This window comes from Calonectris borealis, chromosome 1 (assembly GCF_964195595.1).
Source record: "Calonectris borealis chromosome 1, bCalBor7.hap1.2, whole genome shotgun sequence".
NCBI classification, from domain to species: Eukaryota; Metazoa; Chordata; class Aves; order Procellariiformes; family Procellariidae; genus Calonectris; species Calonectris borealis.
The window spans coordinates 25,047,476-25,119,251 of record NC_134312.1 but is presented as its reverse complement, the minus strand read 5'-3'; the positions used below and the strand labels follow the sequence as shown (position 1 = coordinate 25,119,251).

The following is a 71,776-nucleotide window of genomic DNA, read 5'->3' as shown; positions in this document are numbered from 1 at the left end:
TCTGACAAAATTTATTTAAAAAATCGGTATTAAAACTCAGTTTAATACTGGATTATTCTCACACCCCTTCTCAGCCTTTTTTTCCTAGCTATGGAGCGTAAGGAGTTATTCTGTAGGCAGTATTGAATTTAATTTTTTCTAAAACTCTTAAAAGTAATTTTGTTGTTAAATGTATATTCTTCATAGAATTGCTATATTAGTCTAGTTGTTTAATAAGATGTGAGTTTTTTAGAAGCATTAATTGTTCAGAATGCATTTGTGACATGGCGTAGAACCTGGATTTTAATATATATCAGGACTTCATACTTTTCCTGTAGTCTTTAAACACTAATATTAATACCTACTTGGTAATTAATTAGGAAACATACATTCTAATTATTTTGTCAGTTAGCTGAAAAAAAAGCAAAACCCAACCAGTTCTGTATTTGAGAACAGACTACATTTTATTCAAGTGGCAACCCATATTCCTGTTGTGATTTCCTGAGGCATTTCTCTCTTGATGCATATGAAGCTGGATTATATTTATCAGGAATTAAACTTTGAAATAAAAGTAACATTATTTTTAGATGGGTAATAAGAGGCTGGGAACAGCTGAGCTTCCTCTCCAGCTTTACATAAATTACAGCTTTCCTCCTCAAATTCCTTCCATTAAAGATCTTTGTTTCATTTGTAATTCAAATAAAACCAAAGCATAAGTCTCTCTCTGAATTACTCCCTCAACAGTCTGTCCCTGCAGTCCCCTTTCTTCTGCTGCAGCCTGTCATTCCTTCTGTCCCACGGAACATTTTCTGCGTGGCTAGGGATGAGGTCTGGCTGCCGAGAAGGAGCAGAACTTGGGAAGGCTCCTGATGTAGATCCCACCACCTGAGTTCAGGGGGACACAGCAAGGCTGCTCCGGGCTTTCGGATTTAGCAGAAGCTTTGTATGGCACAGGGGGAGGTTGGCAGGAGTTAGACTGCAAATCCTGGCATCATCCTCCTCCTCTCTGTCAGAATTATATATATATGCGCACAGGCATCCCTTTGTCAGATGGCAGGAATCGATCGCTGCTGACTCGTGGCAATTGTTGTTGCACCTCCCTTGTGATCTCCATTTCTCAAATACCAAATGTAACTGCATTATCAAGTAGAAATAACAACAGCAACGAAACACCCTGAGATCTTAATGCCCACACAAGTGCGGGTGGAAAGAAAGGTGAAAACCCGAAACCTTTGGTGGGTTGGAGTATTACACTGATTTTTATTAGGTATTAGTATTGCCATCAAGTGTTGTAAAACAGAAACTACTTGTTCTCAAAGCTGCTTCTTCCATTCTGGGTTGTTTGGGGCTGTTTCATCATCCTGAACATGCCTTTTTCCTCTTGCTGGCTTTTTTCCCCCAGTGGCTGGAGGGATTTCTCTTGGTCCAGCAGCTCAGAGCGCTGCCCGAATGACTCGTGATGCCTTGAAGAAGCAAGTTCTTGAGTTGTCTTCGTCTCCTGCTTATCCTGCAGGATTAACTTTTCTGTGCAGTTCTGAGTAAAACCCTGGAGTGGGTGATATCTTGGTAGGTGCCAGACGTTTATTTCAAACTTGTTGTTCTTTCCCACTTTAGTCAAAGAAATGCCATACTTTCTACTGGTTTAACTGAGTGGTTTTTTCCCATCCTACCACTCTATTTTAAGTGTGTTCAAGTGTATTTTTTGACTATACCAAAGATTTTATCTACATATGTATACAAAACCAAGTACACGTGCACAGCATGTATATATTTGACTCTCACATACTGAAATTTTTAATAACATTTCATTGGAAAGTTATTCTTCGCGTGGTATACTTGAACAGATAGAACAAAGAGAATAATCAAAGTGAATTCCTTGTGAATTATGCCTCAGTTTGCTTCATATTTTCCACCTGAGCGCAGGATAAGAAAAAGGAAAATATTTTAGTGGAGTGAAATGAGACACAAAACAAGAATGAAAGTAAAGGGGGGTATCGCTGCAGGGCTGGCAAGGCCCAGCTGTGCAGAGCCAAGGCTCCACGGGGATGCTAACCCTTACAAGCAGGGTAAGGGTGTGGTAAGGGGGAGATGGGCAGCACCTGGGTTAGCTGCCACCATCCAAGGGAAAGATGCAGCTAGAAACACATTGAGAAAGGAGCATTTCACACGTGCGTCAGGTTGGTCTGCATTCCCGGGCCTACGGGCTGAGATAATGGGGCTGAAGAGACCTTTACAATGGCTTAAAAAGGAAGGTGGATGTAAGGCCAAATACAAAAAGCTGTCTGTTTAACTTTACCCTTTGTCCTATGTTCTATTTTAGGTGAATAAATTGCACTTTCTTTTGAATACGCTGTCGCTGACTCCTGGCAGGTGCTCAGGAAAAGCCGTGCCGGCCGGGTGAGCCCGCTTGCTGCGCTCCGGGATGGGACGGGAACCCCGAGCGCGGGGCTGCAGCAGGGGGCTGCTGGACTGCGGGCGGGCGGCGAGGGGCACCTCAGCAGCATGGCAGGGGTGCACCACCTCACCTGTGACGTGGCCGGGACAGCTGTTAGATGCACCCTCCAGCATATCTACTGAAAGTATTGGGCAACAGTCAGTAATGAAAAGTTATTTCAGCCCTTCCTATTGTAGAAGGGATGCTAAAGCCCTCACAGGGTGTGTAGATATGGGCACAAGTCTGTCTGTCTGTGTAATTGCATGTCCTCCCCTGACAGCAAACGTCAGCCAGACATTCAGGAGGGGCTCAGGTCTCAGACGTCATCTCATCTCTACCCATTGATGGAGACAACCTGCTGACAAAAGGCAAGAAAAGAAGGGAGTCGAGCTGCAAGCCAGAGAACCAGCGCAGGAGAGATCTTCTGTACATGCCTCAGCCTTGGGAAACCTTAGTTTGGAGCTCAGTCAAGGGTGAGACACAGGCCCATAGGAAACTTGCCTTTATTATTTCCAGGGCTCAGGGAGCTACTTGTTTCCTATGTAATTCAAATAGCTGCACAGATTCAGAGAAAAATGTGGCAACAACAACGTCTGTAGTTCTTCCAATAATTCTCTGTACTTGTTTCCTGTATTTATTTAAAATTTAATACTTAAATGGCAACAGTCATGCTTGACAAGATGAGGAAACCCAGGGTTTCCTTCTTTTACACTTTGCAGTTCCCACATGGGGACGTGGACGTTTCTGACCTTCTTGTCTGCACTGTCATGATATACAGATGCCCTTGACAACCATACTTCTGTATATAGGGACTCCTTCTATCCATCCCTATACATCTGATGGGGTTTTGACTGGTCGTTGAGGTAAGATGTAGCTGTTTAAGCTGTTGTCATGCTGACTCATTTTAAAAGCCTCTTTGAGGAGCACTCAAGGGTGCTGTGATGTTCCTGGTCCCTCCTGCCCTGCTTTGGTCACTCATGCCATCCCATGGCTCTCAACCACTGGGATCATGAACCGGTGGTCCCCAGGGTCTGCTCGCAGATGTCATGTTCAGGGAATAACACAGACTGAGCACTTTGGGTTAAGTTTTAGGGAGGTTTATGCCCGAATCATAGAATCACTTAGTTTGGAAAAGACCCTTAAGATCATCAAGTCCCACCGTTAACCTAACACTACCAATCCCACCACTAAACCATGTCCCTAAGCTCCACATCCATATGTCTTTTAAATACCTCCAGGGGTGGTGACTCAACCACTTCCCTGGGCAGCCTGTTCCAATGCTTGAGAACCCTTTTGGTGAAGTAATTTTTCCTGATATCCAATCTAAACCTTCCCTGGTGCAACTTGAGGCCGTTTCCTCTCACTCTATCGCTAGTTACTTGGGAGAAGAGACCAACACCCACCTCGCTACAACCTCCTTTCAGGTAGGTGCGATGAGGTCTCCCCTCAGCCTCCTCTTCTCCAGGCTAAACAACCCCAGTTCCCTCAGCCGCTTCTCGTAAGACTTGTGCTCCAGGCCCTTCACCAGCTTTGTTGCCTTTCTCTGGACACGCTCCAGCACCTCCATGTCCTTCTTGTAGTGAGGGGCCCAAAACTGAACACAGGATTCGAGGTGCGGCCTCACCAGTGCCGAGTACAGGGGCACGATCACCTCCCTGCTCCTGCTGGCCACACTATTTCTGATACAGGCCAGGATGCCGTTGGCCTTCTTGGCCACCTGGGCACACTGCCGGCTCATGTTCAGCCGGCTGTCAACCAGCACCCCCAGGTCCTTTTCCTCTGGGCAGCTTTCCAGCCACTCTTCCCCAAGCCTGTAGCGTTGCCTGGGGTTGTTGTGGCCGAAGTGCAGGACCCGGCACTTGGCCTTGTTGAACCTCATACAGTTGGCTTCAGCCCATCGATCCAGCCTGTCCAGGTCCCTCTGCAGAGCCTTCCTACCCTCCAGCAGATCAACACTCCTGACCAACTTGGTGTCATCTGCAAACTTACTGAGGGAGCACTCGATCCCCTCATCCAGATCATTGATAAAGATGTTGAACAGGACCGGCCCCAGTACTGAGCCCTGGGGAACACTGCTCATGACCGGCTGCCAACTGGGTTTAACTCCATCCACTACAACTCTCTGGGCCCGGCCGTCCAGCCAGTTCTTTAAAATAGCTCTTCCTGAACTATTTTGTTTGCTCGGTTTTGCAAGCATCCCTGCTTCTCCCCGTGCCTCAGTGACTGCGCTGTCCCTGCTGTTAATGCCTGTCGCTGCTGCGTCCAGAGCATGTAACCCTCAGAACACAACTTAATTCTTCTCAAACACCAGTCTGGTCATTCCCTTATCAGGCCATAAAAGTAGGTGATACAAAATTATTATAACAAGAGCTGCTTACAAGTAATACAGCTAACTTTTTAATGAATTTATTTACTTATTTTGCAATGACATGATGAGCGTTTAGGTAAAATTCTGTCCTTCTCTTCAGATGCCCCCAGTTTCTCATTAGTTAAAAGCCCACTCATTAGGAAGAACACATTCCCAGGACAAACACATCAGCTGTTGTAAATTGTTCCGCCAAAGTTTTCTGCTGTTTACTGATTTTATAGAGGTAAGTGCCATGTTATTTACTCAATTAATAATCAGTAAAGACAAAGTTTTCACTTCTGCTTATAGTCTACCAGTTAGGAAAGCTTTCTGTAGTATGTTCTGTAGCATGTCAATTCTGGGCTATATTTTATTTCTTTTTTCTGTCAGATAACTATCTGGTGCTTTACATTCCAATGTGTAACAGCAATTTTAAATTAGAAAACTCATCTCGAAACACTGTCTGTAAATAAAATTCACGTTTGAAAAGCAAGAGTAATGTTTTGACTTTAAAGGTATTTCAGAATCTGATTAATCGATTTAATACTTAAGCACACTGAGCTGTGCATGCAACTCTACACACCTAGAAAGCAGCTAATCATATGTTGGTCATGTATGTAATCCCATACGAAAAATAAAAAAAATACTTTCATTAAAACGAAACATTCGTGGTAATTGTTTCAAGATGACTCACAGTAAGGCAGTCCATCACCTACAAACAGTGTATTTTAAAATAATCTCAAAAGGAGCCCAAAAGAGGATGCAGTTGGTTGTTTGACAATGAGTTCTGTTTATTAATGATTTGTGTTAATATATTGTGCTGAGACAATGTAGACGCCCGACAAGCTGTGTATTGGCATGCAGATAAAGTCAAGTTAATTTCACCTCAAATGCTGTACGCATATTTTCCAAATTGTCCTGAGTTCTGTTTGGCAAAGTGTAATATTTCCTTTTGTGTTATCAAAAAAGTAGGAATTATTTACTGCAAACAGAGATTTACAGTGGAAATACACAACTGTTTTAAGCATTTGCCAACCTATAAGGTTTTTTTAGCTGACTAAAGGACACATTTTTCCTCTTACAAGATTATAAATGCTTAATAACTCTATTAATTCAGCTGGAATATTTCCAGATTTACACCCCTCAATTAATTTCAATTGAATTTTCTTGAATTACACCATCTGAAAGCAGAATTTATCTTCAAGAGAGCTAAAGTTAATTTAGCTCACAGCATTTTCTCAGGAATAAGCCAAGGCCTGATTGTAGGAATTCTCTGTGTTATCAGTTCGACTTAATTTTCTCTTTTATAAGTGCCTCTAATAACAATAAACCTTTCAAAAAATGAATGTGTGAATTAAGCAGATGGTCTGAAAGAAGCTAAACTGTTTTAAATGCTTTGCAACAATGTAAACTCATGTATTATTTATTGTACAGTATTACCCATTCGTACATTCTTATAAGCTATCAAAATTACATGCCAGAAGGTAGGATGTATTCTGTTAGTGCCAATTAATGTTCATGATCTTCACGGTTAAAAGTATTTAGTAATACATTAAAAGGAAAATCTATAAAACAGTAAGAACTTCTTTTCAGAATACTGTTGGTAGGCACTTTTATTTTCACCCATCAAGGGCCAGAGCCAGAACAGTGTATTGAGCACTGCCGAGGACATTTGTCTTAATTATTCAGGGAATTAAGGCTTTAACAGCTCTGACAATCAATATGGCTCCTTGAGAAGGCAAAAAAATACAATTTATTTTTTCCCCTTTATTCTTTGTATATGGGGAAGAAATAAATATTAATATTGCATATAAAAGGTTATACTTTTAACATAAACTTTGCAAGTTTAAATATTGAGAATTTGTTTTCTAAAATATGTTTGTCTCCAATTTATAATGCAATAGAAGCAGATGGAATGGAATTGAAAATAACAATACATCAAGCTTTTTCATAAAAAAATTAGATCAGTGCTTCATATATTAGATGCAATCTAAATTCATGTATTAGATAAGTAAAATTGTCTATACTCTAGATTTTATATAGTTTCATCCGGTCAAAAAATACTTCTTTTACTCAATCCTTCAGCAATTGAAAAATGGTTTGTGGCACGTATATATTTAATTTCCCTCTACTGCACAGACAGATTTAAATCATATTACTTTATCTTTCCCTGGTATTCAAAGTGTCATCAATAATCTGCAGTGATGTAAAATGACAGGACAGTCTTTTAACTAAAACAGTTCTGGGAACCATGACCTCTATCTTAATTTTCCCTCTGTCACTGATTTGCTAGTAAATCACTGAAAAGTTTCAGTATCCCAAAAGGGAATGTTTTTCTCTCCAGCAGGAAGTTAAGAATTAATATTTGAAAAACAGTTTGAGGTCCCTGTGTTAAAGGCAGTGGGGCAGTGAGGAAGAAGAACCAGGAGGGAAGGAAATCCCCGGCCCTGGCAGTCTCCACTGCTTGTGTGTGAGCATGAGGCAAGGGCAAGCTGACCCCAGCACGCCCATTTGTGGTTGAGTAGGCTGTACCCAGCCTTGAACGGCCAGATCCAAACAAAAAGAGGATGCAGGCTCCAAAAATGGGATGTGAAGGCATTTGGGACAATTTACAGAGTTGTTGCAGCACTGGATCATTGGACCAGTAGACGTTTAGGGTCCCTAAACTGCACACGTGGAAGGGGAAAGGTCAAATATTTTACCAGTGGTGCTTTGGTGACAACATGCAGATGCAGGTGTCTTTATCTGTGTCTGTGAGATCTGGAGGTGACCAGAGCCCAAGACTTGACTGCATGGACAACAGAGCACTTCTGATGGCAAAGCCTAGCGGAAGGGCTGCAGCCGGCTGCAGGCTATGCCGAGAGTTTGGCACCGGTACCGGGGAGCTGGGATAGCCCGGCCTTTCTGCCCTTGGCTAACCTGCACCGTCGTTTCTTGCTTTTAAACACAGCTAAAACCTCTGTCATTCTGGAAATGAAAAGTCAAACTGGAAATGAAAAGTTATGAGTCTCCTGGTTTTACTGAGGTTTATACTGGGGTGAAAGTAGTTTAAGGAGTGATTTGTACTTCTATGAAACCGGTCCTATGTCCAAGAGTGGGGCGAAACATCACCATTTATCGTGCTGAGTAGCCCTCAGTCTTGTTGGTACTAACGCGACGACTTGGCATAAGAAATACATGTGTGTAAAGGTGCAAGAGTCTGGCCTCTAATGACTATCTGACAACGACATTACAGGTAGACCAGAATAGACCAGGACACATGAAGTACTAAAATGGTTATTTTTAATAGAAGAGCAGAATTATGTGTTCCATGGGAAGAATATCTTTTCAATACCAATTCTTTTATCTTTCATTCCCGTGCTTCCTTGCAGTCTTTTCTCTCAATTTAAGGCATGACATGAGCTGCACATAACAGAAACAATAAAGCTAAACAGGAAATGCCTAAGCAGATCTCTGGCCCAAATATGTCTTACTGTAAAACTATGATACGCACCCAAGAATGTCCTCTGGAGTTTTCCATTTGCTTTAAAATGAATAATCCACAGTTTACAAAACTGTCAGCAGAGATAGCATAGGCCTGAATCCCATCTCTTTGCTCTTTGAATTTGTTTTCCCATATTTTGCACAAAAATAAAGGGATGCTACTTCGTGCCTTGCAGCCTCTGGTACCTCTGTTCAACTATTGGAAGTGAACTGTAATATGAATTGCAAAGGAAAAAGTCAATTGTATCTCTGTTTTGTACTTCTATTGATCTGCAAGGAAGACTGCAAAAAAATTTAGTGTTCTTCTGTTCACTTTTTAACTTGGAATCTAGTCTGAGAAACATAGCTGGAGAATTAGGATTAAATGTGAGTCAAGAGACTTTAAGAGATACTGAATCTCTCTCCAATGCAGTTTTACACTTTTGGACCATAGAAGGATTCACGATAGATATGCAGTCTGTGTCCACCTTACCATCTTATCTAATGCAAGCCATTTTTCAACAAAACTAGAAAAAGCAAGACTTTTGACATAATTTTGAAACAGAAGAATAACTGCGGAGAGGTAGGAAGACAGGAACAGAATGGACAGATTTGGTCTTTCTGTTATTTCCTAAGAAGACAGAGAAATATACATACGTGTGTAGATAAATACATAATATCTTGTAAACGCATATTGTGTGCATATAAATCATATCTCATAGAGAATGAAATATCAATGCACAAGATTTTTTAAATTATTTGCAAGCTACTTTTAAATGTGATTCTATGGTGAAAAAAAAAAGTTTAGATACAGTTGAAATGTCCATATTTCTTAGCCACAATAATAATTTCTAGCCCAAATGTGGTCAGCCCATGTTCAAAAAAGGACATTTCTTTTAGCTGCCAATTTTGCACATTCCTCAGTGGAATGCAAACAATCCAGTTACATTAATTTCCTTTTTAAGTGCCATCATATTTAATTTCTTTTCCAGGCAAAATGTTTCCCTACAGATATGAGAAATATTAATTAAAATGAATGTGTGTCTACAATGAAAGAAAGTGCAGTGCTACACTCGGCAGTTGCAAGACAGGAGTCAATAGCGCATGCGAGAGGCTGAAAGCAAGCTTGCTAAAGTGTTGTAAACCTAGTTTAGGCCACAAAGCATGACTCTTCTGCTAAATGAGTTGGGGAAAATCACTTTTCCTCTACGATTTAACTGTACATCTTTCCTATTCTGGATTTTAAATTATGCTAGCCAGATACTGGTTAATGAGGGAATCTGAAGTGGCTGTTATGGTAGGAACTTCAGATTCTTTTTCTCTTTTTTATTTTTCAAAAATATATTTGTGTTACAATCATTATGTGATTTAGTTTTTAAGATCATCTTTATGATATTTCAGAACGATTGAAATGTCACTCCTTAAACCACCTTTTTAAATCCTACTTGAAATTAGGTCTAAATCTACATGCTTTCTCTGCTTCACTACGACTTCTGCTTAAAATCTCTTTCCCCTTATGTCATGCTTTGTCATTATAGGTCTGGAGAAATTACACCAATTTCTTGTACCAGAATGAGTACAAAAATAACATAGATATCCTGTGAGTTTCTCACCTGACAGGTAAAGAATGATAATGAAATTAAATCTCCAGAACATCAACTGTTAGCTGAAGTATACAGTGAAATATTATTAAGTTTTATGAAATGCTTATTTGATAGAAGATTCTGCTTATCTTGTTGCCCATTGACATTAAACAGCATAGGCAGTCAAAACACTTAAAATGTCCCACTCCTGCAAGATAAATCTGAATAGCGAATATGTCCGTACAAATGAGCTGTTCATCCAGAAGAAATTATAAACCTTGGGCATCAAGAACAATTAAGCTCAGCAGAAGGTGAAAACACAGAATCGTATTATAGCTAAATGTATGGATTATACTTCCTTGAAAGGTCAGCATATGGATGAGTATAAAATGAGAGGATGCATTTGCTGGCTATTATGAAGTTGCGTTGGCTGGTTATATGATCAACACATGAATCATAATCAAAAGTACCAGCTGTAACATCATGTGTGACAGTGCAAAGAATGCCGGGATAATCAATAAAAATCAGCAGAGAAGCAGAACTGGCCGTCTGGGGAACACCATTGGGCTGTATTGGAACATGTGTGCAAATAGGCTTCCTTAGTGTAAAAGTCTATATTTTTACTAATTTCAAGCTGGTTATTTTGGAATCAAAGTGTGCAATTAAGACATCTAGTTCAGCTGTTATCAACTATTTGGAAATGGAAATATAGTGGAATTCTGACCAATAAACACAGCTGAAATAAAGGTTGCACTAAGCTAACAGTATTTGCTTGGGAAAAGCGAACATATTCTTGTTTCTTTTTACAAAAATGATGAAAGGAATATGCAGAAATGAACTCACTTTTTCTATTCAAGAAATGGTGAATTTCACTACACTTATTAAAGGATATCTTGAAATCCAGCCATAACCCACTTCATCCTAAACTGCATAGCAGAAACTGATGTAAATAGAAAACTACATTTCCTCACTACATGTGCAGTGAGAACATGATCCAAAGTTTCCTGAATACAATAAAAAATATCTCATCAACTTCAATGGATTTGTGATCAGGCCCCACTTCTTTCACCTATGAAGAATTCATTTTTGTTTTTAGAATATAGAGCAGAAACACTGAGAACAGATTCTGCTCTGAAAACACTGTGGTGCCTCAGAAAGCTATGTGCATCTCTCGGAAGTTAAATTAACCATGATAATATGTCACTGAATCAGAAAAACATGAGAATTTGAATCAAGGTTGATAATGAGCTTCAAGGAGGAATCGTTAGTGTCTGTGCTCATTAAAAAACAGGGATTAAACCAGTCCAATTAGTGCCATGCATGAGACTAAAAAGGCCGTAGTCCAAAGATACAGCAGTGGAAATTGTAATAAAAGATGTTTTGTTCTTGATTAGAAGTTCTTTCATGCATTTGTGAAAAAACAGATAATTTATTTTCCCCTCTTTCAGAACCATAGGCTTACCTGTTTCTTTGAAAACTTGTTTCACTTGGCTTCAGATGGCTTTTTAAAGAAAAATTAAGCATCTGTAATTAAATTCCCATGTGCAAATAACATCAGAATTAATTGCAAATTAATACAACTGGATTGAAACTTTTTCAAAGGACAATTTTTTGGAATTGTCTCCCCTTTAAGGAATTGTGTATATGGGAATGTCTCCTGTGTGTAATAGAAAGTAGCAGGAAAAGTGAGATGCTTTGCAATGAGATGCTTTAGCCATCTAAAAGGTAGGCATGTTATCTAGGCACTTATCACCTCCTTTTCTAGGTTAATGGAGATAGCTGGGTGACTAATTCCATATAGCTGTAAATAAGGTATTTATAGTAGCTTTGGAAGGTGTCCAGTATTCACTGGAGGACTCTGAATGACTGTCCTTGACCAGAGCCCTAACTTCTAAACAGCTAGAACAGGATTAGACAGATTCCTGCCCTTTTTCGTGGGATTCTTCCGAGGAGCGGCTGAGGGAACTGGGGTTGTTTAGCCTGGAGAAAAGGAGGCTGAGGGGAGACCTTATTGCTCTCTACAACTACCTGAAAGGAGGTTGTAGCGAGGTGGGTGTTGGTCTCTTCTCCCAAGTCATAACTGATAGGACAAGAGGAAACGGTCTCAAGTTGTGCCAAGGGAGGTTTAGATTGGGTATTAGGAAAAATTTCTTCACTGAAAGGGTTGATTAAGCATTGGAACAGGCTGCCCAGGGAGGTGGTGGAGTTACCACCCCTGGAGGTATTTAAAAGACATGTGGATGTGGTGCTTAGGGACATGGTTTAGTGGTGGACTTGGCAGAGCTAGCTTAACAGTTGGACTTGATGATCTTAAAGGTCTTTTCCAACCTAAACGATTCTATGATTCTATGATTCAGTTTGCACATGCAGACACCTGCATGTCTACAGTTGAGCAAAGTGTCCAGGCTTCTTCACAACTTCAATGAAGATTTGGTCAATCCGGTCAAAAGACCCTTGATAATTATTCAACATGTCCTGAGATAAACATTTTCATTTTGTGGTGTTTTGTACATGGTCCTGAGCGACCGGCTCTAGGTGATCCTGCTTGAGCAGGGAGTTGGATCAGATGACCTCTGGAGGTCCCTGCCAACCTCAACCATTCTGAGATTCTATGATTTAAAGCCTTGTCAGGGACAGTGACAAGAATTGGCCAGGAACTAAAAATATAACTTAAAATTCTCCTGCACTATTATTTCCTGGCCTAGGTCTGTTGTGATTTATTATCTGCAATGTTGTAATGCCTAGGGCTGTCAGATCTAGACAAGAACTGTACTGTATTAGGCGTTAATACCTGACAAAATGATCTAATTATATGTACATAATAAACAAGACTGAACAATATCAGCATTTGGATTGTGGGAATAGGCAGCTGGGATCTTTTCGCAGATCTTTTCTTACACAGAAATTCACTAAAGGTCTTTTCTTTCTCTCCTGGTGCTCTTCCCATTTCATCTAAGCGATAACTTTTTGAGAAAATCTTTGGTTATATTATGGGCTTGTTCTTATGTACTGCAAAGCAATCCAGTGCAAATCATGAAAAAGCACTTACAAATGTACTAAGTCAGTTTGCTGCATCAAAGGAGGAGTGCGAAGTACTGTGATGCATTCATCAGTTTCTATAAAAGAGGAAGGGAAAGGCATTTTTTGTGGCTTTTTTTTCTTTTTTCCCCAGCCTATGACATTACTTAGATGATTATGCAAGACTCTGCAGGAAAACAGAGAAAAAGATACCAGTTGCAAGCATAAGACTTCCTTCCAGAAGATCAGTGGAGTGAAAATAACCTGGCATCCTTTTCCAACAGGCACGCTTGTACGTAGTACCAGCCTGATGGCCTGTAGCAATGGCCCATTTCACTCAAGGATGTTACCCTTAATAGGATCTAAAGGATTGTGAGCAAAGTTTTAAAACTTGGGTGCTAAATTTATATTTAGGCATGCAAAGCAAGCAGCCAGAGAGCAGGTGAGGAAACAATAGGAGCATACATCTCTAGCTTGCTAATGAGGGCTTGCTCCTGGGGAGTCCTGCGTTGTGGCTTCTTGCAGTCCTGCTCTTCACTCGCTGCCCCTAGCCATTGCTTAATGCAAGTTGCCTTCCTCCACCTCTTGGGAAGGTGCTCTTGTACCAGACCACTGGTCGGGGAGACTCAGTGCTTTTCTGGGACTGAGTACAGAAGAACACAAGACTGGGGATAGAGGAGAGAAAGGCTGTTCTGTAGGAGATAAAAAGACAAAGTAGAGACTTAAGGGAAAGACAGAAGATCGGAAGAGCTGTGGCAGATAGGAAAAGAAATATCAAACCCAGAGGATGGAAAAATAGCAAGGAAGGACAAATGACAGGGAGAAATCCTGGATTATATAATGCATGACATTTTTCAACATTTCAACATTTTTTCAAACAATGAAAAAGGTTTTTGTTTAATAAGTTCTGCTGGCAGATTTGCATAGGAGTACCTACAGCCTTCCTGTAGATTTGGCATCCCATTGCAGATTAAAAGGCAATATCCAAGGAGAACTACAAAAATCTAGTATTTAGAATAGTGTGTTGTCTATACTGGTTCGGGAAGCAAGAAACTAGTGATCCCAGCTGTGAGCTAAGGGATGGGTACGTGTGAAGAGCTCTCCTTGTCTAGGAAAAGAGTTAAGTGATTAACTGATGTTAACTGAGTGAGAAAATACCAGGGACAAGTGAAGCTAGGCTAATTATGATAGGATAATTTGGGTCTGACTTTACAGGCAAGGAAGGAAATCATTAAAAATGGATGCAAAAATAGGGAAATATCCCGTTTCAGGACATTTCAAATTCACATGGCTAGTGCATGAATTGAACCTGCAATGCAGACAGTGATTGCAGTGATTTAACATGTGACTAACATGGAGAAACTTGACAGGTGAATGATAGAAGATAACAACTGAGAGGATAAACCATGTCATACTATAGATGTAGTAATGTTCATGAGAGCAAACAATTTTTATGATCTCTGCATTCAAGCTGATGTATCAGCTGGACCCCACCGTGTAGTGTTTGCTCATGAGCACCAATAATAGGTAGTGTATTCCCCAGCAAAGAGACCTGAATGACCAGCACAGGACAGAGTTGAGCTGTGCTTCTTGGAGAAGGAATAGGAGCAGGGGCAGATTCTGGAGCAGCCAACTGTGGGCGGCAGGTGTACAGCTGCCCCACTGGGGTGCAAAGTGGGGGTGTGGGTGCCCGGGGTGCCAGCAGCCCTGCAGCTCTGGCAGCTCCCCAGAGTACTAGTAGTCCCCAAGCCAGTGTGACTGTCAGGAAAAACAGCAGACCCTGAAAGGAAAAATTAATACTAATGAGCCCCCACCTCTACAGAGTAGGTCCCTTTTTCAAAGATACAGCATGCTTTTCTGGCTAGTTCAAATCCGCTTAACATAATGTATTTTCTTTAATGTATTGATATTTAATTTGCTTTCAGTGTGATAAGTAGCTTAAACCATTAAGTCGTTAATAGTATCACCCTTCTAGCCTGCAGACTGATTATCACTCTTGCATCTATCATGTAGAAAATGAAAATTAAATTCAGGGGTAGATAACAATACACTTTTTTTCAGATATGCTGAAAATTGCGTTTCTGAGTTCTCTTGATTAATCGGTGTGAGGTAGAAGTGTCTGCCTTTTGTTTAAATTACCTTTCCTATTGTGACCATTAGCATATACAGATAGTAAAGAAGGCCTTAGCCCACTGTGATGAAGTTCTACACAAGTCAGACTGACCGTAGCAGAACATGCTTGGAAGCTGAAATTTCAAATGAGCAGCACATTCTTTTTTATACTGTTGTTTTAAGTTATTTTATTAACTCATTTTTTGTAGACAACAGGGAGCAAATAAGTGTTAAGGAAAGGTCTGAATCAACTGTGGGAGGTGTCTGGTTGAGAAGGAAAGCAAAAAAAAAGCTGAGCATTAGAACACACTTCCAGACAGCAAAGTCTATCAAAAAGTCTTTCAAAGCATTTGAAATTAGACTTAATTTTTACAAGATCACAGTTTTGCACTTTTCTCTGTTGGCCCTGGGTATAATGTTAACAAAAGCAAATCAAACCAAAAGACATCCCTTTGACATCCTATCTGCCTCCAGGGTGGTTACTGCCCTTCTAACATGTTTCCTCTCTTTTTTTTTTTTCCAGGACACATCCCAGAAAAAAAACCATACCATGGATGTTTGGGTCAAACGGTTAGCAGTGACCGTGCTGCTTACTGTGGTTGATGCTCAGCTGCCAAAGCCGGCACAGGCCCCTCTGGTTCTGCACAAGCCTTTCATGGTTGTTTGGAACGCGCCAACTGAGCAGTGCAGGCTGCGGTACAAGGTGGACCTGGATCTCAGTGTTTTTGACATTGCATCCAACACCAATGAGACTTTGAGTGGATCCAATGTGACAATCTTCTATCACACTCATTTGGGATACTATCCCTACTACTCGGATAACGGACATCCTGTCAACGGAGGGGTGCCCCAGAACGAAAGTCTTATCAAACACCTTAGTAAAGCAAAGTCTGACATAGACTATTGCATACCCATGAAGAAATTTCAGGGACTTGCAGTCATTGACTGGGAAAACTGGAGACCCCAGTGGGATAGGAACTGGGGCAATAAAAGCATTTATAGAAATAAATCTCTTGAGATGGTTAGGAGACGGCATCCTCAATGGTCAGAGGACAAAATTAGGAAAGTGGCTAAAGAGGAATTTGAAACTGCCGGCAAGAGTTTTATGAACAACACTATCCTTCTGGCTGAGCATATGAGACCAAACGGTTTGTGGGGTTACTATCTTTACCCAGATTGCTACAATTATGATTACAAAGAACACCCCCAAACATACACGGGGAAATGCCCAGCCATTGAGTCTTCCCGCAATGACCTCCTACTTTGGCTGTGGAAGGAAAGCACTGCTCTCTACCCTTCTATATACCTGGATTATATACTGAAGTCAAGTCCAAATGCACTAAAGTTTGTTCACTATCGGGTTAAGGAGGCGATACGTGTTGCCTCAATTGCTAGAAAAGACTACGTTTTGCCTGTTTTTGTTTACTCCAGACCATTTTATGCCTATACTTTTCATGTTTTAACAGAGGTAAGCAGACAGACTTAAGAAATTTAGAGATTAGAAACAGCCTCTTAGAAAAAGTACTTTCTAAAAGTTTTCCTTGTATAAAAGCATTTATGCATTTGTTTTTCATATTTAAGAAAGATCTTTTAAAAGGAAGTACTGTAGACACAGTACAAAACTATACACTTTTCAGTAGTTACTATTGCGGCGCTTTGGTCTACTTCTGTAGGATAACATTGTGTATTTTTAATGAGGGTAGTTTAGAAAGAAAGTACAAAGAAATAATTTCCTTAAGGAAGTAATTCATTCTGATATTTTAATTCTTCGGGACAGCTTGTGAAATGAAGTTGACAAATTTTCATGTAGTTTAAGACTAATTAGTGTAATGGAAAGATAAACTTTCATGAGAAAGGAGCCTCAGGGCTTTTTTGTTTCTTTATCCAAATGTACATTCACTCAGTGTAGAAATAAACCAGTCAAGTAAACTAGTCTGGCCTGGAGTTCCTAACTCCTGCATGATGAGCATTGGCCATCTCGCTTTTCAGAAGTACAACACGTTCAAATATCTTCATGATCCATCATTTAGTGCTAACACTGTGGAGTCCTTTTAATAAAGAAACCAAGTTTTTGAGTCATGCAATGTTCCTTCAACCAATGATCAAGTGCAATAAATATATAGTGACCACAACATTGATGGTAAAGATATATGCGTACAAATCCCAGACTTTTTGGATATGTAATGATGATCATGGCGCTGACTTGCCATAATAGAGAGGCACAGATGCTTATCGATTTCTCTAGTAGTTGTTCCAAGTGCGGAAAGTTTTGCTTTGATCGCTATCAATTCCACAAGAGGGGAGAGGGAAGAGGGGATGAAATCTGGGCTAGCAACGAGGGACTCTTTGGAGTTGTTTTCTGTGTGATGTGGAAACTGCAGGTCCTAACTGACTCAGAAATGATGGGCAAATAGGCAAGGCTGGGTTCCACCAAAGGCAAGAGCCACTGGGGTCAGTACAGGCAGGATTTCACCCAGAACTCCTTCACTGAAGAACTTAAAACAGGCCATGAAATAAATGAGCATTCTTCAAATGCAGGCTGTAATAATACATTTTTATAATATAAATCAGTCCCTTGATTGATATAAAAATATCACAAATGTCACTGAAATCTAAGAAAACTAACATGCTGTTTCCAGTTATGCATGAGTTCAAAATCTGTGCTGATATAGTTACTGTTTTACCTTAAGCTATTTTCTGAACAGTACAGTGGTAAATCGGAGTGACGTTCCTCTTAAGCTATACTCTTTAACTCACTGGCCTGTTTTTCAGTTGCATGTAGCCTTTTACTTTTGGATGCTTTAAAGACCACTTTACAACTCTGCAGCCAGGGAAGATCCATGCATAGCCAGAGAAACATCCTTGGGTTATGCTCCACCACGTATTTTCTGATAAGGACAGTACCCAGCGCTGCAGGCAGCCATGGGGACAGGGCTTGTCGTATCTCCAGACTATACACATCGTCTGTGCGAACAGCTTGGGACTGCCGGGAACTTGCAGGGTTGCACTTAAGAAAACTCTAAACAGGAATGATCAGGAAAATAATGTTCTTGTTTTCCATCATAGCACTGAAGCCACCAAGATATTTTAAATATGGTTTTGTGTGTTCAGATTTTAGACTAGACTGGAGCTTCTCATTTGACCCATGACATGCCCCTAAGTGATGCTCACAAACCTGCAAACAGGGCATGAAACCTCAGAGCTCCAGCCACAATGTGCGTGAACGTGACAAGGAAAGGAGCCAGTGTAGTACAATGACATCCAGGCTAAATGACCATAGAAAAACTGGGATAGCAGGCTAATAGATACTGGAGCTCTGACAGAGCCTGGGCCAGGAGAACCTGTCCTGCTCCATCAAGCTGTGCAAGAGCTGTAACGTTCTAGTTCAACAGAATTAATTGCTGACACATTCAAGCCTTGTATGTAAGCCCTTCTATACACAGCATGAAAAATACAGTAAATATCACAGTGGAAGAAAACAGAAAGAATGGTTGTGAATCAGAGTCACTGAGAGAGAGACACAAGTCTAACAGACCTTCAGAAAGATGAAAGACCCAGGATGCTGTAGCTATGTCTGCTGTACCTTTCACCCTGACTGCACCTGGAAATCAGGTGAGTTGTGCATAAGGTAGCTGAGAAATTCATCCTGCTTTTTTTCTTGGAAACAGTTTATAAATTCTGAACTGGGATCCCAATCATTATGAAAGGTTTCTGTATTTGCTAGAAATGCATATAAGCAGTTTGCCATCTGTAGGATATTTAGAAACTATCTGCCTTGACAATTCACTACTAACTGTGTGGGAGAGGGAAGTTGCACAGTAGCATCTGTGCTTCCTGACTAGATGGCCGAAGTCATTAATAAAGCAGGATGACATCTAACAAATGATGAATAATGGATAACAACTTCTCTCGTTCACCTACAGATAGTCTTCTCTGATGACCAGGTGTGCATGTGTACAGAGACCATTCCCTGCAGCCACGCCAGGCTTGCACTACCATTCCTGAATACAGAAAATCATGTCTGAAACTAAGTCTGTTCCAAATTCAAAGGAAAAATTACAGATATACTTATTTTTCTCTTCTCAACATGTAACTAGAACTGACTGTCCTGTTTCCTCTCAGGCTCCAAAACTGAAACAGTTTAGCTCAGCTCCTATTTTTTTAATGTCCAATGCAGTGACTTGGTTGATCAAAATATGAAGAAGCGTTGACAGGAACTAGAGCCTCCTCCTCTCTGCCAAATCAGGTGCCTGCTCGGAGATAGCCCAGCATAATCTTGAGGATCTTTGGTTGTTGCACACTGCCCCCCAAAAGCTTGAACGAGAATAAGCATCAGAAGGGAAGAGGCTTTATTGAGTTGTTTATCACTTGGAGAAATAGCAGATGTCTAACTGGCAGCTGGCCCATAAAGTTGTCTCTTCGGAATAGTCCTCTACCACAGAATCATAGAACCGAATCATAGAACCATAGAATCATTAAGGTTGGAAAAGACCTCTAAGATCATCGAATCCAACCGTCAACCCAACACCACCATGCCACTAAACCATGTCCCTAAGCGCCTCATCTAAACGTCTTTTAAATACTTCCAGGGGTGGTGACTCAACCACATGGATGGACAAGGATCTGATATAAAGAGTGAAATAGGATTCCCCACCAAATGCCAAGATTGATATCTTTAAAATGATAACTAAAATTTTTTAAACTTGCATTTTTCTTCCATATGAGGTACTTCTTACACTCACACGGCAGAGCCATGCCAGTGAGCCCCCACTAATGCCAAGCTGTGCTGTGTGAGGAGCAGTGCTGAATTCATTCCCCAAACCAGGACTGCTGTGTCTGAGGCCACTGGTGGAGCTCCTGTGCCTCACTCGGGGCTGCAGGGATGCACCTCCCTATCTCTGCTCCCGATTTGCCACTCTCAGCCGTTACGAGAGGCAGTTATGTTTCCTTTTCTCAAAATACCTGAATAGGGGCTGTCATTTATTTCGCTAACGCTGACTGTGGCAGGGGAGGGTTAGTGGTGATGCCTCCCTCTTTGTGCAACCATCTGGTGGTCAGGGCACCCACTTCTAGTGCAGGAGCTCTCGGCTCAGTTCTCTTCCCAGTTTGCTCAGGATGAATCCAGCAACCTGTGCTGGACGCTAGGAATGAGTTAGGGAATCACCAGACCAAAAAGAACAAGCATACGAGAGAAAAGAAAAAAAAAGAGAGGGTGCAACCTCCTGTTCATAGATTATTTAGGGAAGAGCCCTTCTGTGCTGATGGCTTTTGAGGTACTCAACATGAGCCAGTCATTCAGTAAAAGACGTAACTATGCCTAGAAATGAGAGTCAGAAACCTTATTTCCTTCCTTGTGGGCAAGTTACCTAATTATTAAGCTGAGTTAATCATAAGCTGTAGTCAGGTTCCCACCTGTTTCTCTTGCTCTTCCTTGAACCTTCATTGAATTGGTGCAAGATGAAATGGCATCAGAAAGAGAAACGGCACCCCTCTAAACGTTCTCCATGACCTCACAGTGAAGATAAAACCAGATGGAGGTTACCTGCAGGTGATCTACTTTTTAAGCATGGGGGAAGAGAGAAAAATTCAGCCCATGTCTTTCTAATTCTTTTTCCTCCTGGGGAGGACTCTTAGCACTTGACCTTTGTTTTAAAGAATAAAAGAAGAGGAAATGTAAGGTGGAAGGAGAGTGTTTACATGAAATCCCATACAATTTTTTTTTGCAGGGAGCTGCTGTTTTCTCCAGCACCTGTGCATGTGCTATAAGTGACCTTTAAGCATCTCTAGGGGAATGCATCTTCCAACCAAATGCCAGGTTTTGGCCTTAGCCTGAGAAAAGTGCTGAGTTTCTCAGCATTGCCAAGGTGGTGATTCTAGGTGTGCATGAAAGTGGATGTGTAGGTGCCTCGGGAACTTCAGTTTTGAAGTTATTGCTGCCATTGGACTTCACACATCCAGAGGACTAGGTGAACTTTAATCCATGCTCTTGGATTTGATTATTTTATATCCATATGAATCAGACATGAAATGCTGAAATCCCTTTGTGGATCTGAATCTAAATGATTTCTACAAGTAACAGAAGAAAGCTGTGGAATATGAGGGAATAAAAACTGGATTTACTGACTCCTGGTGAGGCACCCTAACTCCTAAAGCATATTACTAACAAAATCTTTATTTTGGGTTTGTTTAGTTCATCCAGCAATGCTAAATATCTATTGATTATTTATTTTGGCTGTCTGAAAAGGTTTCATTAATTTGTTACTGAGATCTGAACTGTGTTAGTGCTAAATCACTCAATCATCATGTGGCTAATGTAGGATCACAGTCCAGCCTTTGTATCTGGGTAATCTTCATAAAATGCTTTGCAGATGAGGAAAGCCTGGGAACCCTTACCAAGAGGTCAGGCTGTATTTCACATTCTCTTAACTTTTGATATTTTGATCTTTAATTCACATACCTTTTTTTTTTTATGGGAATTAATTAATTCCCATAGGAAAAAAACCCCCACATGAAAGTCACACCTGCAGCCCACACCACTATCCTTTTATAAAGCTAGCACCAGGCTATATACTTTTAAGAGTAATGACAATCCCTAAAAGACTGCTTGGATGATCAGAAGCAACACAAACTTCAGGCGAGACCAATTATACTTTATATCACCCTGAACCCTACACTAAGAGCCAGCCTGCAAACTCTACTCTTTCAGAGAGCCAGCAGGCAAACTCTACTCTTTCAGACTTCCACAGGTTTTCCTACACTGTTTTGTCCAACCTTTTAGTTAAGGGTCAAAGTCACTGCTCGCTCTGACTTCTGTCTAATTGTCTTCAACTCTTCAGCGGATTCTCTCTTTCCCAAAGCACTTATTTGTGCCTTCTTTTATATCTCTCAGGCCATAAATATTTCAGGAATAGGGACTCCTTAACTATACATTGGTAAATCAACAGGCCCACTTACACAGTGAAATAAATTATTTAGTAGTAATTAACAATAATAACATGGTTCTTCCACTCTATCATTTTGCATTTCTAAGGTGCCACCACCACCATATTGCGATAATTTGGCTGGTCTTTTGGATTGTTTTCTCCTAAAGAGAGGTGAAAAGACTGTATCAAAGAACATCACTAACTTTTTAAAGGAATTTGCTGTTTCTTCATCAAACCGAGAAATACTGTAGTATCTGTCATTACAAACACTGATCAGGAATAATTTTCTAATCAATTACTGTAGATGGAAATGGTTTTAGATGTAATTGATCATGCCTTGGAATTTGGGGGTGGAAGATGATCCTTCCTCCAGATTTTCTAAGATTTAATTGCATTTCTCTTGACACAATATTCACGGTCTTAGGGAATGGCTTCAAGGCACTTGCAAGGTACATTGCTATGTTGTTGGCAAGGCACCAGTGACTCCTCTTCTACACACAGTCTGTGCTCTGGTAGAGCTGCGTTATTGGTGCAGCTCTAGAAGTGCACACGGTTAAGTCAGTATGCAAATGTATGCTTTTTTTTTGTCCCATTTGACACTATGTAGCACTGGGAGAGGCTGATTTTTCAAAGGTATGTTTCCTGGAATAATGGCATTCACGCTGGTAGGAACAGCAGCTCTGTAACTGTATTGGCATGGCTAAAGCAGCACAAGTTAGACACCTGCCTAAAGCCTATCAAGTGCAATTAGGCACTGTAAGGGTGATCCAGTGATGTGTGATCATACTTATCATCACTTGCTAAAAATGGTGCCTACATAGGTACGGTAAACATTCAAAGACTGGTAGATAAAATAGATCATTCAATTCTTACTCCGCCAGTTGGTTGGAGGACCCCTTGTGAATAAACTACAATGAATTTATTATTTAGTCGTCCTGCTTATGAATGCAACCTATGCAAACCTTTGGAGATACACAGAAGAGCTTTCTAAACTAAATAGCAATTTTATTGTGAAGAATATACCACAGGACTGATGCCTCCTCTGGGAAAAAAAAAGTGATGCCCATATCCTAGTGCTTTTTTACTTTTATTTTTATATCTTTGGTTTTCTGATGTCTGGTTTTGGCCTTCTTTTTCAGACGGATCTGATCAACACCATTGGTGAAAGCGCGGCCTTGGGAGCGGCTGGAGTTGTTCTCTGGGGCAGTATGCAATACGCCAGCTCAAAGGTAGGTCGTATCGGTTTATTAGTATTCAAGAATCACCTCAATACCTCTTCTCTGCCATCACACCCTCCGAAGCACCTATCTATTTTTACTGATGTCATCAGCCAGCAACTGAGGATGATGGCTCAGTACTGATTTCAGGTCTTGTTAATTCTATAGTTTCGTTAGAAGTTGCTTCAGAGCACATTGCTTTGGGCAGGTCATTTGTAGCATCGTGGAACAATGAGTCCAGGTTAAAAGAAAGACATGTTTTGAAGCAATAACATAAAAATATAAGCACAGTTTGTTTTACAGTGTTCTACTTTGTAGCTATGGTGGTTTGTACAGACCACAGAGAAGGAATGGAGTCTGGAGAGGGGAGTATTTTCTCTGGTCACTAGTGTTGAAATGACACATGGAAAATAATATTACCACCAGAAAAGGCCTAGTTCCTCCTCCCAGTTCTTCAGGCTTTCACAAATAATCCTTCTTGAAGTGATGGAGGAGGCAAGAGGCTGCACTGGGGTTTCACAGGAGGCACGGCAGGCTAGCCCCGGCTCCTGAACCTGGGCTGGGCTTTGCTGCCCACCCTGCTTTTCATGCAGCCTGCTCTTCTCCTGAAGTCTCTGGCAAAGCACCACTGACTTGGGCAGAGGAAGAGGGAAATGTGAACTGGAACTTTCTAGCTGCAATTACAGCAACTTCTGTGCTGGTTTCTGAAAATGATGTGGCTCCTTGTAAACTGAAGGAGTTGGAGAGATCAGGAGCAAAGCGGTGACTCATTATGTGCTTTAAAACCTATTTGCCCTATGCACTGCTCCTTGTCAGCAGTTACCAGAAATCTCTACTTAAGGAACTAGTTAGTCTCAGATTAGCATATAAACTCTGTTTACTAGGACTCCTCCCTAGTCTAATACTGTATGTTGCTACCAAGCACCCAAATAGACAATATAGTAAAGGTTAATATTTTGCTGATCTTAACCATGGAAGTAAACTCACTTAAACCGATAGATTACTCCAGTATATAAATCCAACAAGATTTATCTCAACAGGTTACTTTAGCCAAGACCAGTTTTGTACTAGCATCTTCTTAGGTATAAGAAATTTGGACATAATGCTAGCTACTGAGAAATGTGTCATGGTCTTTTATTTTCTACAGGAGAGCTGTTCAACTGTGAAACGGTACATTGATGGACCCTTAGGACACTACGTCATTAATGTGACCTCAGCAGCCAAACTCTGTAGCAAAGTCCTGTGTAAGAAGAATGGGAGATGTATCCGCAAAAACAGTGACTCTTCTGCTTACCTCCATTTGTCACCCACTAATTTTAAGATCCGAGCCCGTGACTCAGAGAGGGGCCCCAGGTTCCAGGTGACTGGTGAACCCAGCCCGGAGAGTATTGAAGCCATGAGGCAGAGATTCGTGTGTCAGTGTTACCAGGGCTGGACGGGAATATTTTGTGAATTGCCTGACCAAAGGCTGATGGAGCGCTGGGTTCACGTTGCGTTCAGTAGATCAAGAAAACAGAAGTTTTGTGTCTTCCTTTTAGGAGCCATGCAGCTTCTTCTGCTTTATACTGCACACTAAATTTTTCTGATGCAGTGCAAGAAAATAAGAAATGGTGCCACTAAGACTTCTGTTCCTTAGCAAGTTTTTATCAAGAAGGGAAAAGGCGTTGTTGATTAAATAGTTTTATTCTGTTTTCTTCATCTCCCACTCCTGGAATTGCTTCAGACATTAAACGTTTTGAAAGCAACTCCCTCTTTTTTACCAGCTCCTTTACTCTTATCTCACGTTTTACTCATACGTTCAATAGATAAAGCTTCTGCTGCGACAGTGGAAGGTTTACTTGAGTAAAAAAGTACTTTTCCATGTAGAAGCTTAAAAAGGACATAGAGCCTCTTTGTTTTAAGCCTGGATGATTTAACATATGGTGATGAGGAGAGTTTTCATGTGGATCAGGGATCACAAACTGTTCACTGCAGCTCTTGCTGAAGTCAAATAGCATTTTGTGTGAGCAGCAGCACTATGCCCAGATACACATCCACTGCAACTCCCTGATCCCACTGCTTTTGCATAGACAGTGTGAAGAGTACAGAGTTATACATCAGTGCACACTTTAAAAAAATATATATTTCAGTATTTCAAGGCCTAATTTTATTCATGTTACTTCTAGAGGTATCAGTATTTCCAGTGGTAGTTTTGTGCCATCAAAGGTACTGTTTGACTGAAAATCTCCACAATTGCCAGTCAATGTGTCAAATGTTCATTTTCCCACAGTGCCAACCAACCAGCAGAACGTACATGTGTTTAGGTGAGGGGCTCCTGAGCTCTGAGAGTGGCTCTGGCAGCTGGCACCCCACAGTCCTCCTGCCCAGGCAGGTGATGGAGAGTGCTTCTCCTCTTGCTCCGACCCCTTGGGAAGCAGGCAGCCTTGCTGCTTGGCATCACCACTGCCTTTGGGGCCGCTGAGGGGCTTTGCTTTCTGCTCTGCTAACTACATGGGTCTGGTAACTCTGCTCTCCTACTGCTCTTGTGCAACCACCCAACCAAGCTGGATGGTCAACGACTGGGAAACGGGAACAGGCTGGCAGACCCCACTGCTGACATGCATCTCCCTCATGCAGGGGAGGAGAAGGTGAAGAACTCTACTTACTGGCAATGTTTTGGCTTGCAGCCTTCGGCTTCAGATGGGGACCTCTTTGGAGGTTATGTAGCTTAAAGAACCACTGACTACTGGTTAATTTAGCATCCATAACATGCCATCCTGTCAGGTTGTGGCATGTCTGTTTGCAGTTATCCATTGATCCATGTTCATGTGTGAGCATATATATTTCATCAAAGACCTATCTATCTCCCACACAGCCTTTCAATGTAACAAGCATATTGATTGATAAATTGATGATAAACCCAAGAAATTTCCTACATCTCTCTCTGACTTAGGGAAGATATTAAAATAATTTTCTTTGGAGGCTTTTGTATGATGTGTTGGACTGAGTATCGTTCCAGAGCATGGACACAGAAATTAATAAGAAACCCACATGTGGGTCTAAACCACTTTTTTTTACCCTGACTGGTGTCCGTATTGATCATTTGCGGCCAGACTTCATTGCTTACATTACACAGTATCCTATTCCTGTAGCAGTTTGGTTAAAATCAGCAAGGCTATGTGGAGAGGATACTCAACGGAGTAAGGAAGTCTGAATCTGGCCCTTAGCCAGGCCCCCTTCTTGATACTGCCCTAAATTACTTTAAACATTAACATGTCTCTATGCATTGTAATCTGCTGGGGTGTCCTATGTTCTTTGCAATCTCCTGTTATCTCTGAACATTTCTTCATGGTAACCCCACAAAAAAGCTATCCTCGGTTTGCCAGGACCAGATTCACAGCTGGTGTGAACTGTGGTGCTCAGATTCACTCGAGCCAAAGACCCAGCTCACAACAGACCTGCAGTGGATATGCTACGGCTGCAATGATCCCTTTAAACCTAGACAGTGAAATGGGACTGACTTCAGCTAAATAAAGACTTAGTGCTAGCTATAGTGAGTCACTCTGTAATGACATCTGCTGAGAAGCCACAGAGACCTTTCCCTTTGTAGTGCATAATGGCAATTATGACAGCAAAAGTGAAGATAAAAAACTTCATTATTTTGGTGTGGGAGGGAAGTGATTAAAATTAAAGTTTAGAAAAACTGACAGTTGTCAGTTAGGAACTATGCCTTTAGACTGAAGCTAGGCTATTTACCTTTTCAAATATTTTTTATTGATTATATATATTCTGCTTTAGCTCCTTTATTCAGTTCAGAGTTTGCTAAACTTCAAGGGGAATTTACACATACTTTAGTATATTAAGAGCATAGAAACTATTAGCCCATTTTTGCTAAATACCCGTCACCAGTGCTGGTCTGTATTTAACCTGGATGCTCCTGCTTCGTCTCATGCTGTCCTGTGTTCTGAAACCAGGGGTGATGTGAAAATGCCGTAATGCCCATATATTATGTCAGTGAAATGTGTTTTTAAAATGTTGTGTGTTGCATTGCAAAGTGTTTCCATTATTTCTGTAGGCTTACAAGAATAAAGTGTGTAGAGACTTATATACACAATTTATTTGGATAGCATAAATTCAATTAAAATGATGTACGGTCTTCATCAGCAAAAGTTCTGGTAATTTGTGGGAAGTTTATACAAACAATACCAATGCTGTGGGTGAAATGGCAATATGCCTGGTCCAGTCTGTGATGTATATTCTCTATGAGGGTATTTATGTTAGGTGCAAATTTGCCCAATGGCTCCTTTTTAGTCTAGGTTACCACTTCACACGGAGGAGTGTATGAGTGTCTGCGGTAGTATACCTGCTTGGAAACAAAGGTCTTTGAATTTGGCTCCTATGTTTCTGTGAAGAACCGCAAGCCCAGTTCTGCATCCTCATCACCAGGTTGTCTTAGACAGAAGACCAAAATCAGAATTTGGTCTGAGCTTCTTAATAATTATTGATAGCACCAAGCATCTAAGCAAATGTAATTTTACAGATTTTTGTTTATATTTCACATAGTTAGAGCCCTTCCTTTTGTAAAGAAAATAAGATTTACTATTAGACAGTGTCCCTGGAAGTTCTTTACAACTACAGCTGCCAGTGGTAGGGTTGGAGGCAGCCGTGCTGCTGACTGAGGGCAGGCAGAGGTTGCACAGATGCATGTAAGGGCTTCCACGTCTTGTGTGCTCCCATGTGGGACCACTAACTACACTGGCCAGTACCAAAGTCAGGGTGCATTTGACCCCCTTATCTCCACAGGTGACTATGCCCTAGGTCACCTATCAGGATAGGGTCACAGTGTGATGCTGCATCAGTGCCCTGTGCTAGGATGGGTGCAGGATGGGATCATGCAAGGTCGGCTGGAGCCTGATGTTCAGCAGGACCACAGAGCACGCACCACCCTGCAGGGCCAACTGGCCAGCTGCCACAAAAGCAAAGGAGGCCAAAGGCTCCTCTGCTCCCTTCCCTTCTTCTGTGGGTGCTTTGTGCCCATCAGGGGACTCAGCACCCTTCCAGTGGGGGGTTTACTGACATCCTGGTGTCTTTTTTTCTCTTTCCTGTGCAGAAATGTGAAATACCATAAAAACCATGGTAACGAGCATCTTCTGTTAGCATTAAATTAATATTAGTCTTCAAAATAAGTGATGAACTAATTGATTCACTTAATCCAGGTCTGAACCCTGAAATCAAATTAAAATGAGTAGGCTTTCTTGCAAAGCCCAGCTACCTAGAAGGCAGGGGAGATGGTTTTTTTTTGTTTCCTACTTCATTGATCATCCCAAACAGTATCATATAATTACAATCTTGACAATTTATTTCTTTATAAGTGCACTTCTGTCTTTGGGGGTACTTTGGATCAAATCAAACTGCAGATGCTACTGTAGTACACATAACAAATAGCAAGTAGAGAAAGCTTTGCAAAGTGCATTTTTCATTACAGCTTATTTAATATTTTTGTAGGTCTTGCCTGATCGTTCTAGTACACATAATTTTACAAAGTTTTTTTTTCTGGTCTAGTTGTATGGTCCAGTCTTTGGAGAGACATGATCCAATTTCTATCTGTGTTAGAATTGTTTGGAGAAGGGAGAGTCTGAAGCAGCAGAGAACTGTGCTATAACCTTTACGATGATATCTTTAGCTAGAACCAGCTCTTAAAGCATAGTTGATCCTGGGAAATGAGCACTGGTTTCTGGAGACAATAGGAACAAGGATTTGCTGTATTTCTTCTGAACCACCTCTGCTTCAAGATGATAATAGACTCAGACCGCATATCTTTAATCTTCCCAAATGCTGAGCTGTAGAGTCCTCTAATCCTCTGCTTCTCGTCAGAGGGTAAACAATACCAACAGAAGCACGACAGACACGCTTCCAGCTTTTCTCAAATTTGCAAAACTTTGAAATTTGGAGAAATGTTGTGTTCATTTCCTTTTTCTCTCTTGCCACTGCTGAGTGTTGCACTTAATAAAATGTTGTATGTTCTGACCAACTCATAAATTGGCTGGGAAAGGCTGGGACTCATTTCGTTCCACTTCAGTCCGACAGGTAGATGTGTGGGGCTGCAGTCCCCGTTTGACCAGCTTTCAGTGCCACTGGCATCTTCTTCTCACTCCCAACCTTTCCTCTCACTCCCATCCCTCTATCATGGTGTGCTGTCCCCTGCTTTTGCTGGCACGGCAGTTTGGTGCCCTTGTGCTGACCTGGATTGGGAAATCACCCAGGTCAAAAGTTCCCGTGTTAAAAAAAAAGGTGCCCCCCACAATGTTTTTTTTCCAAAGTCAGATTAATTCCTCAATCTGACTCATATCGCACTGCTCACACAGCTGAGCCAGGGCTAAGGAAGTGGGCAAAACCCATGGGGAAGTGGTAGCAAGCCGTAAGCTGAGTATTGCCACTCAAGACAATACATGGTGAGTAAGCAGCCTTGGTATGAAGCTGGCAGCATCGGCTGCGGCTCACCCAACCCACCCCCCGGGGTCCGTGTGGCAGGGGAGAGGCAGTGCCTAGAGGTCTCCCCCCTCTGTGGGGGACAGAGGACAGCACGTCGGTCCAAGGATGGGGCGGTACTGTCGTGCCAGGGCACCTGCTGGGCTCCCCCAAAGCTGAGGGCTCCTTGGGGTGACCAGCCCAGACCTCGGTGCCTCACCAGATAGCAAAGGCAGGGCAGGTAAAGCTCGCCTGGAGTGGCACAACTCGGGAACGTGGTTATTTAACATGTTTTCTGAAGTCCCCTTTTGCCACTGAATCTTAAAGGAGAAAAAAGATGAGGAAGGCTCACTGGCTGAACATAATCATACCAGCATTTTTGATTTCATCAGCTTTTTCCAAATGCAATGTTCTCTGCTAGGGTCAGTGGCTTTGTAAAAATGGGAATGATATTGTTATAGAAAAAAGCGCTAACAGCTCTCACAGACAAAACCAACAGCATGAAATCTCAGTCCAGTTTGGATTTGTAACACTGTGCATAAATACGCACGTGTGCATTATTTTCTGTTAAAAATTGCTAAAATAAAAAGACGTTGCTTAAATTAAAAATTGCCTCAGTTTTGCACTGAAAGCATTTGTTGTAGGTAGTGAATTAAAACTGCACACCATGTATAATAAGAAGACATATGAAAAACTTTGCCAAAGAAACTTTGATATGCTTAAGATGCTGCGGCAGCCACAACTTCTTTTTTGTTTATATTTCAGGAAAAGTAATTTCCTGTCAATCTGGGCCAGACTCAGAGAGTGGGAGTATTTGCAAACACAGGTTACTCTAAAAATAAGTTGGAAACAATAGTTCTGTACACTTCGAAGAACGATACTGGCCGGGAACAGTACAGAGACAAAACAGTTCTCAGAGACAAAAGTCCAGTCCTTCAAAAAAACCAAGGAAAAACAATGATGTCACATACTGCTTAGTGAGATTAAAGCCCCTAAGTTGTTCTTATTCAGCGATGGCAACGCGTGCTTTCCACACACCATAGCCCGCAGCAGTAAGGAGCAGTTAGAGTTCACGTTAGAGAAGAGGGGAGAACTCTTTTGGTAGCTTCCCAAAGTAAGCGTGTGCTTGAGATTTAACTTTGCTGCTTTTAACAGTTACAACATACCAGTTTATCCCTTGTATAATGTCACCAAAGTAATTCCAAGGTAGTATTTTTCTGGTTCAGTGAAAACCTTGTTTAAGCTGTAATAAGAAAACGTGGGATATGTGTGTGTGTTAATATACATACATATGTACATGCATATATGAATGAGCGTATGCATGTGTATATTGCAATACATGTGTCTATAAGTTTGTCCCAGAAGCAGCAGAACAGTTACGAGGGGCGTGAGGCTTTGTTTTCTGCTGGTGGGAACAGCTCGGAGGCAGTTGTGTAACCTTATAGCTTGGCACGTATGGCCTCTGCTGCCGTGCGGATTATGTCGATTATGTAACCGCGTTTATACAGGAAGCTATCAGCATCTAACAAGGTAAAAATAAGAAGACTTCTATAATTTCAAAGGACAATATTTTAAACTTCGCTCCTGTGGCTGCTCCTATTTCAACAATAAATGTGGCCTCTTCAGACATTTTATTTATTTTTTGCCAAGGATGATATTTTAACACGCTGGCAGCCTGTTTTCTCAGAGACAGTCAGAGCTCCTTTCTCATTTTTCCATTACAGCAAGAACTCTCCCGGCTTTTATTTAAGGTGCTCTCCAATATCCGCGAGAAGCAAAGCAGCCCAGAGTATTGGTCCTGCTTTTTCTCCTCAGTCAGTCAAGCAGTCTGACATTTGTGGGCAGCTTTTGGAAAAATGATGTTTGTTTCCATGCTAGTAATAACCTTCTCAGTCAATTAGACAGCAGATTATTAAGAGTATTTTTTATATTGCTCCTTCAGATGCTGGGTTTCCAGGGCAGAACAAAACATATTTAGTTTTTCCCCTTACTGAAATTGCTCCTTACCTTGGCTTTGTGTCCACTCGCTCTATGTGCTATGGAGACCCTATGGGACTGACGCCTCACCCCTTGATGGCATTTTGGGCAGCGGGTCATGTACATAGAGGGCAGCTGGGTTTTCTTAAGCTGACACCTGCGTTCGCCTTGTGTTGTTTCCCCTACCCCCGTGTATGGCTGCTCACGCCTCTCCCCGTGGGGAGTGGAAGTGAGCTTCACTACAAGCATTTTAATGCTCAGCACAAGGTTCCTGATGGGGGTGTTAAAACAGGCTCACCCCAGGTATCACCTCCCTCGCCCTGGGCTGCCTTGGCTCCGCGGGCACGGGGAGGACCCAAGGCGCTGGTGGGGGCTGTTTGCTATGGGGGTCCCCTACATGGGAGAGCACAGGCCCCAGTGGTGATGCTGATCTTCCTCCTGCTCCTCCTCACCCTCAGCGGGCTGCAGTGGGAGCCGCGGGGGAGCACTGCCCCTAGGCGAGATGCAAGCTGGCAGGGCCAGGGCATGACACTTTGCTGCTCTATCAAAGGTGCTTCTTCAAGCTGGGTGAAACTGAGTCATGCGCAAAGATCTCGCAAAGTCCTTGAGTACCTACAATGGTAAACAACGCTGATTGCGCGGGGTTAATTAGCACAAGCATGAACTGAAGCCCTTCGGAAACTTCGGACTGCTCCACAGACAAGTACTCTTTTCTTAAGTATCAGCATCAAACTTTATTTTGTGGAATTTGGACAAATAACAATTTTTCTAAACCTAGTAGTAGGAAGAACTAAGACAAGCCCTCCCTGGGCCTCTGTAGGAATTCAGGTACTGAAGCACCTTGATTTGGAAGGAACAGTTGTGTGTAAGCACTGTTGTTGCATTCATAGCTCAGCAGCAATACTCAGCTCTGAGTATACTTAAAAAACAAGATAAACAAGGATAAAAAAACAAGAATAAACTGACCTGATTGCAGTGAAGATGCTAATTTGAGTGGTAGAGTTACCCTACTTTTGACAGAAAGTACTTGGTTTGTGATTTTCCAGAATGCAATCTCCTATTTTAATTTTGTTGTGATTTCTCCACTCTTAAAGGGGCACAACCTCGTCTGATGTAAGATGGTATATCTTTATTGATTTGCAGTAGCTGAAAACCAGGCATGAAATATTCATGTTTGCTTTGTTCGCCCTTGGATTTTTCCTTTTAGGCCAGCATTAGTCCATTACTTCCCAGCACCCACCAGCTGCTGCAACGATGGTCAGCAGCAGTTCCTCAAAATATCCCGTCTGTGCTCCCAGCGAAGCAGCAGGTCGTATGATGGCTGATGAGAGCTAGATGGAGAGGCCGTGCTGGGGCATGGCCACTGAGCGAGGCTCATTAGGTCTGTTCAAAGTCTCCATCCGTACATGGGGCTTACCGAGGTTTACATGACTCCCGGCTTAAAATAATTGCAATAATCCCTTAGACTGACAACAGTGAATAGCTGTATTTCCTCCAACAATAACATTTAGTTCTAATGTAATACTCAGCTGGTGGGGGGTGAGGGTGGGAATCAAGTACTTTCTTTTGTTGTTGTGTTACAGCTATTCTGTAGGAGTAGGAAGAAAGGAATGTCACCCCAATCTGCTGGTGCTGGGTGCAAGCTGTAATCACTCCAGTGTGCGTGTGGGTGTTTGTTCTGCACAGTCTGGGGGCACAATCTTACCCTAGTGCAAATACAATGTAACTCTGCTGGACTCCCAGGAAAGTTAGTGGGAGGAGAGGCAACTCCTTCCTATCGTGCAGGCTTAACCTTTTGTTTAATTTCTGTGAGAAGAACATGCTCAGAACATCAACCATCATTTATTTAGTTTTTAGTTAGGATTTACCATACAATTGAATCAGGAAAGTGGACAGAGAGGAAAGCTACTTTGTAAAAGAATCAGTTCAACACCATTTTAAATGCTTTAAGGAATAAGAGTAAGTCAACACTAATCTGTTGGTATTTGATCTTTTTTCTCAGTAACCTCAGAAATGTAGGAAAAAGAGGATGGTAATGACATGCCACGAAGCCCATACATGGTCCGTGCTGCATGGACACACCATGTACTCAGGAGCTCCCTGGAGAAGGAGAGCCCAAGCAGTTCTGATGCCTTAAAGTGGGCTCCCACTTTTTTTGAACACAGCTGAAGTCCGGCGACGCTGTGTTGTGGTCCTCTAAGCACATCTTCCAAACGTGGCTTTTCGTGGTGTGGGCATTTTGAACTACAGATAAACGAGACATGTGGCAGGAAACTTGGGCATCCTGGGAGTCAGTTTAAGCCAACTCCTGAACATAGTCTTCACGTCTTGAGGCTGACATACCCTCAAAGAAGGTGACTCTCCTTACTTTGCACACGGTGTAATCCATGTAATTTTTTAATATGCTATCACATGAAGTCAATGTGATAGCAATGCAGACCACTCAGGCTATTCCAGGATTCAGGCCATTTTGCTGATTCTATAGTATAAGCATCGAATATATAGCCCCTAGTGCAAAGGCTACCCTCTTTGGAAAAGCAGGGTACTGGAAAATCTTTGGGCTTAAAATAGGGGGGAAACCATGGTATGGAGCACTGAGAACCTTGCTAGGCTGGACGTAGGCCAAAGAAGCTTTGTGATCATTTCAGTGTATGCCAGAAAATGACCCAGTCACTGGCATCAAGAGCATCACAGAAGTACAAGTTAAGCATAAAGACTGATTTTATGGATATTCCAGTGGGCCATTAAATCAATCCATCAAACCGTATGCCTTTTTGCTAGGGCTAAGCATGAGTCTAATCTCCCAGGCTGGACAACTGTCAGGTGTAATTGTCTACAGATGAGTGACATCTATGCAGCATGAAGTGGAGGAAAAGTAAATTGCATAAGGGCAGTTGATCAATTTTCTTCATTTTCCATATTCAGAAGTCCAGCTATCTAGTAGGCCACCAGAATGCAAGTGGTCTCATGTACATAATAAGAAAAGTCCACTATGGTGGCAAAAGGAACTGAGATGATAAAGGCCAGATGACTGTCCGGATGAGCCCCACACAGACTTGTAGCTCGTCTGCTAAAATCTACTCTTCTCTGTCCAACAGTCCCAATCTTTCATCATAAGTTAAATTTTCCTACAAAATTGCTATCAGTACCTGCCTTCCAACCTGCCACATGTGTTAAAATGCTGAATTATAGCTTTTGATGCTTTGTTCAGCTTATTCCTTACAGTTGCTATGGGAAATAGCTCTGCTGCAACAGAATCATACTTCGATTTGTAACATTTTGAGGATGCCCTGCCCTAAATTTGAAACACTATAAAATGTCCCTTGACAGTTCATGCTGCTCAGGATTCCTAGCAACTTCGTTGGGATCAGTGAAGTACTGTACTAAAGGGGTTTGAATCTCAGCTATAATAAGCCACCAATGTCACTGGGTCAGTCAGATAACTGTGAGGTGAGGTCCTGCTCCATTTTTGTTATTCATTGTGCTGCATATTCAGTCCCCTGCATTTACTAACATAACAGAGATACTTTGCAAAATGTCATTGAGGCAAATCGCTAAAGGATGCCCTGGTCTAATAAGCCCCCATCCATACGAGGGAAGGTAGAGGATGGCAGCAATGCATCCTCGCATACTGTCCTCCCTGAGGCTGCTGCAAGCTCTGCGGCTCTTAGGGTCATCTCCTGTCACCAGGCTCCGAGCATGTTGCCTCCAAATCCAGATCTGGCACAGAGAGCAAGATTCGCTGCTGACAGCATGGCTTCAACTGGACAAAACTTGTTCCATCTCATCAGACTTCTGAGTGTATCAGCTTTAGCTTTGCTGATAAAAAGTCAACAAAAGGATTATTCTGTAAAAATCCACGGATTTTATTGGATCTCTGTGGGTGTGAAAATTCTTGTTTCAAAAAACATGCACGTCTTTGATAAGGGTATTTGGCGATTGGCTTGCCTGTTGAGACAGCCTGTTTTAAGCCCATCAAGGTTGTGCTGTGTTGTCATATTGTTGTAACAATGTTAACAGAAAGGAGAAAAGATCATTGTCGTTATTCGTCATTTGTCATTTTTCTAATCCCTTGATATGAATAAGTGTAATGTCACTGGAGAAGGATTTTTGTTACAAGATAAATGCCAAAGCTTGAAAGTACATTCCTCAGCTCTAGATTAATTGGGGAGAGGGATACAGGGTTATATCATCTGATGAATGCTTAGTCTTTTTCTTATCATTTAGCCAGCTATTTTTTTTCAGCAGTATCCTGTGATCTGGTTCGAGTACTCTCTATGTCTATTCAATTCAGAACTCCCTGTTTGAAGCTGATTTTGCTTAGTCTTAGCTAGAGCTGTTTGCTGTCTGATAAAGACATACGGTTTCTACTTTCTTTCTGCTGGGAATTGCTGCCCACTGTGCATTTTCACGGTCAGCTGGACACCAAGATGAGCTGCCTCCGTGTTGCCTTGGTTTACAGAGAAAAATATAATCAGCAGAAGGGGTATAACGGCTTTTTGTCAACTGTGACAGATACAAATGAAAGAAATACCTAGCAAAAAGACGCAGAGAATTTTTTAGCATGGTGCTATGCTGCACAACTGGAAGCACATTTGAAAAGCCTGGGTAAAGGGAAAAATATTGAGCAGAGCTTGGGCACAGGACATCCTTCCTGCATGCTACAAAGAAGTGACTTCAGAGCCTGCTCCCAGCTGGAGCATGTGTGTGCTTGTGTGATGGCTAAATGCATCAAGTGGAATAAAATCAGAAGTCAGTAAACCTCAGTGATTTGCCCTCACACAGAATATAAAGTGGTAACTGTTTCCTCCTTAATAATAGAGCAACTACAAATATCTTTCTGTGTTAAGTCCCTCATAACAAGTTTTTCTCAGAGGGGCAGGGTGGTCTGCCACTTCCCTGCAGTCTTCAATAACCTATATTATTATTGTTGTTGTTGTTATTATTATCATTATCATCATCATTATTCATTATTCATTACTCTTCATTATTATTTTCAGCTTGCTGATATTGCCTTTCCCACGTGTCAGCTCAGAGGGCCTTGGGGCAGCAAATCCGTATATCCAGCACACAGTAAAGCGTAGGGCTAATTACACCCCAGCCCTGCCCGAGGAGGGACGTGCAGACCCACGGCGCGGGGCAGTGCTCAGCCTCCCCACTTCCCACCAGTGGGCAGACCCCAGCTAGAGCAGCCCCCGGCGAGCCCCGTGGGTTTTGGTGCAGCCTGACTGGGCAGCGCTGGGCCTGGCTGCCCCAGGGTTTGTGGTGCACTGGGCGATGCCACGGGGTGCCCCAGGGCACGGGTGGCCGCTGCGCATGCTGCTGGTGCTTTGTGCCAAATGACACAGGTCCTGTGTGGGAAGTGCTCCCTGAAACCTGGGGTAAAACACACTAGCCCAGCTGGTGACACCTCCCCATCCAGACTGTGACAGGCACAGGAGCAGAGGGGCAGGATGGTGGCACAGCTCTCACAGGGGGAACTCAACATGCTGCAATTTAGAATCACATGCTGCTATTTAAAAAAAATAATTGTGGGGATTTGCTGCCCTCTGGCAGGATTTTCTCACAGCTCTGATTCTCTGTGAACTGCGAGAGCAGCGCTCGACGATCATGCACCAGCACAGCAAGGTGTCTGCTTTTCCCAGTTGGTTGTAGGCAAAGCAGAGCAAACTGCTGGGCACCGCTGCTGCAGCCTCCCTGCAGCCCTCCTGGAAAGCCAGAAGCACATGCTGATCCCAGGCAGGGGCTGGAGTAAGGGGCAGAACTGCTGGGCTGGCAAGACCCCCAGTCCCTTCTCTCCATCCCTCTGGGGGAAAGCGGGCAGCAAGCCTGACTCTCTAAAGTCGGTCCTTTGTTCCTTTGTTTGGTTGTCTCCTCCCAAGAGCCAGCCCACCATCTTCCGGCTTCGGCTGTACAGCCTTCTCGTGAGAAAATTCAGCTTGACCTCTAATGCTGACAAGCCCTGATGGCTTTGCTGAGTTTGATTTCTTGGTATGGTATATGCTTTCTGAGAGATACTCAGCAAATGGGGCTAATTTTCATTAACACCATTTTCCAAAAGGCCCATTAACGCCAATATGGCACTTGTGGATATGTGGTTAGTGGTTTTGAAAACCTGGGCCTCCTCTTCACTAAAAGCAAATTATCGTGAGTCTCATGGGTGAGACTTCTCTCATGAAACGTTGAGTTCTGCATGTTTACACTGTACTGCAGTGGTCCTGTGGCCTGCCTGCCTCGTCAGCAGGAGGAACAGGCACATCTTGGACACTTCAGAGTGCCCTGATGTCTCAAACTGGCAGATGACTGTATCCTAAAAGCATCCATGGCTTATTAAAAGTACCTAGGTTGGCTACTTTGGATGTTGATATTTTCGCTGCAGGTACCTGAAATTAGGTCATGCTAGACCTACCCTAAAACAGCAAAGAAATGGGGGAGTAAGGAGGTCCAGAAAGTACCCCAGGTACATAGCTATGACTGATTGTTTTTCTGTTTTGAGATAAAGGAAGGATAACATAGATGCACTATTCCCATTAGAATATATAACAATCTGGCTGCCCATATGAAACCCATAATCCTCACCTCCAGCAGGTCACAATCCCGGGAGAGATAAACAGGCCAGGACTGAGGAAGAAGAACTACAAAATACAAATCCATGCTCATGACGGCTGATTGTACAGCTGTACGGGATTTCCCCAGGGTTTTGAATGCAGGGGGGAGCCTGGAGTTGGAGGATGGATAAGACCCACTCTCTCTTATATGTAAGTATGCAGGTTTTACTGTATATCTGGTTTCTTTTCTGCTTAACACAGACATAAGTGGCAGGGACCTTGTAACTAATGATTCTGCTTGCAGCAGTGGCCACAGGCCTTAGCATGAAAGCCCACATTGCACAATGCAGTGCTGTGCAGAGCTATCAGAGCTGCTCTGGAAGGCACTAGCTCCATGTGATAGTGCAGCCAGGCTAATAAATAGCTCAGAGCAAGCTTTCATGGATCTGCTTTATTGCTGTCAGAGGTTTGATCTTGTATCCCTTTATGGTACTGCAAAATGACAATGAAATATGTGTGCTTGTTTAGAGCTATTTGGAGTATCTCTGGCTGGCACTGTACTAGACAGGTCAGGGATGTTCATGAAACTGTGAAGATGGTGATAAAAGTCAGGGTTTGATTTTATAGTTACCTTTGTTATTATTGAGAAAGCTTGAAGAATAAGGAAACCATTTCTTCATCAACCTTTCCAACTGCAATAGCCACAGCCACTAAGACACCCTGGGGCCCACTGAAGTGATAGCAACACCCTCAGTGATTTCAGTAAGACCTGTATTGATGAGATGAGCAACTGTGGTTATGCTGACTTCCACAGACTTACACTGATTTCCTTCAGCTGGGAATCTGCCCCCTTTCTTTGGGTTAGATGGTGCCCACTTTGTTTCTTCAGTGTTAGCATGGTAGAGACCTTAGAAGTGGCTGATACCAATTCATATAGCTATATATGGAATAAGTGCCTCTTCTGTTATGTTCTACAGACAAACTGGGAGATCCGTCTAATGTTGTCTCTTAAGTATTGAAAATAAAGCTGATGTAATGCATCATTCAGCTTTCAGCCCATGGCACGGCTGCACATCGCATTCATCTGGACCTCCCTTACTATGGAACCAGCCCAACCACCGGATTGGGAGAGGAAGGCCTTCATAGCCGCCTGGAACGACTGACAGACCTGTGCTCCCTGAGGTACGACGTCATACTGAACCTGGAAATGTTCCATGTAGTTGGAAGCCCATTAGTTAAAGCAAGCGGGCAGAATGTGACCATATTTTCTTTTACTAGGCTCTGCTGTTACCCTTGCTACACATCACAGGAAGTCCCTGTTAATGGTGGCCTGCCCCAGCACTTCAGCTTGCAAACTCATCTGGAAAAAGCTGGCTGTGACATTAACTATTACACCCCAGCTACGGACCTCGGTGGATTAGCTGTCATAGACTGGGAGTACTGGAGGCCTCAGTAGGCCTGCAACTGGGATGCAAAAGATGTCTACAGAAGAAAGTCCAGGAAAGTCATAACTAAAATGGAAGGGAATATTTCAGCAAATGATGTTGAACATTTAGCCAGACTTCCCCCTGAAGAAAGTGCAAAAACTTTTATGAAGGAAACATAAAATTCCTAATTGCTTTAGGAATGAAAATCAGACCAAAGGGCCTGTGTGGATACTGTTTATACCCTGACTGTCACAATTACAATTTCCGTGATCAGAACTACACTGGTTCTTGCCCAAAGAGTGAAGTTTTGAGGAACAATGAACTTTCCTGGCTCTGGGATAGCAGTGCAGCCCTGTATCCTTCCATTGGCATTAAGAAATCTCTTGGAAACAGTCAAAACATTTTGCACTTTTCTCAGTTTAGGGTGCATGAATCCATACAGATTTCCTCCATGACATCCCAAGATTATGCTTTGTCCTTATGTGTGTGTACTTGACTAGGTCATAGAGATGAACTTTTATTATTTCTCTCTATGGTAAGCTTTTGCTGGAACAATGTGGACTGCAATCATGCTTTAACCATTCTTACAGATGGTGCATCAGGATGGAAAACCTCCTACTTGGGCCAGCTCTGCTGGTTATGTTAATTGTCCACATGCTTTAAGGAGCTCAATGTTCTGAAGAAAAAATGCAGTCTCAAATACCTATTTTTTTTGTTTTAGTTCATCACTACGCTATACTCAAGCATCAATTTGAGTGGATTAAAAGGATTTCAGCAATTTGATGTAGTATGTAGCAGGTGGTTAATACATGAATCCTCCCTCATGTACTTTCTTCTGCTCAGATATGCAATCGCTAACTAATCCCCAGACAGCTGCCCCTTTTATAGAAGGGAAACTGAGACTGAGATGTTAGCAACTTGCTCAGCGTTACGTCAGAATGGGAAATTGAAGGCAGCAATCTTTCTGCATGCCTCCATCTCAAAAACATTTAATTTAGTCCCATACCTACCTTGGAGCAGGCAAACGGTGCACCAGAACCAAGGAGTACTGCTCACATCAGCTGAACACACACAGACACAAGTGTTTTCAAGAGAAGTGTCCTACCCTAGTCCTTCCTTATGTAATTCTGGACATCCTCCCAGAAAGTGGATGAAGACAACAGGTTTCCTGTGAAAAAGCAGCATAACCTGTCTGTCACAGCCCTGGCTTAGTTCTCCCCTGTAGACAGTGACTGCACTACCAGCAGGTCTCAAATTCTGTGTTTCAGAGTTTAGCAAGTGAGCTGTATTCACTTTTTAAAGGCTGTGTTCAGTCTTTGAGCCCAGGTACAGAGTCTGAAGCTGGCACCTTGTCTGGGAAGGAGCATTAGCTCCCTCTCCTATTAGGTCCCACTACTCCCCTAGCACCACCATCACCCACTACACTTCCCAGTAAGGGGCTGCGCTTCTCTTGGGCTTGAAGGCAAATGCCTGTTCTTAGGCATTAAAGGAGGTGTAGGCACCTGCTTTGGTGCTTTTATCCAGCTTGCCCTTCCTTAGCTTTGCAAGAAGAGGATAGATGGACATCAATAACTGCTGCAGGCTGGTGTGCATCCCCTTTGCCATTTTATAACCAGTTTCCACCTCTTTTCCCCCTTGGGCAACCAATTCCTGTGAAGTTTTTCTACTTTGATTCTTGATGTGCTGTGGCCCTCAATCTCCCTTAAATGGATGATGATGTCTAGGGAGTCACTTGCATATCAGTGGTCTTTCATCTTCAGTGCTTGTGGCACAGTAATTCACTTGTTGCTGATCCTTAATCGCTGTTCAAATTAAGGATAAACACCCAAGCACCAAATACCCTCCCCCTTAAAGGCTGTGATATGAGGAAAAGGTACTGTGAAAGACATCTCTCTGAAACAAACATAGAAAGAGCACGAAAACTGAAACTGAAATTCTTAAGATTCGCAAAGTGTTGCATTTTCCCTTTCATTTAAGGTTGCACAATGCCAGCATTCTCCCTCCTATAGTGTGTGCCTATTTACAGTCACTTTTCTAAGGTTTTTACAAGAAGCTGAGTGAGCTCCTAGGGAAAACAGCAAGAACAATGCATGCCTTTGGAATCACAGCTTTCAAATTGGAGAGGGACGGGGAAAACAGTGGATTGATAGAACAGAATGGCTCTCTCCTTCCCCTTATCAGCAAAAACAGAACTGAGGGAATGCTTTGGGGAATTCTCATGTTAAAAACCCCACTTTAATGAAAAGATTTTAGTTGCTTCTAGTAATTGATGAGATATCAAATAATTACAATTAAATTTTGCATCAAAGTAAATTGTATCCCAGTGTTTGTTCACTTGCTTATTACCAACATCTCAGGCAGTACTTAAGTTTGCAACTTACGATTAATAATCTTTGTACTCTAGACAGCAAATCTTTAGCCACAATAAAATATAGTTCATAGGGACCAGAATGAAAAGAAAATGTAGTCCGAGGGACAGCCACATAACAAACCATTGGATTACTTTAGAAAGGCTGTGAAATGCTGAATTAGCCTGACAGTAATGTCTTTATTCTTTTCACTGTAGCAAGAGCTTATCAACACTATCGGAGAGAGTGCCCTGGGAGCTGCAGGCATTGTTATTTGGTGAGATATGAATTTAACTTCTTCAGAGGTAAGCCTGTGCCTTGTACAAGATCCTTATTTACCCTATTAATAGACACTGTCTGACTGCACCAGTTCCGAGTACTTGGTACCAACAGAGCTGACTGCTTAACCAGTCTTTGCTGTCCCCCAGTCTGGATGACCATGGAACATGGTCAATTCTTCCTGGCTCAACAAGGTCTTGCGAGGCTCACAGGCAACTAGTGGTAGGGAAGGAAGCCAATGGCTAATACCAGGCATTCTGGAAGACAGTTCCTCAATATTATCTGTTCCAGCTGGATAAAATACCAGGAAATCTGCTAGAGCCTGATTAGCACATCAGTCAGACCAGATTAGGTATACCAGTGGTGCCTAGCAGTTTGTCTGGGAACTCTATTTGTGCCTGTGTGTGGGCAAGGAAAATGAAGCAGGCTGTTGAGATCAGATGGAGAGGCTTTGTATTACGTGATATCAGACCTAACCACATTAAAATCAAAGATTGATTTCTGAGGCTCCGTCATGTCCTGGAGCTTTCAGACAGCCACACATCAAACTTTGTCATGAGAAAAGACTTGTCCTTAAAGCTGTGTGAAATGGGTGTTCTGGGCTGCTTTTCTCCTGGCGAGTAGCATAGAAAACCCAGCCAGCATGAGAATGAATGGCTGAAAATAAGTGTTCAGTTGTCCTCTGTAAATTCAATTACTTCAGCCAATTTTTGTAAATATTCGGCTGTGGTTTCTGTCAGAGTGAATGTGAATAGGAGGGTGAACTTCCTTCCAACTTAGTCAAGTGACAAAGGCAAGGCCCTGGAGCATCCGCTCCGGACCCCCACACTCTTGCCACACAGCCACTCTGTCATCACCTGCGTTTCTAGCATACATCATGGCTTCTTTGTAGATCTACAGGCTGTGATGTTTTCTGAGGAGTGCAAGTTGCTAAAGCCCTTTGCATCTCCATTGGGTTATATTTTCTGTATAAGACTTCTTAATAACCCTTTAAATTAATCAAATTTAAATTATCCTGAAAGAATTCATTAATGCCACTTACATATTGCATGTTTTTCAGAAAGAGAAAGGGACAAATAGAGTGGTTAGTTTGACATCAGCTAAAATTTCTTTTCTACCGTTCACAGAGTAACTGCACAAAAGTGCAAAAATTCGTTGATTCAGAATTAGGGCCCTACATTATCAATGTCACAGCAGCAGCTGAGGTGTGCAGCAGGCATCTTTGTCAGGACAATGGATGATGTGTGTGAAGAACCTGGAGAGCCTCGCCATATCTGCATTTAAATCCTAAGAGCTTCCGGATAGATGCCTTGGAGGACCAAGGATCTATTGTGAGAGGAGAAGCATCAAATGAAGATCAGGAAATAATGCCAGAGACATTTGTCTGCCACTGTTATCAGGGTTATGAAGGACCTGACTGTGTGGAAGTTAAAGTTGTGGATGACCATACAGGGAGCTCTGCAGACTCTGTCCCACCCAGAAGATTTGCAGTGACCTGTCTGCTTCCTTTGCCTTTGATAAGTCTTTTCTAACTGCTGCTTAGTCAAAGGGCTGGTTTCAGTCAGTTGAGAGGGATGGTGGAGTGGATCCAACAAAAAGTCTCACATGTTCTGCAGCTGGGGACTGGTCCCAGACGTAACCCAAACCCCGCGGCTGCACCCTGAGGTGTAATGCCCATAAGGCACCAAGAGAGTGGGGCACCTTGAAGGCTGAGTCAAAGACACACAGGTCATAGGAATATGTCTTGATCCCATCTTCTGAGATTAGACTGTTTAGGAGGCTAGAGGCCAGGTTTCTGCCCGGCTGACAGCCACAACCAGGACAGCAGAAGCCTGCTACTACTGGAAAAAATAGTACGAGGTTCACTTTTTCCCTTTGTAAAGAGAGGAAGAGTCTACCCATATCTGCCTTTTACTGGATGGCATACTGGATAGAGCATCCTCCCAGAAAATGGAAGATGGTGGGGAGGTTTCTAGTTTCTTTTCCATTTGAGTGAGTTCAAGTCCACGTTTTCCTTTTTCACATCCCGTGTGATGGAGGTGTTCACGCTTTGAGCTCTCCACTAGGTAGGAAGGAATGAAAGAGTCAGGAGATCAGGAGAAAAAAGGACAAGTCACACTCTGTTGATTAGTGTATTTACTGAGAAAGGAATGCATATGTTCTAATCCAACAACAAAGAGTCTCTCTGTGGTTTTTATGCCATGACTATTTAAAATAAAATTAGTAAGTAGTGCTGGGAGCAGGAACTCCACCTCAGCCAGGTCTACTTCCATCCTGAATCTGTGGCAATACTCCATCGACTTTTAAATTTAAAGCTAATGAAAGCACCCCAAGGCTATTATAGAGATGCAATCAACAAGGATCAGGCAATTTTATCATCTCTAGCGAGAAACTTATTTATGTCCCAACTGCCAATGTAAGATCCATCCTCTGGAGGGAGTGGAGAGGCTCCCAGGGCTCTCCTTCCAGTCAGCAGGGAAAAGAATGCTCTTTTAGAGGTGACCATGAGCAGAAAGCATACCTGGCGTGTCTCCAGGGCACTCTGTCAACCTCCAGCTTCTCAGCTTCCCAGCTTCCCAGGGGTTAAGTATTCTTGAAAGAGAATTTACTTGAATGAAACAATTACAAACCACTTGGTTATTAATAATATACATGAAAATATGCACACATATAATATATATATGTGAAATAATTGTGTCTTTATATATTAGAATCTCTGTAGCTAGAAGAAGAATAGACAAATAGGCATAAGACAAATAAGGGACCTATGAGACCTATGCTGAGTTCCCTGCTTTATTCTATTTGACCCAGGCAAACATGAAACAAACCATCCAACTCCCACTGGCCTCCATTATTCCTTTTGTCCCAGAACCTTAAAAATTCCATCAGGCTTAGACCTTTGTGATTTTGCACCTCTTAGCAGCTTTTCATTCTTCAAACATATGCTATTATCCTCATATCTAACCTCAGTGAGTTATTGCTGTAATAACTATGTTAAACAAATGATCGTAAGGTGAACAAACACTATGTTAATAGAGCTCTTGAAGGCAAGTGAGAAAAACTTACATTAATTTTTTTGACAGAACTCTTTTGTAGAAAGAAATATTTTAAATTCCATTTAAGGTAGGGAAGACTGACTAAATCACAGCCAATCAATAAGAAATAAATTGAGTTTAGAATGATCCTTCTTTAAAAGAAAAATAAATAAATTAAATTCAGGCTATTTCTTTCAAAAAATAAATTAAGGAGATCCACTAAAATTTTTCTAAAGCATATTTTTATAGTGAAGAAAACTAGAGATATGCTGGTTGAATTTTTTTTGGTGGAACAGCTTTCTCTCAGACAAATGCAGTTTGTTAAAAGCAAAGTGCTGATTGTGGTGGATTTTTCAAGAGAAGGTGTAAAATGATTCATTTGACTTCCTGCTTGTACTGAAGTACATGCTAATAGGAAACAAATGTCTTTTAATGTTTTCTGAGCGGCGTTGGAGTAGATGTTAGTTTTGACTCTTCATGCTGTCTTCATCAAGGTCACATCTTACCGCTTATAGTAACTAAACAATGGGAAGGAGAACCAGTGTTTTATAAAATCAAATTTCAAGCTCTTCTGCGAATGTGTTAAATTAGCAACTGTCTGTAATACATTAATGCACCTTATGTAAATGTTATGATATTCCTTGGTATCCAAACATGGATGCAGGTACGCAGGCCCAAATTTCTCCCCTGATATATCCATTGAAGTGGGACAAATAAATTAGAAGCTAACCCGTTAGGGGAGAGGGCACCTCCTGAGGACCATTTTAGGTACAGTGGGGTTTAGCTAGTTTTGATGTAAAAAGAACTTGGACAGACACCATTGGAGATGGCAGTTTTGGACAGAGGACCCTATGTTTCACCTCAGTGCCAAGTCAGGCACATAAGCCCTCATTTGGATCTGGGCCACGTTTCCTCTTTAGGCAGAGGTACAATAGCTTTTTGTCAAAGCACAAACCAGCTCTGTCATGTTGCTTCCTTCCATTGAGAGAAAGAGGGGTTTTTTTTTGCCCCACAGACTCAAATAATTTTTCAAGTGCTCTCCTGCTATTCTGCATGCAGAGGAAGACCTCAAAATCCAGGTTACACTGAGAATTGTAATTCTTAATTATTACAGCCCAGGTAGGCAAACAACAAAGCAGAGGCCAGTGCTGGGCTTTCAGATATTTCAGAAGTATCTATCAAATTTCAGTCTCTCTCTCTCTCAACAGTATTGGCAGGCCAGATGATTTGTTGAGGATAAAGTAACGGAGATCTTCGGCGTACCAGTGACCACCTGGTCAGGATGGTACAGTGATGACTTCCCAAACCACAGCAGGTCACCCCCAACAGCAGGGTACCCCCCATGCAGAGCCTGTTCTCATGGGGAAAGCTGAACCAGGTGCTCCTTCTGACTCCTCTGCTATCATCCCTCTCCTTGTGAAGCCGGAGACCCTGGCTATGTGAGATCTGGTAGAGATTCATATCAGCTTGATCTAAGATCAGACCACCTCTCTTCTGTTCTCCTTCTCTCTGAGGAGCATTTCTGATTTCCTGTTTTATAACTTTTTGGATTTCTGTTTTCTTCTCTTTGTGTTTTCTGTTAGCTACATTTCACGATCCTCAACTGATGTGCTGGTATTTGCAAATTTATTTCCCAGGATCTAAGGTCATAGAGCATCCTATAAAGAATTAGGCTGCTTAAACTTCAGACTGTGGGTTCCTGGTATCCAAACCCTTAAGATTTAGTCATGCCAAAACTGAGTGTTATGGTGACTAAATTATTTTATGGATTTCAGTAGGAGTTAGGCACCTAAACAGGCCTGAGAACCTGCGCCTGGGCTCTCAGCAGCTGCATGGTTAAAACTGTTGCACATGCTATGTAGAACGTAATGCAGCATGTCATAATAAAACTGACGGTGGAAAAAATTATTCTAGCTGTAGGCTTTTTCTCTGCAGAGGATCAGAGATCACTTTATGTTATTATACCTAGTAAATGGCAGTGATAAAATTAACTAGTCTCTGTAAATTCATGAGAATGGATGCTTTTAAGTATAATAAACATACTTTCTCTTATTATAGTACAAATTGTCATTCTTCCTTTCATGTTTTGAGAGGCTAAACATTTCTTAGTAATATCATGTCAAAATAATAATATATGAAACTAAAGATCAGAGGAAAGCTGATAAGCACAGAAATATTTTAGTCAGTGCTTTTCATGGTCTGACCCAAAGCCATGTGAAGGTCAACAGTAAGCTTCCCTTGGTTTCAATAGGCCTTGCACGGAGCTGGGATGCCTCCCAAGGAATTACAGCACAAGGGTCTTGAGACCTTGATGGGTGCCTCTTCCATGGCAGAACATTCCTAAAATAGATCAGAAGGCATGCATTGCAAGCAAAAACAAGTTTTGAAGAAGATTGTGTAGGCACCTAAACATAAAAGATATCTAAAAAGCATCTAAAAGAGCTTATTATCTAAGTTGTTAAAGGTTTTGATAAGTTACTAACCATTTAGATAACCAATAAATATCCTATGTGATTGGTATTTAACAATATTTATTGGTATAAGGTATGAGAATAACCTTAAATGTTCTTTCATCTAGCCAAAAGCTTAACAGTCAGCTAAAAATCTGCATGTATCTCACTAATAATGGAAACCGTGTACAATTTTCAGTACATCTAGTCTTTCAGCAGAGGCAACCAAGGTTACTGAAATGGTTTTGTAGTTGTGAATGAGAACAGGACATAAGGAAAACTGCTCTGACATTATTGCCTGCTGATCGCCCTCCTAGGCTCCTCCATGAGTCACTTTGAAATGGGAAATCAGACACTAATTATGAAATTTGGAACATCCATTTGTAGTATTCTCTGGTATTGACATGCTGTACCACAATTCCCACTGGCTTTATGTTGATAAAGATATCTTCTCTTTTTGCTTCTATTTATTGTCATCCTGGCCAAGGGCAGGTGTTTGAAACTGGCACCTGGTTGCAGTCATACCATGAAGTGGCTGTGAAATTAATGGCCTTGTTCCTTCATCTAGATCCAATCAGACAAACCCCATCTGCACGTGTAGCCAGTTAGGAGGTACAGATCCAAGTGACAGCAAGGTTAAGTTAATTTTTCAAATTAAATCAGAAATTCTGATCCGGTGTAGGCAGCCCTTGTCTCAATCATCCTAACTTATTCAGTACTAAACTATTTTCCTCCCATTTGCCTCAAGGCAGCTGAAGGGTAATGCTGCACCTTCTTGCCCATTTCTGCTGCTTGATCTTACATACCAGAATTTTTCTTTATCAGTCAACCAGTTCCAGCTGTCTGGATGTTGATCTTGATCCCAGGCTGGGGTTTTGCTGCAAATCAGTTTGACAGTCAAGTGCAAAATAGGTTTGCCTTGGCATAATTCAAGTGCCTAACTCCCTGAAATGATGGTTAAACTCATAGCAATAACACTATTAAATACAGCATTTTAAACACTGTACAGCTTGCGTTGCACATTCATTTTTAATTGTATTCTGTATTGAAATTGATGGGAATACGGCTCCTAAGTACACTCAATGAGTCAGATTAATAGTTAGGAGTTTGTTTTTATTATTCTCATTTTCATGTAAAGGGGATTAAAGAGTAACTACCTATCTGTGCCCTAGTACTCTCAGTTATGACAGATTATTTTATGCTTATATTGAATAATTTAATCACCACTGTCATTGTATTGAGAATAGTGGAACAAATTGCAGATCTCTTGTATCTTTTTGCATATACTTCCACCTTGTGCTCCACTGGTGGAAGTCTGAGGGATGTCATTTTCTGAAAATTACAGAATTACATTTAAATCTTAATTTATCTTAAACCCTAACCTGCTGAATTACTACCTGAATTTTCTGCTGGATTCCCACCTTAACGCAGGATTTTCTGAACAGGCCCATCTTTAAAAAGAAAAAAAAGATTCAAAGCAGATTCAGCGGTATTGTGGTTTTCATCTGCTATGCGAACTTAGTCAATGGGGTTGCTTACTCAGGTCACTTTTCACAGACTGGTGTACACTATGAACTCCCTACAGAAAACGAAGTCTCAGCTACACGTGACTTCCTCAGTATTTAGAAGTGAGATATTAACTGTTTTTACAGACTTCTGTTCTTATTCCTTGGGAATTTGTGTATGTGTTTTGCCTACAAACATGTTTTGAAAGAGTGGGAAAGGAGAAATACAGTATGAACTAGAACAGCTGATAATCACCTATTAACACACGTGGCAGGACATTCGGATTCAAGTTCTTTCCTTGTTTTGACAGAAGTGTCACACCACCATCCTATCCAAAAAAGATGTTTTGGATCCTTATTCAAACAAGATTTGTAGTTCAGCTCATGCCTCTCTATAAAGTAAAGGTAAGCCTCCTGAACAGAAAGTCAACACTCTGCTATTCCAAGGATAGCAAAACCATATGTCTTAATGATGTCAATGAATCTATTTTCTGCAAGGATTCTGGGTAAACAGTAACTCTTGAAAGCAGGAGCTTATTAGCTCTTCCTGAAATCCGTGTTTCTGTAAAGATTCTCTCACAGCAGACAAGCAAGATTATGTTGAAATCTGCCAGGACTGGCTGCAGTTACACCTTAGATGTGACTGCGGAAAACTTGGCGTTTTCTTTAACCCTGACTGGATGTGGTCGGCGAAGGCTTGAGCATTGATTCTCTGAAGATTTGTTTAGAGTTGGAGCAGCTCTGCAGTTTCCTGCTGCATGCGGAATTTGCTCTTCAGCAAAGAAAAGCATAGCCTTTTTCCAAATCTTCAGGTACAGGTCATTGAAACGATCATTCTACTGAAGGTGAAGGCTTTCCTAGTCATCGCTGCATCTATCAGAGCCATCTATGTTAAACAAACAGGACACTGGCTTGTTTCTCCCAGAGAGTGGGAGGAGGGATGGCAGCTGAGCATTTAGCGAAAAGTCCTTAGTTTAAAAGACTGGATCTCTGAAGTAAAGACTGCTACACGCCTCTGCTACCAAGAAAATCACTCTTCATTAGAAAGCAACACAGATTAACTAGCATTCAGTTAAGGCAACGTGAATACAAAAGACTTACTTGTAACTCCTGGGAAGGAAGAAGTGGATGTTTCTATAGGTGGTAAAACCCTTTTCTCCACTTTCTGAGTATACTGCTTTTATTTCAGTAATACACATTTTCTTACACTTTTTTATATTCTGCATTGTGATTTATTGTATTCTAAATATAAAAAAGGATATGATTCTATTAAAATCAGAAAAGGCTTTGGTTATGTTTTAAATGAATACAGGATAAAAGAAAATGTGTAATTTACAGCCTGGTCTTGCCTTTATCTAAATGATTATTAGAGTTTCTGGCTGGTAAAATGACATATCACCGCTCTACATCATGTATATCATGGTCTTATATTGATACAATACAGCCTTCAGTAGCAGGGACTTGCTTGCACAACAATGTGGAGCAGGTGGAGAAAACTTAGTATGGCTGTACTTACATCCAAAAATAAGATGCGTACACTGAAGAGCAACATCCCCAAACCAGTTTTGCTTCTTTAGGCAACTGAAGGAAACACAGGAAAAATTGCAGTCAGAATTACCAGGTTTACAAAAGTTTCTAAAATATATAGATGTCAGAGGCAGGCCCGACATTAGACTTCCCAGAAGTTATGAAACAAGTCCAGGCAATGTTTGTTTATTTCTTAAGACAAAGTCTTTGTCTGTTACCAGAGAAAACACAGATTCTGGAGCTTCCCTCGTCTACCTTCGCCACCCTAATTCTCCCAAAGCCATTCAGCTCCCAGGCTTCTAGTTTCATTAGAACATTTGTTTGGGACAGCAACGTGTTGAATGTTTCAAGAAGCAGAACTGAAAAGCGAAAGGGAACAAAACTGCAACAACTGTGCTATGGACATCGGCGATATCCACACCTGCTGGGGAATTGGGCTTCACAAGGGATGCAGCCCATTCCCATCGAAAGCTAGCAAAATCCTTCCAGTCACTTTGACAGGAGTGTCAAACTGCCATCCAAGAGAACTGTAGGACTCTTAAAACTTAATTTTGATTCATTATGATAACTAACAGACGTCTGTAAAGGATAACAAAGGCTCAAAAGTTAAAATTTGGTTCAACATTTTGACTCTTATTCCTAAACTTATGCTGATCAGGTCCACATTTTTTTGTTTTTGTTTTTGTTTTTGTTTTTAAACTTCAGAATACTCTCTCTAGCACTTGTATTGATTATATCTTGTCCATAAGGAATACTTAATGTCAAAGAGCATTACTGAAAATTTGCTATCTTTCTGAATTTTAGCCAGCTGTTTGATGAATAACATTGGCAGTTTAAAGCTCCTGCTGAATTTTTTAAACAATTTGGAAAACAAATCAGAGACTTCAGAGGGACTTCTCTGATTTACACCAGATGGGAATTCGACCCTGAGTGTTTTAGAACAGGCTAATTGCCAATCAATAGGAAAAACTTTCAGTCGGTATGTGACAAATAGCATTCAACTGCCAGTTCAGTCCCTGGCTTTTCTGGTGGAATTTTTGCAACGAAAATTGTCTCCACAGTTTCAGTGGCTGCCCAGGTAGTGGTTACAGGTCCTGCTCAAAGCAGCTGCTATGGCCTCACCATGCTTTTGGGATGGGAGGGAAGGAGCCAGGAAGTACGTGAAAGGGGGAGAAATGGGAATACAGCCATAGGGGACTTGTGTGCTGGGATCATTTCTCTCAGCAGATGGGTAGGCAAAGGCAAAGGATTGACTATCAACATAGAAGCAAAGGAAGGAGCCCGGGTGACTGTGTCAGACTGCTATCCCACCCATGTCATCCTGGGAGCTGCTAGGAGTCAAAACAGGTCTTACTTAGCACAACAGTGTGCCTAAAATTAGCACCAGCTCTCTGATGCTAACTAGATTCCTAAATAGGCCCAGGAAGGATAGCGCCAGTGAAGGATGACCTGTGTAAGATGTAGAGGTATTGATGCTCAGTGTGTGGACCAAGTGTATAACAAACAGAGAGCAAAAGTCAAATACCCAACCTGAACAAGTTGGCACAACGCTGGCCAACATCTGCCCCCACTGAGGGTCCACAGCATCACCCGAGTATGGGTTCCTATCGGAGGTGCTGACAACCATCTTTCGAGTAACAGCCTCAAAAGCATTCATAGCATTTGTTATAAATTGTTACAGCATTTGCCGAGGGGCTGGGGGTGATCTCAGCAGCAAGCTGTAGAATTTAGCTTTCTTCTTGCTCCTGCTGTCTATCGTCCTAACATTTTATCTTGCCAACTTGATAGATTAGGCCTACGATCGCATGGTATTTTGGGTAAAGCAGAACATTCAAGGCCAAACAGAAGACCTAAAATGGTCTTAGGCCTGGTTTGCTACTTTTCCCCAATGCTTGCATATATGAGGATGCTGGTGAGATGCTCTCATCAGACACCCCAAAACCATAATATTGTTCATTTCATCTGTTCTTGTTAGAGTTTTTTTTTGTCATATGGAGGATGGATGGAAAAGACCATTTGAAAGACAGCACATTGGCATCTCCCCATCTTGGATTCCTACCTCTCGGAGCTTGGCTTGTGCAGCAGGTCTGCTGTTCTTGGCTGGGTCTGGAGCAGCAGGCACAGAAATGGCCCAGGTGGAATTATCTATTTTTAAACTGATTTCTGCATCAGCAGAAATTGGAAGCTGATCTGTAACTCCAAAAGAACATCAAATCTCTCTCATACCCACTCCCACACCAAGCTCACATCCCATTTCCCTGAGGTTAAAGCTTTACTCAGAGAAATTAGCTCCAGGTGGATGAATTCCCTAGAATGTGCATTCATTAGTTACTGCTGGCATAGCACAGTGAAGGTGGAGAGTGTTACACAAGTGTGTACATACTAATATGTGCTATTATTAAGGCTATTAAAATACCAACTGGCATTGCAGAAAATTTGGTGTCATTAAATACATATTAGGGCTTTATAATGAACTATCAGCGTGACCGGTCCTGTGGAATCTTGGCAGATGGAGTTTTAGAGGAACACGTTCGCTTCGCAGCTTTGTAGCACTGGGACTGTACTCTGTGGTGGGGTTTGAAGGCAGAGCAGCAAGGGCAGTGGCGAGCATCGCCGTGGAGCCAGGCACCGGGTGCGCTGCAAGCAGGCTGTGCTCTCCGGGGCTGCCTGCAGCCTGGTCTGCCTGCAGCCTGGTCTGTGACACTGCCACCCTCCACGTGCCCGTGAGCCCCTGGGCAGGGAGAGGAATGGCCACGACACGGACCCGAGCTGTGTCCAGATGGAGTGTCTGAACAGTGCAAAGCTTTGGAGGAAAGGGGAAGGGGAGATGTGACTGCTGGGCTCTTCTGTGGCCCCGTCTGCTCTGCAGTGGGGTGAAGCGCTGGTAGGTGAGTTGCTGGGCTACTTGGCAGAGGCCGTCAGGTAACTCCTTGGCTGGTGTATTGGCAGCCAGCCAGCTTTGCTAACTCCTGCACATTTACCATTGTTTTTCAATACCTGGAGGATTTCCTCCAGTGCTGGCTGGCAAAATATAGAGTACAGAAGAAATAATAGCTTTCATTTATGAAGGTGAGCATTTGGCTGGGGTTAGCTTCTCCAAGCATGCTTTCTTTTTCTGGCTAAAAATTTTGTCTGAGATTTCTATTCATGTTCATGGCTACAGATGAGATCAGGTAAGTGACATTTGAGCATTGATTCTGACCCTTTCAAGAAACAGCACATTTATTTTAGGCATACCGCAGATCCAATGTATCTCAAACACAGTAGATGTTCTTTGCAGATCAGCTATAAAACTTCTGCCCCAGAGGCCAACACTTCCCAGAGGTTCTGGACCACTGCTCAAGCCACACTAGGTTTAATCTATGTGGTGTGGAGAAATGACTGAAAACTCATAAAGCCAAATGTCAGTAAGAGGTTAATGTCTATTGTTTTTAATAGTTGGTGGCTTTTAAGTCACTTGCATAATGATTCCTATAATAACCTGCTCTTTTATAGTACATCCAGCCTGTGAATCTTGAAATGCTTTACAAAGGCCATAAACAACCATTTTACAGATCGTCAAACTGTAGTCCAAAGAGACAAATTATCTTGGCTTATCTTGCATCTGGCTGGTAGCTAACCCAAGATCAGGACAAGAGCCCCTGGACCCCAAATGAATGTGCTATCCCTAAAGCCAAAGGATGAACAGGATCCCTCCTATCACAAACTATTGCAACTTACATTCTGCAAAAGAAGACATCCTTGAGCACAGCACATGGAGAGCCCAATGGACAAATGGTCCTTTCCTTGCCTCAGAAATCTATAGTGATTCCTCTGGGGTCTTTCTCATGCTTTTTTTCAGTGCTTGTGGTTAAAAGCGCTGGCATAGTTCTTGTCAAGTCAGTGCAGTTACGGCAGCATACATCTGTTGAACTCCTGATCCTATCTGTTCTCACCGAAAGCAGCTAAACACGAGGAAAGGTATCAGAAATGACCCATGGTCTATCTGTACGTGGTGCTTTCATTCATTCATTCATTCAAAAAAAAATCACATACAGACTTGCGTAAAAAGAACTAAAAACATGAACTGCAATCAGCAGGGGCTTTCAGACTTTGCCAAGTGAAGCTCTGAGCAGTTTATCTGTCTTAACTGGTTTAGCTAAACTACATCGTATCCTTTCTTGAATGCATTTTAACTCGTAAAAGTAGCTTTAATTCACCCCGTCTCCCTTTACTCCTAGAATGACTTAAAGCAACTTGAGCAAAGGCCCTTTACTTTTTAATAAAAGTGCCACATGAGGGTTTTAATACAGTCGGTCCCACTCACTTTAAATGCACATCTTTAGTAAGCGCACAGCAGCATTCCCAGTTCCAGCTGCTGAATAGAAAAGTCCTAGATTACTGACGACTCAGCCTGTGGAAGCAAGCCTCAAACCATGGTCCTCAGGCTCAGGATCTAAAAAGCAAGGAGGCACTCGACTGAAAAGCATCTCTCAAATCTCTGCAAAGTGAGTGGCTCTGGTGTCCTGCCTTGCTGTCACAGGCTGTTCACAGGGACCAGCGCTGCTCTTGAACAGCCTGGTGGGGTGGGGTCAAAGCCCCCCTGGGCACACACCTTCGGGCGTATGGCACCACTGGGAGAAGGGCTGTGAATCTCCCATGTGGTCCCCGTTGATGTTTATTTAGTTCACAGTATTAAAACCAGAGTTATAGACAAATAGCACAGTGGGAACTGTCTCGCCTATTTGCTGAAAATGTTATTGCGTATACAGAAATCAACAGAAAGAACTACGGTCTATGAAAAGGTATTTCTTTATGGCGCCACCAAACCTATGAAATAGAAATCTCCTTTAGCTGTAGCAGATTAGCTTTATTTATGTGGTTTGCCTGCTTCTTGAGAATAATGCAGTAACTGGATTTTACATTAAAATCTTTAAAATTTTATGTTCTATCCTTTTTCAGGATAAGTTAACGAATAATACCCTGAATAATACTCACAATGTTATCGTGTTTTCTGAGTGACTTGATTTTTCTGACCAGATGAATCAAATTCTTTCAATCGAGCTTCAAGGCAAGTGTTAATGGGAAAAAATGTAAAATTTACTTTTTACAAATTTTCTCTCCTTTCAAATAAAATTTGCTGTTTCCTCAAGAGGTTCTTCGAAGAAAACTTGCTCATTAAAATATTAATTGGAAACAGACAAAAAAGGGTCATGAACAGAGTCACATATCTATTGAAATCTGCCTAGAGGAATGTGATTACCTAGTTTCTCAAATAGACTTTGTAGCACTGATCAATTCATTGCATTGAAAAACATGGCAAGACAACCTTTCTAATCTTCTCTTTGCTCAGCAAAAGATTTGAAGGTATAGAAATGAACAAATATAGTGAGAGTTATGACTTTTTCATATTATTTCCTGGGAAAGGACCACTTCCAAAATAAGGCAAACCTTTCTGGCAACTGAAAACAGAAGAGTGACATCGCCTTTCCTTATTCCAGACTTTGCTATGGAGTATATATTTTTACACAATGCAATTCAAATCTTTTTTCAGGATGACTCAAGCGATCGGAAAAAAATATTGTTTTCTGACTGTGCTTGCCTCGGTAGCTCTGCGTCCCGTTGCTGGCTTCCAGGGCTCTGCCTTCTGAACGGCTCCGAGTCCCTTCCTGCGCCGCGGCGCTGCGGGCAGGAGCCCGGGCAGCTGGCGAAGCAGCACGGCAACAGGGTCAACAAACCAAACTCCTCCGTGCGATTAGGCTGGCCATGCAAGGAGAGGGAATCCGAAATGCAGCCCGTTTACACTGGCAGAGGTGGGCACCTGTTTGCTTCGCTCCTGCTCCTGAGGAGCAGGATTTGTACAGCTCCTCGGCAGCTCTGCCCTGCTTCTGCTGGACGGGGTCTCAGAGTAAACCAGACAAGAACATTTCTGGGTCTGCAGCAGCATACTGGCATATGGGCAGAGCTTTCATAAATGTGCTAGGGCTGCCCAAGCATCCCCACAGCCTGCTGTTACGTAGCATGGCTTGCCAGTGAGCTATGTCTAGCTTGACTAAGGAGGCCTGGTGCACTAGGTCAAGAGGAGTCCAGTAAAAAGTACAAACACACTCACTTCAAGCCTCCGGCTGTCCGTCACACTTCTGACTCGTGCCGACATTTCAGAAGCTTGCAGATTTTCCAATGGCTGGTTTCCATTCTCTTTACATCTCTGATCAGGGACTTCAGTTTTTACAAAGCACCGAGAGCTTCCGTCTGCATGCCAAGGGCCCTCACCCCTCCTGATTTCAAACGCTGGGAGGAGGTTGGGATCGCTTTGTTTACCGTGCCAAAGAGTACATGCTGTAACAAGTGAATGTGGGCATAAGTGGTGTGCCACAAACTTCACTCCGTGCCACTTAGGGAAGGACTGGAAGAACTGGATTTCTGCCAGCCAGTATAAAGGTAAGGTAGCCTGGGAACAGGCAGTTCTGGTAGCTCTCTCCTGCAGAGCCTTGTAAGCAGCAGATCTCATCAGAACCAGGTAAAAAAACTGCATGAATTTGCTTATTTTGGTTTAAGCCTGCTACTGTTTGAGCTGGGTCATTCCTAAGCTAAGGGTGGGATTCAGTTATATCCCACCTGGCCTCCAGCTGCTGTCCCAGAGGGACACGGGACTCCTGTGCATCCTGTGTCATACCTGCCAACCGCATGGAGATACCTGGGACAGAACAGGGTAGTTATAATGTACTATATAACGTATATAGACAAGTAAATCATCACCATGTGTTTTGACAACTGTTTGCACTGGGGTTTGGGGGTTTTAGTCTGCATAAATTTGCGTTTAGAAAAGAAATGGCTGTGTCCTAATGCATGAGGACACTCACAAAGGTGGTTTGTTTTGCTATGCTTACTAATAGATGTAGACTGGTAGCAACCACAATGAGCCAAGATGCTTACACCTAGCATGCAGATGTTACCAAACCCCTAAAAAACCTCTGCTCAGGTATTTCCTAGCACTCTAGACTGCTACATTCCTTCAGCACATCAAGGTTTCCTAGTAATGTCTCATCACCACCTGACCCCTCTTGCTGCCTGGCTACGTGGAGACCTATTTCACATTTACAATTTGGTGGGATTCTCTGGAAGTCTCATCTATCTGACCAGCAAAGAGTGATTTGCTAAGCGTCCTTAGAGCATATCTCCTAGATACCTGAGGGAGAGCCAGCTGATACTGATAAACCCCAACTCTACCTCATTTTATTCAACAGCCTAGTATTGTAGGAAAAGCGTTTGAAAGACCTGTTTGCTGATCTTGTTTGGGAGCAGAGACTTAAACCCAGGCCTCCCGCACTTCTAACTAAGCTTGGTGAATCTTTAGATAATGATGCAAAAAATCAGAAGTACTTTTGCTGAAACACTACAGCGGAAAAAATAGGGAGCTTTTGTTCTTTGTACATATAACATGATTATTTTCTCAGAACAGAAAGCCAAAGAGGAGGGTGTTGGGACTGAGAGGGCCGGCTGCTCCAGCAGGGGTGGGCGGCCAAAGGTGACCCCAGCAAGGGCCGTGGCCTCACCAAAAGGCGCAGTCCCATGGGGGGTGGACACGGCGGGCAGAGCCAGGTGCTGGTAGCGGGGCCCGTCGACAGCCCCAGACGAGGCAAGCGATGAGCCAGGTCCAGGGGCTGTCCAGAGAGCCCAGTCAGGAGCAGCAGGTGATGGGGCTGGAGATGAGACGACAGCATGGGTCTGAGGCATCCACCCAGGAGACAGGGCCAGAGACAGGGCTGGAGACGGGCACCCCTGCAACATCTCTGGGGCAAGAACCAACAGCCCTGGGCTGAGCTGAAATGGGGCTCCTGGGCCACAGGCTGGGGTGGAGGGAGGCCCCAGGGGAGGCTGGGCAGGGACAGAAAGGCCATCAGTGCCTTCAGGGCCACAGCAGAAGAACCCTTTTTGTCGAACAATCACCAAGACATGGAAGATAAGGGCTCCAGGCATGAGATGAGCCACATCCATGAGAAGCTTTGGACGCTGTGACATTGGTCCCTCTCCTAACACCTTGGTGCAGCAGGAAGAAGGCTCAAGTTCCCTAAACTCCCAGCAACATGCCTTAGGTGGGTGTTTATTTTGAGAAAGGCAGGGCAAGAGAGTTTCTTGAAGCCTACAAGTAACACATTTAAAAACAGATCCCTCCCTGTAAGGTGAGGGCTCTGCAGGCCATGGATGAAGTGCTGGATTAAGACCTCTTGGAACTGCTCTGGCTGCTGTCCTTAATGTATTTTGTGGCCATACAAAAGTCCATGATTGTTTTTCACCTTCAAAAAGTTTCTTAATTCATCATCATCATGAGATCTGCTGTGGAAATACTAGCACCAATTACTCCTAATACAATTTCTTTTCCTGACTGGAATTTACATATTTATTAAAGCATTGTCTGCCTCATTTAACCTTAGGATTGAATAGAGGGAGGTCAGGAATGTAGAGAAATAGAAATACAAGGAAAATTAAAACAGATTTGAGAGAACCTCCTTTAGTAACAAGCTAAATTAAGCGAAAGAGTAGCTCTACCACACAGATTCTCTGCTACAAGCTTGGAAACCCCTCCAAATCACTTAGTATCTAAAAAGCACAGTCCCCTCATTTTTACCACATTTTAGCACATAGCTTCTAATATCCTCACTAGCCAGAAAAAAAAAATCAAGCGCTTTATGCACAGAAATAGCAAGTAACTTAAAATACACATTGCTTCCTTTGGGAAGAAAATAGCTGAACTCTGTGAGAAGTATCTACTAAAAGCTGTTCTTGGAGGATACTGAGCATAATTTCATAAATATATCGCTCAATCTGTCAAATTTATTTACATGCACACAGACAGTGTAAACATTACAGCATTGGTTACTGCTTTTAACAGTGTTATTGTTGATAACACGACTGTGTTTGAGTTTTATCGTGTACATTAATTCCCACTGGTCTGGCATTGTATACGGTAAAATATCTACTTAACAGACATAATTGGGGATACAATATAAAAAATAACTCTCAGAATTGACACATACTGAAGATGTTGTCTTCCTACTAAATTAATGACAATAGTAATGGTAGCGAGATTTCAAAAAGTCACGTTCTTCTCTTAGAGAGACACAGTTAGGGAAGGAACGTGATGCTGGCAGGTAGACAAACTCCGTCGATACAAAATGGTAGAGCCTGTTAATCTTTGCCAGCTCACTGTGTTTGCACATGCTAATGGCAATAAAAAAAGTGCTGTCACTTGGAAGTATTTATATCAAGGTACTACAATCATCTTTTACGCAGTTGAGCAGTATACGAAATAGAATCATTTTTCAGCTGTTACTATACCACCTATTTTTGATGTAAGAGAACACCTTATAGCCTCAGCAGGGCCTGCTGTATCCCTGTTTATCTACACATTGGGGGACCATATATTATGATAAATCTGTTTTTACCATTAGTTCAACTAGTAAGCAGCATAAAGCAGCCCATAAGACAAATCAACGAAGCAAGATTTTAGAAGTGAGAATGCAAACGGGTTTTTTTATGAAATCATAAATACGGTTTCACCTGTCAAAATATACCTCCTCCTTTTTCCTAAAGAGATGAGTAGCAAAAAGAGAAAAGTGCAACAGGTAGGGTAGAAATGCAGGCAACGGGTTAGGAATTCAGTTGCTTTTTCCTCGGATTAATGCCCTGAAGGGAAAGGGTCCGGCCATGGCGTGACCCCAGCTCAGAGCACCCACCAGCTGCAGAGGAGCAACCCAGAGGAGGAGCTAATCCTGCTCCTGCCAAGGGTGAGGTGTCGGTGCCCTGGGCCAGGTTTGATGCTTAGAACCAGGGCAGTGCCAGGGCTTCTGAAAGAAACCCTCAGGCAAAAGGCAAGGCTTGGGGAAAAAAAGAAAAGATTTGGAACAACTGTGAGAGATCTTTATTTTCAACTGCATTTTCCAGCAGTTATGTCCTCTTATTTCCAAGGGATTCAGATAATGCAACCCAGATGCTTCTCTGGCTATCACTTTAAAGACTCCAAAGTTTTTTTCAGTCAGGAAATGAAAAAATCCTTTTATAGATGTTTCATTTCAACAAATGATTTTGCCTTCAGCTTTTTAACTTCTAACTAAATATAAAATCAAAATGAAATTGAAAAGTCATTTCAAATGACAAACAATCTTTTTTCCCTGAATATTTTGATATTGTTGCAACTTTCTCTCCCCTTTTCACTGAGATTTTATGTTGGAGAAAAAGTAAAGAATTTCATACATCTCAGAAAGATGTTTAATTAAAAGTAGTGCCTTTTTAATGCAAAACAGTTTTTCTAGGAGCTCTACCTCCTGCCCTTTAAATGCTGAAGTCAAACTACTCTAAAACATTTGCTTGATGCATTCTGCAGAACGCTAGGTATCATTTGCTCATTTCCACCTGTGCAGAGGGTGTTTAACATCTCAAAGCCTGAGATATTTAGAATGCAAATAAACAGGCGATGGGGATATTTTTTCTAACATTTACACTGCAGACTTTACAATCCGTGTTTAAGAATGTATTTTACCAACCAGCTCCAACTGATTTAAATAGAATTCAGGCTTTGAAATGCTTTAAATACTTAAGTGGCTTTGTGGACCTAAACCTTACTCCCTCCAGTCTAACGTATAATGATAATGGTAATTCAGGGATTACAGCACTGAAAATAGGAATAAGAAATACCACCCAAATTCGAGTAAGAACTGGGGCTAGAGAAGAAGGTTCAGTAACAGTCACCTGCACCTTTCAGTGATCCTTGCCCAAAGACTAAAGAAAACTAAGTTTGAACTCTTAGAAAAAAAAGGAAGGAGTTTTCTTTCAGCCTGTCACAGCCCATGCTCCTTGCAATAATTTTGTTTTTTTAAACTGGAAATAGAAATAGCAAAAAATGCCACAAGATATCCTACTCCGATGATCCTACCAAAATCAAGAACAGAGAAATTACTGGAAATTGCATTAGAAAACCTCACCTAGGAAAGTTGCCTGGTTCAGGAAACTTAGATGAGTTTCAGTTACAGCTGGACAGCTTTTTGCAAGCTGAACAACGCTTCTTAATATTCAGATCTCTGAATTTCCTCTTATTTATGAAAACATTGTTTTTAATATTTATACTTATGTATATAAAATCAGATTTTTTACTTTAACCAACAATTTAGGCAACATAGAAAGTCTAGCATGTAAAAAGATCACAAAACCTGAGTTTACTGGTTTTGGGCAGAATTGAAGGTTCTTCCCTTTGGGGCTTGAATGCTGTTAGTTTTCCGCACTGCAAAGAGCAAATACTCAAAAAACTTCTCCTCTAAGGGTCACAAGCCAGCTGTTCTTTCCTACCACATATAAGCTGCAAAACTCAATGAAACATTGCTATCTCCTGCTACTGTTGCATTTGCTATTGCTTCAGCAAAACTATTCTTCCCCCTCAATTTTCCCCTTTACTTCTGCAAGAATTCTCTATATCCCCTATCAAGAGGTTATATCCAGCCGAGTTCAACGATAGCCATTCACCCATCAGCAAACAGCTGCTTCTGAAATTCTGCTTGGCTGAAATATACCCCTGTGAGGTGAGCAGGATAATAAGGGTTTTTTTCTTGTAGTGAAACCTTTGTGTAAGTCTGTTCCACATTGTCCTGCAGGACTAAGCTAGTTAAGAATACCAGCAACAGCCACAATAGCTCATGGGCTTGTAAGCTAATTTGCATAATGAAAAATCTGTATTAATGTTAACTAATTAACTTGGAAAAATGATATTTGAAAGAAAATATATTCTTCCCTTTGGAAAATAGTAAAATATGTGGAAAGTTCATATGATCACTTTATTGCCAAAAAGGCTGATATCAGGCTAAAGGTGGGGGAAAAAATTAATATTTCTGTATTATAAAATATGGTGATCCAAAAGAAAAATGTAGGTCAAATGTTAGGAAAATTTTACAACGGAACCAGTAATACTGTGAATTCTTTGTGCAGAAATCTTTAAACTGTTATTTTCCATACAGATGTGTCAGAGACATGGTTATCAACTGTGCAGGGAATTCAGCTTACCCAGGACCGCAGGCTGGTACGGCCAGATTTCTAAAGATGGAGATAGCAGAGAGTGAGCACTGGGGACAGGACAACTAGATTAATCCCTTGCACCAGGACACATGCCAGCCACTCAGTACCTATATTTGAGGGATTTGACACACCCGTGCCCCATCACTTCCCTCCATAAATGTAAATCACACACTGTTCACCAGTGGATTAATAGTTGCTATTACTCTCGCAATTGTCCACATGGACAAAGATGGAATAATGACAAGATTAGAGAAGGAGTGGAACTAGAAAGGAGGAGTTCAAGCAGGTTTGGAGTGATTCCCTTCAAAATATCTTACACTTTGGACCCTGAAAAGGCGGGAAAGAGCAGGGATTTTGTCTGCAGTCCTTTTGGATGTGAACATGTGAGGAGGCGTGGGTTTATCCACTCTGCCTGCCAGTTCCTCTGAAGGGACACGAAGGAATGCAATTACAGGGTCGCACCGTATACCCTGGCTACTGATCTGAGCATCTGGGCCATTAAAACATGACAGCCAAAAGGAGAGTGAGGGGCTCTTTGCCTACTGCCTGCATTAGTTGTCTCTGAAATTGGTACTCATGGGTCCTGGGTAGCCTCCTCGTTGTGGTAAAGAAACTTCAAAGAGCATCCTGTCTCCCCACCCAGGGGCAGCCGGCCAGCACGGACTGTGAAAGACGCTTGAATGTTTGTGGCTTTAGGCATTTTGCTGCCTGACACATCTCATCTTTTACTGACCTAAACTCACATTTTTGCAGTCGCTTCAGGGCATTCACAGAAGGCTGACTCCACTTTGAAGATGGAAATGTTATAAATGTCAAACACCCCTGTGATTATTTACATGCAAATTTACATTGTATCAGTCATTTACATTATAGCAATCAAAACTATAAGGTCAGAATTAAGCAAAAGGTCAAAAGTCAGCATTTTCTGCCTGAAAATAATGTGCCACTGAAAAATATTCGATCAACTCTAAACTGAGCTCAGGTAGAATGACTGATAGATATCACACACACAAAGCTCTAGGTCCTTTCCTCAGATATCAGACATAAAGCTTTCAAAACTACAATGAAGTTGTTACACACTGCCTTCCCGTGGCTCCTGAAAATATTTTCACTCCAAGTTTCACCATAAAAATGCAACACTGCAGAGCAGTTGCTCCTGTGATCCATTTACAAAGTAATCCCCTCACTCGGCTCATGCAATTTAACAGCCCTATTCCACTGAATTCTTTACATTCTAAATCTTTAGGTAACTCTAGAGCCTGGTCCTATTCATAGTACAGTCAATGAAAAAAAAAAGGACGTTAATTTTGATGGTACAGCATCAAATCCTTAGGGAAGGCATTTTATCAGCTTTTTTTTTTAGAACTGGTGATGAATGCAGTAAATAAATATATTTACTTGATCTCCCCAGTCAATATACATTTAGTCTCTTCTCTTTGTTCCTTTCTATTAGCAAGGAACAGGTTTCTGTTAGCAACCTATGATTTTTTAGCATTTGGTTGCCTTTTTTACCCTCCCATCCTATTTCTGAATTGCTCCTTAATTCTCCCATGTGAGGCCAAGTTCTCTTCCTTTCTCCCTTTTATTAAGAAAATTTGTGGTATGAGAGGCTGCTGATTCTTTTCAAGCTATATTTCCATTCTGCAGTGTTTTAGTTTTACCTTGTGTGATCAAACCCAGAGTTATTCACAAACAAAAGCAAGAAAAGATCTCTCTCTGCTTGATTTTCCCTCGGAGACAAGAAGAGCCACTCAATAAGTAAAATGTATTTGCTGGGAACCAGAGTACATTTTCTGAATTAGCAGCAGTTCTCAGGGAATTAGTTGTAGTAAATTGCTCAAGTTTCACAGGCCAGTGGACACAGGGTAAACTTAGCAGTAGCGATCAGAGGAGGAAAAGCCTGTCTCCCTCAAGGAAAGAAAGATAGTTGGAGTAAAATAATATAAAGCATATTCTCAGTGAAAGAGTTGTATCTAGGAAAAGATATGCTAAAAGAAAATAACAAGTATCAGTGGCTGACTAACTAGTGGCTTTATCTAACTGGGGGGAAAAAAAAATCAAATTTTATGGAGCGGTGTGACATCATGAAGCAGTATCCCTGCATTTGCCATATTGCACACTGATCTGAGCAGGACCCTTCCCCCCAAAATATAGTAAGCATTATAAGCAATTTAGGGAAAAAGAACATGAACAGGCATTGAAAAGACCACCATATACTAAGATAAAAAAAGATTAAAATACATAAAAAAAGATTAAAATCACCGATTACACAATGATTTGTGGTAAAAGAGGACAAAATCATAATAAAAAATTGCTGTAGATATAAGGAAAGGGAGGATCTATCTTTTGCGGTGTCAAAGGTTATAAATAAAAACAATGGACTAAACGTAGGAAAGGAGGGAAAGTCTGACGAATATTAAGGTACAAGGAAAGTTGTAAGATTATTTTGTTCTATGGGAAGTATTTGAAAAGAATATGTGAATTCTTAAAGAACAGACCAGGTAACCTATTAAACTTTATCTCACTTGTAAGATTCTGACAGCTATATTCAGAGAATGAAATGTCATTAACCTCAATATCATTGATACTTTCAATAAAAGAAGTTAATCTGGCACCTTGTTCCTGTATAAGAAAAATAGAAAATATTTTATTTAATATGCAAATTATCATTGTCTGAATTATTTTGGATGAGAACTAAAAGAACTGAAGCGTTTTAGGCCATCACAACTCATTCTGCAGTTTTCTAATCCCTGCAGTGCGATGCAGAGACATTCACTTGCAACCGAAGCGCTATGATCTGCAAAAAGATGCCAGGTTGTTTCGTATCATCCATCTGAATTCTCCCATCCTCCTTTCGCAGAACTGATGGGGAGAATTATTGTCAAACACACTTCCATGTGCTGGGCCAAAGTTTATTACACAGGACTTAGGCTGGCTTAGATCTGCTTAGGATCCAGCACGTGACAATGCTCACTATGTCGGGAAATGAATGACGAGCACTACCCTACTAATGCATGATGTAATCATTAACTCAAGGGCAGTCACAGAGAAAGCTATAAAGGAGGTAAAATCAGTAGAGCATAGACACTATTTGCTAAGTACCAGCTGTTAATCCAGGGGAGTGAGTTAATTTTTAGAGGAAGAATTTGCCATGAGAGAGTCATGCGTGCTCCCACAGCTCCCAGACGGATTGCACCTTGCTGAGATATGGAACCCAGACTGGGAGCAACGGCGAGGATGATGCAAACAATTTTTCTTCCTGAGCTTGTCTGTTGTCATTACCTATTTTGCTACATTTTATGACTCCTGTTTCCAGATGGCAATTTATAGTCTAGCTGAATAAAAAAAAAAAGGATAATTTTTCTCCCTGTTTTGCAGATATATTCTTTCATTGTAATACACAATGTATATCACAGCAAATGTATATTGTGTTTTCAAGTGCTGCTGAAAAGGCATGGGCAGTACACTAGGGTGATTTTTCCCGGGCACGTTTTTACCTATGGCGCAGAGAACAGACTGAAGAAATGCCGGCTCCTTTCTCTCTCCTCCTGCTTTATGACTGGCTTATATAACACGCATTCATTCACACGCCACGGCCGTGATCATATGGGCAGCCACCCCATATAGAATCATAGAATGGTTTGGGTTGGAAGGGACCTTGAAGATCCTCTAATTCCAACCCCCCTGCCATGGGCAGGGACACCTTCCACTAGACCAGGTTGCTCAAAGCCCCATCCAACCTGGCCTTGAGCACTTCCAATAATGGGGCAGCCACAACTTCTCTGGGCAACCTGGTCCGGTGCCTCACCACCCTCACAGTGAAGAATTTCTTCCTTGTATCTAATCTAAATCTACCCTCGTTCAGCTTAAAGCCATTACCCTTTGTCCTATCACTACATGCCCTTGTAAAAAGTCCCTCTCCGGCTTTCTTGTAGGCCCCTTTCAGGCACTGGAAGGCTGCAGTAGGGTCTCCCCAGAGCCTTCTCTTCTCCAGGCTGAACAACCCCAACTCTCTCAGCCTGTCTTCATAGGAGAGGTGCTCCAGCCCTCTGATCATCTTCGTGGCCCTCTTCTGGACTCGCTCCAACAGGTCCATGTCCTTCTTATGTTGGGGGCCCCAGAGCTGGATGCAGTACTCCAGATGTGGTCTCACAAGAGCAGAGTAGAGGGGGAGAATCACCTTCCTTGACTTGCTGGTCATGCTTCTTTTGATGCAGCCCAGGATACGGTTGGCCTTCTGGGCTGCAGGTGCACATTGCTGGGTCACGTTGAGCTTCTCATCAACCAACACCCCCAAGTCCTTCTCCCCAGGGCTGCTCTCAATCCATTCTCCACCCAGTCTGTATTTGTGCTTGGGATTGCCCCAACCCATGTGCAGGATCTTGCACTTGGCCTTGTTGAACTTCATGAGATTCCCACGGGCCCACCTCTCAAGATCAGGATGGTATCTGCTGCTGGGTTTCTACTGGGCATTTCCTTTACTTCGGTTTGTTTTAGCAGCAGTTTTTGAAAGTAAATTCATTTAAGAGGGTGGTTCCTTTGCTTGCAAAGTATTTTAGGCCAAATTTGGGTAATCAATCTGTTACGCAAACCAGTTCTGAGGTTTCCTTTAGTTTATGTTATGGGGAGATGAACAAATGCTTGGCGATGGCACTCATGAAGCACTCAGGATTTGTTAGCATTCCTGATTTTCTAAAACTAAATTTCTAGCCCCACCAGTGTAACTAATAAAACCAAAGAGTTTGTACATGTGCATGCTTGTAGTGGTGTCTGCATTTGTTTTCTCTGAGTCACTCATTATTGAATCTGGCCCAGTTGCTGCTCAGGCCCTATTGATGACCATGCTGATGTCCTATATTTGTTCTTTATAAAAAGAACTTGTACAGCGTATTACTGCAGCAATTTGATAATAATTGTTTACATAGTGGGCATCTTTAGAGCTAACTTGGTACAGGCTATGCTTTGATTAAACTGTCTAAAGCTGTATACTCTTTGGAAAAGTTACCGATATCCATGTTCTCATTTTACTTTTTGTCTTTTTTTTCCTTTTAAGTAGGTAATTATTAGAATTTATCTTTATATAATTTTATTGAAAATTAGGCTAAACATCAAGTATTCAGTTATGCAGTATCTTGGAGGAATGTAGATGAGCCTCTAAACCAGACAGTTGCTGCCCCAGCGGGTCCCTAGCACGCCTTCAGACTGTGCACTGACTCTCAAATCGAGAAATTTTGTATGGTGATATTCACATTGTCCTTTATCACATCCTGAGTAGTGCTATATAGTGCAGAAAGTGCTTCCATCTCCTAGGGAGAGAAATTACTTTTCATTTTCTGTATGAATAACTGACTATTTAGGTCTTGAATTCATCTACATACCTTACCTTTCATGCGCTAATTAGAGGCCTGCTCTCGTTAGGTACCTTCTGCAGGCAATGGAGAGAGACAGGCACTTCTGCAGGGCGATTCCTCCCCCCTCACCCACCATTCAGGATTTGAGATGAACTTGAGAGGTCCTGCAGAGTGACCCTATGATGGCTGCATTCCTAAAGCAGGCACCTCAGCGAAATGCCTGAAGCTACTTGGGTAAACTGCACTGTAGCATTCAATTTTTACCATTTTAACCATTTATGTGTTAGGTCTGTGGACCCAGCTATGTATCCATGATTTACTCAGTCATTAGAGGCAGAAGGTATCTCCTGGCAAGGATAAATCTACTAGATAGATGTTGTACATAGATGGGATGAGTCATGCTCTAGGGGTTTCTGTCTTTTTCTGACAATGATAAAGAGCGTCTGGAATAACTACCTTGGAGCAGGGACCTAACTTTTAGATGGTTGAGAGAAATCCCATCCTAAGTGATACAGGAAAGTATCAATTTGGCAACTCAATAGTCATCTTTTAGCTTATTCAGTAGGATAAAATAGGCAGCAGGATGCAAACTTCCCTGTAACATTCTGTGAGTATCATTCAAAGTTATTAGGCTCTGATTTGCCTGAAGAGTGGGAAAATAGCTCAGTCTTCACTGCCATTAACTCAATTACTTTCAGCTGTACTGCAAATTTTATGACAGAGCGCTAAAGAGTCACTATACCAATTTTATGTCATACAGCAGGTAGCTAAGATACTAACTGGAAAGACTGGAACTGAACTTTCAACTTAGTTGTGATGCCGTGATAGAGGGGAAAAAAATAGATCTAACTGTAGATATTTTGAATCCATTAAGAAAAGGGATGGAGAAGGGACCAGTGTTGTTTAAGTATGGGATAAAGATTATAGGTTTCAGGAAGATTTTAACATTCTCAAGTCCTGATAATTTATTTTTGGTAACAATGCCTGTGATGAATTCTTAGTGGTTTTTATATCTTATGTTTCTAGCATTTAAAGTACTTTAAAAGTCCTAATAATTCTGTAACCATATTGCATGCAAGCATGAACAACTGGCTGCTACACTCTACAATTCCTCACAAGGCTACACAGACCAGCCTCGGACAAGTTGCTTAGTATTGGCTTGTGCGGTGTTGGATGAATTCTGGAGTGCAGAAGCACGATCAAGTGTGAGTTTAGAGTTTAGGTCATTCTAGTGCTACTGGCTGCAGTGTGCAGAAATTTAAAGTTTGGTTTTGCTCAAGGAAGAAATAAATGACCCTACAACTGTTTTCATCTGGGCAATTGGAAAAGAAAATGGGCCTATATTTTTAAACATAGTCATTAATTCTGCGTGGTGCGATGTCTAACTACATATCTTAAGATTCTACTAGTTAAAATTTCTGAATTAGCCTTACATGGGCTAAGGCAGTGTAAGGAGCTTTTAATGCTTCTGGAGAAAAATCTGTGGCACCAGAAACTGGAAGGAGCTTTTGAAATGGGGACTTTGGTTCTTATATTTCTATGCTGGTTTGTAATGAAAACGTGAGCAGCCTTTCAAGACTTCATCTAGCAAATAATCCTGCAGTGTGTCTCATCTCTTGAATTATAATGTTGTCTGACATATCTGCAGCCAAGAGGTATTATGTATTATGTATCAACCAAACTAAAGAAAAGAGATGTTTAAATGCCGCAGAATTGAGAGTACAATCCTGAAAGAGTCCTCTGGAGATCACCTGATTACCCCTTGCTTTCCAAAGTTAGGATTAATTATACCTATAACTTACTTGAAAGATTTCCCAAATCTCCTACACGAGGTACTCTACTGTTTATCTGCTCTTACTGCTACAAAGTTTTCTAATATTCAATTTAAGTCTTTCTTAATGTGATTGAGATTCATTAGTCCTCATCTAACCCCTAGTGGATGTGGAGAACGTGAGTGTTCCTTCATCGCTTTTTAATCCTTCCCTGCTGCCTACTAAAACTATTACCATGTTTTCCTAATAATCTCCTCTAACGACTAAAGAAATCTCCTTCATTCCTTTAGTCTTACCATGTGGTATTTCCTAGACCTCTATTGATTTCCATGTTCTGCTGCATCTTTGGTATTCTACTCGATTGATTTCTTACACCTAAGTATGAATTTTTGCATATGTCTCTACTGAGTTGAATCCAACATTTTCCATTTGAGAAATTTTTTTTTTTTTTGCATCCTAGGCCAGACCTCTGGCAGACCTGTGGGCCATCCATGTTGTAGGCCACGCTAAGCAAAAAACAAACACTTGTCTGAAGATACAGGTAGGCCTCTAGCAGGATTTTGAAGAGGCTGTGCGTGCTGAGCTGGCAAGTAATTTTAATGCACATCAATGCACAAACATGTGAACATATATACCTTTCTGCAGTTTTACCTGTGATGGTTAAGTCTCATGTCACACTAACTAGAATCCTATTGCTGCACGCCCATAACAAACAACAGCTACCAGCTGGGCAATTGGGCATTCCCATTTGAGGGCTTTTCACGTCTTTCTGATACCAGTGTATTTTCTTGATCATTTTTCTGTATTTTCCTGGCAACAAATTACTTCAGCATAATCTTTCTGCTGATATCTAACCAGTATGGAAATACTTACAATCAAGAAGAAGCTGTTTTAGGTCAAAGGAAAGTTATAAATTAATAATCTGATAATCCAAATGAGTGGCATGTTTTGGATTCACAACAATTAGTCTGGCCCAAAGAAGCTGGCACGGAGTGATTTTACAGAAGGTGAATCAGTAGCTCTGGACAAGCTCTAATAAAATGGCCACGAGGCAACACTCAGCTTTCTCTCTCTGCTATGGATAGGTGCTGCATGCTTTAGCATGAATCATGTAAACACCTCCTCCCGTGCAAAGCTGCAGCAGGTATTTAAGGCGTATATTAATTGACTCTAAATCTATCCCTGAGATACCCAGCATCGGGTTATAGATAATTACGTGTTATAAAACTGTTTGAAGTGGCAAATAAAAGGTGATCTACTAAATATGGTAGCAAAATGGTTGTGTATCGTGTGGAAATTGGAAGTGATTTACTTTGAAAATTGTTTTGGAAAATGAATTATTATTTCTCTAATCTTTCCTTGAAAAATTAGTATGATAAAATCCCAGTTTAAGAAATAAGAGACTAACTATTGTCTAATTCATTACTAAGTTCCTCTTTTATCTGGGAGTGCATGAATTCAGAAGTACCATGACAGGAGAGAGAGGGAAGCTTCTTAACATTTTTGCATTGCTGGAGTGCATTACTTGGAGTGGAGTTCCTACATTTGTAAGATGCAAGATCTTTACCCTTTTTCAGTAAACTGATCATTTCCTTTATGTTCAGAGAAACATCTGTCCTAGATGATTTACTCTGCTCAACATAAAAGCAAGAAAATAGCAAAAAACCCCCCACCATTTAAAACAATCCTACATAAAGCTTTTGAACTTTTAAATGTCTATCTCGCTCTCATGTTGTGTTTGTTCCATAATGATCTAATTACAGGTGGTTTTGTTAGGAAGTTCACATAACTGTAATTGGGGTCTGAAAGACAAAATTGGAAATAAATGATTCACTCTGTTTTATACAGGTATTCCAGGAGTTCATGTATCATCTTTATATAAACAGTTTCCACGTAGAGTCAAGCATAGAAGAAACTGTAATGGTTCTCAAATGACTAGTTGAAGAGTATAAAAAATACCCTCCAGAAATTCTATTTCTATATTGCAAAGAAT

At 41.8% G+C, this 71,776-nt stretch overlaps 2 protein-coding genes across 2 annotated transcripts; both read left to right on the top strand.

The window, feature by feature from the left end:
- The first annotated feature begins 15,485 nt into the window (after window positions 1-15,485).
- LOC142082448 (hyaluronidase-1-like) lies at window positions 15,486-24,651 on the top strand. The gene is made up of 3 exons (XM_075150598.1): window positions 15,486-16,403; window positions 22,998-23,087; window positions 24,223-24,651. The coding sequence occupies exons 1-3, from the start codon at window positions 15,486-15,488 to the stop codon at window positions 24,649-24,651; spliced, it is 1,437 nt and encodes a 478-aa protein (XP_075006699.1).
- Window positions 24,652-39,105: 14,454 nt separating this feature from the next.
- On the top strand, window positions 39,106-43,633 carry HYAL4 (hyaluronidase 4). The gene is given in 5 exon segments (XM_075140612.1): window positions 39,106-39,205; window positions 39,208-39,659; window positions 39,662-40,009; window positions 42,041-42,127; window positions 43,229-43,633. Coding segments are annotated over 5 exon segments (1,392 nt in total).
- Window positions 43,634-71,776: the final 28,143 nt, after the last annotated feature.

Bases quoted from the DNA above. Each gene is read 5' to 3' on its own strand.
- LOC142082448 (XM_075150598.1), top strand. From the start codon at position 15,486: ATGGATGTTTGGGTCAAACGGTTAGCAGTGACCGTGCTGCTTACTGTG. The intron at 16,404-22,997 runs GTAAGCAGACAG...CTTCTTTTTCAG, and splicing joins CTTTTCATGTTTTAACAGAG to ACGGATCTGATCAACACCAT. The intron at 23,088-24,222 runs GTAGGTCGTATC...TATTTTCTACAG, and splicing joins TGCAATACGCCAGCTCAAAG to GAGAGCTGTTCAACTGTGAA.